At 38.3% G+C, this 72,089-nt stretch overlaps 1 protein-coding gene across 4 annotated transcripts in view; it reads left to right on the top strand.

The window, feature by feature from the left end:
- The first annotated feature begins 70,832 nt into the window (after positions 1 to 70,832).
- LOC145169110 (protein MEI2-like 4) overlaps positions 70,833 to 72,089 on the top strand; it is a 6,127-nt gene continuing 4,870 nt past the window's right edge. For 2 of the 4 annotated variants that reach the window (XM_079087685.1, XM_079087682.1), the window contains exons 1-2: positions 70,833 to 71,281; positions 71,407 to 71,698. The gene's annotated coding sequence lies outside the window, so the exon portion shown is untranslated. Of the gene's footprint in view, positions 71,282 to 71,406; positions 71,699 to 71,894; positions 71,992 to 72,089 lie in introns of all 4 variants that reach the window. The other 2 variants (XM_079087683.1, XM_079087684.1) reach the window with 2 other exon arrangements.

The following is a 72,089-nucleotide window of genomic DNA, read 5'->3' as shown; positions in this document are numbered from 1 at the left end:
ATCAAACATTTTGGATAATTATTTAAAAATCCTTTTGAAAACAAAGTGTATGTTTCTTGAAGGGAACTCTTCCAAGAGAGGGAGTTGATATCCAATAGGGATAGTGGGAGCTATACTGATCTTGATAAGATTCAAGAGTCAACCAGCAAAGAATCTAAAGTTGGACCTAGCATTCAATTCGGTATTGAAAGAGCTATTAAGTAAACTGACATATTTCCACCTTTTCCTTATAGGGGACGTCGTACGCCTAGTTATATAAGAGTTTATATTATGGAGGTATAGGAGTCACTGGTAGATAACAATTAGAGTTACCATCTATCGGAAGCTATGGTAGGCCCTAAAGGCTACAACATGGAAAGTGGACACGGAGAGCGAGATTCAGTCCATGTATGATGAAACTTGGTAGATTAAGCACTTGGCCTTAACCATTGGGCGTAAGTGGATCCTCAAGAAGAGACAAGCATGAATAGGAGCAAACACATAATCAAACGAAGATAGGTTGTGAAGGATGTGTAAGCTTAATAAGTTCATTTATGGAACGAAATAAGCGTTTTGCAAGTAGGATCATTATTTCAATGAGAAAGTTCAAGGTGTTTGAATTTCGAGAGATGAAGATGAGCCATATATATATATATATATATATATATATATATATATATATATCAAAGCTAGTGCGGGTAATTGGAATCTTTGTTTCAATGAGAAAGTTTAAGGAGTTTGAATTGCAAGAAACATAGATGAATCATATATGTCAGTGCTAGTGGGAGCACTGTAGTCAGCCTTGTGTTGTACATAGATAGTGTACGATTCATAGGAAACTATGTTCTAACTTAGCAAGTGTAAATGATTGGCTTGGTATGGTAATTGTTTCGCTATGATATACATGGGAGACACAAAACACGTACATAATATAAGGATCTATGTAGATAGATCAAAGTAATTCATTGGATTAAGCTAAAGTACATGGAATATTGAGGAAACTCAACATGCAGAACTTGGAAAGGTTCGTGCGTAATAAATATGACATGACAATGCGCGATGATAATGTCCTAATTCTACTATTGAACTAGAGGTTATGAGTCATGTCCCACATGCTTCTACTATGGGAATGATCATATATGCCAAGACATGTATCATATTAGATGACTCGTATGCCTTGAGCATGACAAGTTGGATTATATCAATTTGGAAATAATCAATGAATCAAGATCAAGAACTTTCTTAAGTGTCTTAGGAGGAAAGAGGAAGGGATCTTGATAGTATGGAAGATATCATTGTAAAGATCACATTAATGCTAAGTTCCATACTGATATAGACGATTCTGTTCGTAGTCGGAATTCGTGCTTTTACTGAATGGTGAAGTATTAGCTTGGAAGACTACCAAGTAATACACCATAGTGGATTTAACAAAATTAGAGTACATTGCAGTTGGTTAAATTGCAAATAAGACAATGTGACTAAAAAAAGATTCATTAGTGACATCCTTGTTGAAATTCCATCATTGATGGTCCTTCTAAAGGCTCTTGCGCCTATAAGGGTGAACTTACCTCGAGTATGGATCCCAAGTCACACAAGCTCACATGAAAAATACTCAGTAAGTACCAACACATTTGATAGTGAATTAAATGTAAAGACATCATATTCAGTAAGTCATATCGAAAGATAATTTTGTCAATCCATTCCATAAGCCAATGTCACTGACCAAGTCTGACAGTCAAACAAAGTTGAGATACATTAGATTTGCTAATGAATTGGCTTAACCACTTTTAGTTTAGTTTGTTTTAAACTCGAGAACTTAAGTAGTATAAGTGTTAATTTGATTTCGAGATGATTTAGTGGAGATCTTAACATTTGATGGAGATCATCATTTCAATTAGCTTATTATTGTTCTCCTTTTACATGTTTGTAACCCACTTCCCGAGTATTAATTTAGTCAAACGTCCACAGTCGATCATACTCTTGGAAGTAAGTAGTGATTAAACACTGTCATGAGTATTAGTGAATTGTCCATAGTGATTGGACATAACATAGAGATTGCGCTATCACTCTTGAGTACTAAATAGATATTTGAGTATTATACCAACCCACGCTTAGAGATTACTTCATGGATTAAGTCACAAGTAATTCTGAGATGATAATATCTTCTATTCTTCAAACCTAGATACATGTAGAGTTTTGCTTTATGATTCTATTATACATTGGTCTACTCTATCCGTAACTGGTAGTCCTAAAGTGTATGTCCATGTATGACATGAGGAAGTAGACAAAAACTATGTAGTCGAAGTTTATTTGTTCCTTCTGCCTTAACAGGAGAAGCGATATCAATGGGCCCCTTGATGATTTGGTGATGACATCTAAACTACTTGGCCAGGCCCTGACTGGAATTGATGTGTTCAATTTAATAGTCAGATGCAGTCGTCACAAATCTTTATCTGGAAACATAATCTTGAATTATGAGATTGACCATTATCCATGTCTAGAATTCATACAGATATCATAGAATGGAGGTATAGTTGATCACTTATCTAAGGGTTGAATCTTGATTAGATCAAGAGTTTGGTAGTTACATTGGATGGCTAACTCTCTGTTGATTATTGGAGAAGTATTGGTCCTTTTATAGTTGATGACTTGTCCAAGTGGGAGACTATTGGAAATAGTGTCCAAGTTCATTAACTATTGGTAATATTTCTAATAATAACACAGTCCATTGGGTTGCCCTCAAGACCTAAATTGAGTAGAATAAATAAATGAGAAATTGGTTTATTAATTATTATGGTTAATAATCAATTAGAAACAAATCGACAATATATTTTGGGAATTAATTAACAGTTTAACTAATCAAAGGGTTGAATATTCATTAATCGATAGTTGGTTAATTAGGAATGTTCCAAAACCCTTATGGAATTAGGGTTGGATGAAAATCACTCCATCCCATTTTTATGGTCCGATCCTATATAAGTGGGATCCATAACATTATCCTGATGACATTCTATAAAGTTTGAAACAAATTAGAACTTGAACGTTGAAGTTTTTTTTTCTTCAAAGAAAGATATGGATTCCGCAAACCATGTTAGTTTTACATGTTTATCTACTTAGATTTTTGTATTAAGTATACTTATCCAGACTGTGAAGAACATCTTCGAAATAAGAAGCACATGCCCATAATATATCTTCTTTATAGGTGTGGAGTTCATTTTCCCGTAATATTTTGTTAGATTAGTCACTAGGTGTCTTGATGACCTGTATTTTGCCCAAACAACCTTAAAAAACACCCAAAAATGCCAAGAATTTGTCAAGAATGACATGATGTGTTATGAAATGCGAATAACTATCATAAATGAATTCACAATTTATTTAGAAAAACATTTTGTTAATAGTAAAATGTTGTATTAATTTTTGAAGTAATAGTGATTTGCATGCAACCAAATTTGCCAAATCGGTCTGAAATCTGAAGCAATAATTTGAATAAGTACAAAGGTGTTGCTTAAAATGTGGGTTTTACTGATAAGGAGATTATGACATATCTACAAGAACTTTTAGAATTAGAGATGATTAAGGTAAGTCCGAATTGAAATACTTTTATTATTATATTTGTATTTTGTAATACTACAAATATACATTTTTATTTGCAGATATAGGTACTGGATGTGACAACAGAAAAAAAAAACATACCACCAAACGCAAGCAATTGAGAGTGTGTTAAAGATTAAACTGAAAACAAATAGATCTCCTAAATACGGGAGTTGGTCAAGCATAGAGAAATTTATTACTTTAGACTAGTGTATCATGTTTTCGATGTCGATAAATCCACATACTAGATATTGTTTTATAATGTTTTTTTGGGAACCATATCATTGTTTTAAAGATTTATATGTTCTATATCACAGTCTTCAACATTCACAACTATGTCACCCTCGCTAATCTAATATGAAGTGCTACACATTCTAACGTCCCAAAAATTCATAGTAACATTTTCGTTTTTAAAGCATTAAACCCATAAAAACGAGTTGTTTCCAAACCAATCAAAGTGAATATATCATTTAAACATCAACGTAAAAATCACAAATATCCAATGCATAATAACTTTGGGGGATGCGGTGCAGTCAAGCCGGGCCCTTCCCTTTTGGAACTGGAAGTACTTGAAAAATGTTAAACCATAAACCGTAAGCACAAAGCTTAGTGAGTTCCCCAAAATAACGCATAAAATACATAGAATAAAGTATGTTTTGTGCCAACCATAGTCTTACAATCACTATCATGCCATGAGCCACATCTTGGTCTTTCATTGCCAAGCCAAAGGCCAAAACCCAGGTATTACAAATAAGTGCCAAGAGCCACCTCGTACTCTTCCATCCAAGTATCACAAAGACAACTAACATGCTACATATAACTGACAGGGTCCAGGCGTTGGTCTTGCATACAATTTTCCAGTATCCATATCCAGGTTTTTCATACAATTGCGAGGGGCCACCACGTAGTCTCCCTACATAATATAATACAATGGGCCGACATTGGTGCCTTCGACCCATAAGTATGGTGAAGAGACTCACCTCTCAGATGATAATCAACTGCTACTACTCTCACATCTGAAATACAAATTATATACACCACCTATATAGTCACACAAGGTAAACCCTTAGCACTCCTTCCAAAACTAGGAATTTGACCAAAAGTCAACTCAAGTCAAAAGTCAACAATCAAATTCAGCGGTCAAATTTGACTTTAATCGAACGCCACATCGTGGCCATCCATGACCACATCGTGACCTATAAACGACAACACATACGAGAATTTCCCCCGACGCCACACCTTGGCGACCTAAGGCTACGACGTGGGTAGTGGGTCCTTAACAACTTTATGGGTTAAGCTGTTTTTTTCGATTCTAAGAGCTCCAAAGCTAAAATTTGGTCCTTACAATGTTCTAGATGGATAAATTTTCCAACTTTATCCCTTACGACCCTCCAAGAGATCAAGATCTCAAACCCTAGGACCAAACAAAGCAAAACATATCATGAACTTAATCATTGAGCACTAAATCTTGAAAGTTCCTTATCCATCAGTTTCATAAGAATTTCTAGCACCCACACCATCATAAAAATTCATGATTTACAGACATGCATGTCCAATGCATGTCTTGAACTCATATTAGGTTAAAACATGGGTTTTATGACCAAGATTTCATGCATGACACCAAAACTCGTTCTTAATTCAGATCCAAGGCACCAAACACCCCAAATGTCCTAGAGATTCATATAGTTGCAAACTTTATGAGATCTCACCACTCCAACCCACCAAGACATGAAGAATTAGGGACAAATCTAGAGAATCTAGCAACTTAGCAATATAAAAATCGAATCTTGGACACTCACAAAGGTCCAGAAGATAAGATAGAAGATGTAGATGATGCTTGTAATGTGAACCAACACACCAAAAGTCTTCGTTCTCCTTCAATGATCACAAAAGTATCAAAAATGAGCTCACAATATGCAAAGGAGGCTAGGGTTAGGGTTTATGAGCTTGACATGGTGATGGAGGTTGAATGGTGACAAAACCCTAGCCATAATGTCCTTTAAATATGGCCTAAAGCCCAAGGATTGGGGTTTTCTCCAAAAACACTGCCACGTCGTGGCACCCATGGCCACGCCGTGGCAGGTCATTAAAATCCCACGATCATAGAAAGGACTGCCACACCATAGTGAAGCTCCACCACGCCGATGCCACCCAAAATGAAAATTTGAAATTAGAGATTAACTCACACCTGAAACGGGTGTTACACACATTGAGGTTATACAATGGGGTCTTAGTTGATTTGCATTGTTTGCAAGTGTGATTGTTAGTATTGGAAATCTCATTACCACATTTAGTAGCCAAGAAGCGTAGAAAGTTAGCTCTTTATAATATGAAAATGTTTTTACTTACAATGTTTGAAAGTATACAAAAGTTTCTTAACTCCATGGAAATAGTTGAAGAAGCACGTGGGGGAAGTGAAACACTAGAGAAGTAAGTTAAAATAACCGATATTGTGTTCGTCTTGATTGAAAGCTATATACAATTTTTTGAAGCTTACGTAGACACTTCTTGTTTGCATTGTATGCAAGTTTCAAGTAATCGTTGCTATCACATATAAAGAAACAAAATTTAATGTAATTTTCAACAATAATATGTAAATTGTTATGGTATTAATGAATGATAGTACTTTCAGTTTCATTAGTTAAAAGAACCTTACATACCGATAAAATAATTTTACAACGCTATTACTGTCATTCCATTAAGTACAAACTTAATTTCTGGGCAACATATCCACACATTATAAGAAGTATGTACTTTGTTTGCATTGAATAGAAACTCCTTTACTTCTAAGAATAATTGCAAGATGATCTCACTCTTCCAGATGGCTATCAATCTTCGAATTTGCATCATGAATCCACTTTTCAACATCTTTTAGTTTTTTCTTAGTATCATCCATTTATTCCCCATTTTCTTTCAATTGTACTGATAGAACGTATGGTTGTAATTAAGTATCTGACTCGATCATGAGTCCCTTTAGTTGGCTTCTTTATCTTTGCGTCATCACTTTGAAAATGTCCCCATACATATTAGCTGATAGTGGTTCATTTCTTTAGGATATGGGTTAACATTGGGTTAACATCGGAATATACATACAAATTTTCCTCTTCAAAATACAAACACCAGTGTCATATGAGTTCATTTTAAGTAAATTAAACATTTTATATAGTACTCAACTAAATAAGTAGGAGGTAAATTGAAGGCGGTAGGTGGCAACTGAGTTTCTAATTTTAATCTCCTATAATACTCGTTAACTTATACTATTTTTCACACATGTTCTTCAAGAATTCAAATCATACTTTATTTATTTTAACATAACTTTTATTTCATATTTTCACTGAATATTTTAAATAAAGTACCATTTCCACGAACTACTAATGAGAAGCATGCATTGGTACGTTATTGGATTATCGTTATGAAGGAAAATGTTATCGGGCCCATGTATTTTCTATTAGGTTATTTTGAATCCACAAGGCACATGTGTTTCGCTATGAAATGGGTCGTCAACCCTATCCAACACATCAACAACTCAACAAAAAGTTTATGGAATTAAAAGTAAAGGTGACGATATTCAAATGCATTTATGTAACACTCGTTCCCTATAATGGATCAGTAGTTGACATAAATGAGTCCATGTAACATCTGATCCAGGAGCTATTGGGTTTGGTTGAATTTTTTTTAGGGTTGTGGTGCATGGACTCGGCGAGTTGGGAGTCCAACTCGTCGAGTGGAGGCATTTAATCGTGGTCACGGATCGGGACCGACTCGGCGAGTCGGAAGGCCTGACTCGGCGAGTCAGTGCTGTAGGGAGAAAACCCTAATTTTGGGGTTTGCCCCCTATATAAACATCATTAGCTGCCTCATAGCCGCCATTTTTACACCCTAGAACATGTTCTCGGCCGCAAACCTTTTGTGTGTGAAGAGAGAGAGAGCATTTGGGAGCTTGTCTTTGGGATTTTGGGGAGGATTTCAAGCTTGAAGAGGAAGTATCAAGGAAGGAGCACTAGATCGAGTATCTATTTTGTGTTGGGCACCTTATTGAGGTATTAATCTGTTACCTTAAAGCTTAAAGCTCCTAGATTTCTTTTGGAAGATTATGGCCATCCTTGAGGCAGGGAACCAAGTTTGGATCTGGACCTATCACAAGGATATGGTTCCAGATCTGGAACTTCTTAGGTCCCAAATGTCATAAAATTGTCTCCTTGGTGCACCCTAATTCTTATTCATGCATTAGGGTTTGTAAGAAGCTTATTGATGTGGTTTTGGCATTATGAGACTTAGTATGAACGTAAAGTTGGCAACTTTACGTGGTATTATCACTAGGAGAATCTGGATTTGAAGTTTGGGACCTTAAATCCCACTGGAAAGGACCGAATACGTGGGAACTCGTCGAGTCGCTCTTGTGACTCGGCGAGTCGGGAGGGTTTTCTAATTCACGGCCAAGGGTTCACGGCCAAGGCTACACGGTCAAGGGTGTTCGGTTGGGAGTTTACGGCCGTGAACATCAAGGAACTCGATGAGTCTCTCGGGTGACTCGGCGAGTTGGCGAGTTAAGCAAGGAACCCAACGAGTGGCTAATTGTACTCGACGAGTCAAGGTCAATATTTACTGTTGACCTTGACTACAGACATAGACTTTGACCAGGGTTGACCAGAGGGTATTTATAGGTTTGTGTCAAGTTAATCACCTGATGATTATGGGCAGTTGAGAAGGAGCAGCGTGTGGGATATGTCTGATTTCAGCTTATCAGTTCAGGAGCGCCAGGTGAGTCTTCTCACCATACCAATGAGTCTAAGGCACCAAGGTCGGCCCATTTATCTAGTTGTGATGATTGTTGCGGTTGTGTTATTGATACATTATGTGTTTATGTGAAGACCATGCGGGGGTTCCCATGGCAAAGAGTTATATATGCAGTATGCTTGTTGATTGTGTGGTAGTTGATATACTAGTTGTTTTTGTGATACTTGCATGCAAGACCCTGGGGGGTTCCCGAGGCATTTGGATATAAGACCATGTGGGGGTTCCCATGGCTTTCCAGGATAAGACCATGTGGGGGTTCCCATGGCAGTGGGCTAAGACCACGTGGGGGTTCCAGTGGCACCCGGTGTAAGACCTTGGAGGGTTTCCAGGGCATCCTTATATGTTTGTATGTTTAGCTCATATGTTTGTATGTATAGTTTTCATTGGCAGATGAGACCACGTGGGGTTTCCCGTGGCATTAGGTGTAAGACCCTGGAGGGTTTCCATGGCTTCCTTATATGATTATGTGCAGGGCTTATGTGGTAGAGATAGCTTTTACAGCTGATATGATATGTGTTATGTGGATTGTGTGTATGGGGTATGCTATGGGCGACTCACTAAGCTTTGTTCTTACGGTTTACAGTTTTGGTTTCAGGTATCATCTATTTGAAAAGGGAGAGCTCGGATTGATCGCAGTGCACACACCTATGATTTCCGCAATGAATGATTTGGGATAAACTCTGATAAATGATTTACATAACAATGATTTGGAATGTTTGAAATAAATGGTATCAATGTTTTAGTTATATTATAAATGAAATTTTTACCCTTGATTTTTGGGTCGTTAAAAGTTGGTATTAGAGCCTTGGTTTGAGGGATTCAGAAATACTTTGGGGTGAGTCTGAACTCAAATTGAGGATCCGTAAAGTTTGCAAAAGAAAATTGTTTTTAAGTAAAGAATTTCTAAGACAAGAAAGGGTGTGGTGCATGCAATCAGTCGAGCTCGAATAAGTTTCCCCAGAATACCCACATTTGTTATATGTTATGATTTGATTATGAATCTGTGAATCGCATGCTAGTTACGGCTGGGGGAGATGCCTTTATATGTTGTATGAGCTGGTAGACTTGCATGCTAGTGCTGAGTAGTCAGCAATAGGTTGGCCTGATATGTGGTGCTTGTGGACATGAGGATATTGGATGTCATGCTAGAATGAGAATGATAATTGGTATTTGTAACTGCAATGTGTATGTTTTGAAAATTGTATACGGTTAGGATCTTATAGCCTTAGAATAGCTGATTTGGCCTTATTTCCTGTGGTCTTAGGGTAGAGTCTATTATTCGACAGTCTATTAGATCCTGTTCTGTGTATAATTTGCATGCATAAGGCAGCCGTCAGTGAGGATAGATGGATGTGTACAGCACGGGTTGCGATATGTGGGCTGAATGTTCGAGGATCGTCCTTTGGATCGGATTGCTACTGCACGAATGATGCTTGCTTTGTGCTTTGTGGAACTCCTAAGTGATGGGAGTCAGCCACTAAGTGGATATGACGATATCCAGGAGGTGGATGGCTGGCATCATGGGGAGTTCTTCAGGAGCTGATGGCAGGGTGAGATTGGGGACCTAGGAAAGCCTAGGATATGCTCCAGTAAGTTAGTGGGGCGGTTCGGTGATATTGGGAACCTAGGGGGGAGCCTAGGAGTTGCTTCGGTGAGTATTGTGTTGCTGTTTAGCAGACATTTAGTACATCATGGGAGTAGGTGACTTAGAAGATTCATGATGATTCCGGAGGAAAGTATGGATAGGTGTGGAAGGTAGTATTGGGCCCGTACTACTGAAAGCACAGGATCCATACTCGAATCAGGGAAAGTCTTGGAGAATCTAAGAAGCCTGGGAAGGAGAATTCTTGGCTATGATTAGACCGTGGGGATAGCTGCTATGCAGAATGAAGATGAGCACGCAAGGGGAAGGACCAGGGTTTAGTCTCGGCTCCGGTGGAGAGCCAGTTAGCGGAAGGACCGCCAGGGATTTGAGTTCGCGTTGGACTAAGGATATGGAAAGTGTTCTCGCGCTAGCTCCTACTCCTTAGGGGCTAAGGTTTGGTACGCCTTGGATCTCTTGTATCAGGCGGCAAGGATTGATTATGCGATCTATTGCACTTTCGTGATTGGAGACAATGTCTTGGGATAGTTGGTAGCCCGATGTAGAGCAGAGGTTGCTCCAACTATTGCAGTTCAGCCGTTGACGATTGAGTTGGTGAGTGTGTCGGGGTGCGAGACCCTAAATGGTATGGATCACAGAGCCAAGGACGGAAGATTGATTAGGAGTACCTCAATAAGAGAGGTTTAGATCAGGTGCATTTATTGGAGGGTTTCAGGCGGAGACCCAAGAGTTGGACCAGTATTTGAGAGGCCAGTAGCGTCAGATCCAGTGCAACGTTGCAGAAACTGTGCGATGAAGTTTCGTTCCAAGGGTTTGGATTGTCATTGGGATCGGAATGAGGGGTTGCGTTATGCTATCTGGACAGTTGAGACATCGCAGAAGGAGGTGGTCACGATTCCTTCAGATGTTGTGGTTATGCTATCTTCGGCCATTTCCGGTGGATAGCGGGGATTTGGATCGCTTGGGAATCGTGATAAGTTGGATCTCGGGTTGGTACTCTGCTATTGTCTGGGTTAGCAAGGGTTGTCAAATGCCATTCAGCATGTCGAGAAATCTTTGAGAGATCTTCAGACGGATGTATCTCGCGGAGCGGAATCCACGTATACCGTGATTGCTCCTTGTCTTTGTCGGAATCTGTTCAGTGATCTGGGTTACTACGGGTGTAGCAGGGCTGGTCACGTTTTTAGGGATTGCCCCCGGGGGGGCAAGCCCGTTATAGTTGTTGCGATCAGAAGGGAGATAAGGAGGTCGACCGTTGGAGATTCAGAGAGGAGTGGTGAGTGCATCCGTTCCGGCTATTTTGAGAATCATCATTGGAAGAGAGGGTAGAGTCGGAGCCCAGCAGGAAGGGACCCCACTTTGTAAGGTCATACTGGGGAGATCGGAACTCCTGTAGGCAAGGGTGCAAGGTATGTACCCTTTTGCCTCCCCACCAGCATTGCCTGTATTTAGTAGCGGATATTTTTCTTCAGCATGGGAAGGCGTATCGTTGGTTGTTATCTTAGGTGGTGGTTAAGCTACACGCATCTTCAAGAAGATTTATATACCATCTGCAACTGTGAATTTGGGTGGAGTAGTACGGGGTCATCTCCTGATATATCGCAGATTTTTCTAGCATTCGAGTGTCATTGTGAGTATGGTCAGGGTTGGTTCAAGGGTTCGTACGAGGGGATTTTGACTGGGTTCAGTAACCTTAGCAATTATGTTAGGAAAGCCTCTCGGAGTTGCCAAGGGAGGGAAGGGGAAGTTGTCGCTGAAGTATTGTGGGAGTATCCAACCTTTGGACCCTGAGATCTGAGTGTGATATCATTGTGAACAACTAGAGTCATTGGCATTGTTGGGACACAATAAGTGTTAGCTGGTTTCAGGGGTTGTGTTGTTTTGGGAAGAGTTACTTATGGTGCACTCATTTGGTAGGCACCGGGTGTCAGCAAATTGATCAGTGGAACGAAAGAAGGACTGGGAATCCTTCAATTCTTTATGTGCCAAGCGGACTTAGTGGAATCTAAGTGGGGGAGAATCATTCAGGATCAGGAGCGGTTATACCAATAGAATAAGTTTAGCATCCCCTTCGGGGAGGAAGGCGACCCAAGAGGCTAATTGGCTAGAGAGTTGTGTGAGTTGGGAGTTCGGTAAAACTTCCCAGCATGTGAATCACGTCTCATTGGTGCTTGATAGCAGAACATGGGGAATCAAGTTGGGGTTCCGGTCATGGATTAAGTTCAGTTTGGGGTGTTCAGTCGAGTGTGTGCTCGACTCTGTATGGAATTCGAATTGATAGGTTAGGAGTAAGGGATTGGGTTGTGCTGGTGTTAGGGAGAAAGTGTTGTAAGACTACGGGGATTCTGTAGCATTCACTAGCAGCCAGATGGTGTTGGAAGTGTTGTAAGTTTGCGGGTGTAGCCGTAGCATTCACAAGGTCGTTGGATAGTGTTGGAAGCTTTGTAAGTCTACGGGTGTAGCCGTAGCATTTACGAGGTTGTTGGATAGTGTTGGAAGTGTTGCAAGTCTGCGGGTGTAGCCGTAGCATTCACGAGGTTGTTGGATAGTGTTGGAAGTGTTGTAAGTCTACGGGTGTAGCCGTAGCATTCACAGATTCGTTCAGATGACTTAGGCCAGGGTGGGCCATTTCGCAAAGATTGTGGGAAGCCACAACTTTATAGAATCAGGACCGGAGGTGGTTATTCGATCGGTTATCTGTGGACGAGCCCGAATGGATATGGGAATTCGGAATGGAACTAGTAGAGACTGTTGAGTCAAGGGTTTGGATCTTGAGTTGCAGGATCATGTGGATAAGTGGTACGTGACATAGTAGTTCTACGGTTGGGTAGCCTGATACTGAATCTCTTGGGAACGTGGTGGTTGGACCGGGTGTGAGACTGGTAGTCTTCGGGATCGGCTAAGGGTATCTAGTATCGATAAGGTAAGGAATGTCGGAAGTTATGTTGTATTATGGATCTCGAGGTAGTAGCGGGGTATCGAACCATTTCGGAAAGGATTCCAAATCGGGGTCACGCATATTCAGTATAGGATTTTGTTTCAGTGAGATGAGATTTGGGAGCATAAGGATGCCAAGGGCATCAAATGCAGGATACCAGGGTAATGAACGGGTTGGTTTGATGGTAGTTTAAGCCATCGCGGAGTGTCTCGGGCGGCTCTATCTGTAATAAAGTCACGACATGTCCGAATCAGGAAACGATGGGTCGAAGGAGACCGGGAATGATGTAAGACTACAGCTATTCTGGTAGTATACACCTTTTTGCGTCATTCAGTGGTGACAGGCTGTCATCCTATCACGATCGGATGAATCAATCGGATGGAAGGAGATAGGGTAGTTATGGTTAGACGAGGTATCCTTCGGAGGACGCATGTGACTGCCGAGTGTGGTTTGGCTCAGCAATCGGGTAGGTGTACGGTGTCCCGGACAGTTGGTAGACAGGTTGGGGCCAGGGAGGTCCCCGGTTGTTCTTCTGGAAAACAGCCATGTGGCAGCAAGAGGGGTAGGAGTGACCTCAGTGATTTGGGGTCTGTGTGCGGAATTGCTTGTTATTCGGAAGTCGCAGTTGGTCGGTCATTTCGTTGTTAGGAAGCCTAAAGGCATTGCAAGTGGGAAGCATTCTATTGAGACTGGTTTTCTGGAGGAACCAGTTCGTTGTGGGCAATCTATCAGGGACACAGACTACCTCGAGGCTTCAGCTGTTAGATGAAGCAGATGTGATCAGGTTGCAAGTAATTCGTTCATTCAGGGATTTCGTGTTGCTGAAGGTGTCTCCTTGGAAATGGATTATCAGGTTTCGGAAGAGAGGCAAGATGGGGCCTCGGTATACAGGTCGTTCAGGATCTCGACCCGGGTGGGCAAGGTGGCGTATCGCTTGGGAGCCAGCAGAGGTGATGCGAGAGCATTACCCAGATGTGTTTGGGTCAGCAGACTTCGAGGACGAAGTCTAGTTCAAGCGGGGGAGACTTGTAACATCTGATCCAGGAGCTATTGGGTTTGGTTGAATTTTTTAGGGTTGTGGTGCATGGACTCGGCGAGTTGGGAGTCCAACTCGTCGAGTAGAGGCATTTAATCGCGGTCACGGATCGGGACCGACTCGGCGAGTCGGAAGGCCTGACTCGGCGAGTCAGTGATGTAGGGATAAAACCCTAATTTTGGGTTTGCCCCCTATATAAACATCATTAGCTGCCTCATAGCCTCCATTTTTACACCCTAGAAGCTGTTCTCGACCGCAAACCTTTTGTGTGTGAAGAGAGAGAGCATTTGGGAGCTTTTCTTTGGGATTTTGGGGAGGATTTCAAGCTTGAAGAGGAAGTATCAAGGAAGGAGCACTAGATCGAGTATCTATTTCGTGTTGGGCACCTTATTGAGGTATTAATCTGTTACCTTGAAGCTTAAAGCTCTTAGATTTATTTTGGAAGATTATGGCCATCCTTGAGGAAGGGAACCAAGTTTGGATCTGGACCTATCACAAGGATATAGTTCCAGATCTGGAACTTCTTAGGTCCCAAATGTCATAAAGTTGTCTCCTTGGTGCACCCTAATTCTTATTCATGCATTGGGACTTGTAAGAAGCTTATTGATGTGGTTTTGGGATTATGAGACTTAGTATGAACGTAAAGTTGGCAACTTTACGTGGTATTATCACTAGGAGAATCTGGATCTGAAGTTTGGGACCTTAAATCCCACTGGAAAGGACCGAATACGTGGGAACTCGTCGAGTCGCTCTTGGGACTCGGCGATTCGGGAGGGTTTTCTCATTCACGACTAAGGGTTCATGGCAAAGGGTTCACGGTCAAGGGTGTTCGGTTGGGAGTTTACGGCCGTGAACATTAAGGAACTCGACGAGTCTCTCGGGTGACTCGGCGAGTTGGCGAGATAAGCAAGGAACCCGACGAGTGGCTAATTGTACTCGACGAGTCAAGGTCAATATAGACTGTTGACCATGACTACAGACATAGACTTTGACCAGGGTTGACCTAAGGGTGTTTATGGGTTTGTGTCAAGTTAATCACCTGATGATTATGGGCAGTTGAGAAGGATCGGCGTGTGGGATATGTCTGATTTCAGCTTATCAGTTCAGCAGCGCCAGGTAAGTCTTCTCACCATACCAATGGGTCTAAAGCACCAAGGCCGGCCCATTTATCTAGTTGTGATGATTGTTGCGGTTGTGCTATTGATACATTATGTGTTTATGTGAAGACCATGCGAGGGTTCTCATGGCAAATAGTTATATATGCAGTATGCTTGTTAATTGTGTGGTAGTTGATATGCTAGTTGTTTTTATGATACTTGCATGGAAGACCCCGGGGGGTTCCCGAGGCAGTTGGATATAAGACCATGTGGGGGTTCCCATGGCTTTCCAGGCGATATAAGACCATGTGGGGGTTCCTATGGCAGTGGGCTAAGACCACGTGGGGGTTCCAGTGGCACCCGGTGTGAGACCTTGGAGGGTTTCCAGGGCATCCTTATATGTTTGTATGTTTAGCTCATATGTTTGTATCTATAGTTTGCATTGGCATATGAGACCATGTGGGGTTTCCCGTGGCATTAGGTGTAAGACCCTGGAGGGTTTCCATGGCTTCCTTATATGATTATGTGCAGGGCTTATGTGGTAGAGATAGCTTTTACAGCTGATATGTTATGTGTTATGTGGATTGTGTGTGTGGGGTATGCTCTGGGGGCTCATTAAGCTTTGTGCTTACGGTTTATAGTTTTGGTTTCAGGTATCATCGATTTGAAAAGGGAGAGCTCGGATTGATCGCAGTGCACACACCTATGATTTCCGCAATGAATGATTTGGGATAAACTCTGATAAATGATTTACTTAACAATGATTTGGAATGTTTGAAATAAACGGTATCAATGTTTTAGTTATATTATAAATGAAATTTTTACCCTTGATTTTTGGGTCGTTACAGTCCAAGGCATGGTTTTTGAGGAAAGCCATATGCCACGACGTGACGCATGGAGTGTCATGACATGACATGCCAAATAAAGATAACATGTTTTAATGGGAACCACAACGTGACATAAAGGATGTCACGACGTGGTGAACGTTGCAGCCCAAGCCCATGCTTTTTAGGTTTTTCTCCATATTTAAGCACCTTAACCGCAAGTTGGGGCATCCTTTTCAGCCTCCAACCTCTCCATTTCAAAAACCCTAGCCTCTTTGAGTGTTCTTGGTGTTCTTGGCCATTGGAAGGCTCGTTTCCTATATATTGGTATGGAGCATGAAGACCAAGTTACATGCAAAGTGCGTTGGTGAAGAGCTCAATTGTAGATCTAGAAAAAGGACTTTATTTCTGGACCATTGTGAGTAAAAAGCTTCCATCTTGATCTTTAGTATGCTAGATCTTGTAGTTTGATCATATTTTTCCTTTTTGGACCTTGTGAGCTTGTGTTTTGGAGTTGAGTGGACCCCAGAACCTCTTGAGCTTATTTTATCACCTCATAATCTTGATGGACTGGGAACGTTTGCATCTGGATATTGTTCTTGAAGCAATGCATGTTTTGGGAAGGTTTTCTGTTATTATTGGACTTAGGGTTTAACATCTTGTCTTGTGGTGAGGTCCTAATAGATAAAGTTGGAAACTTTATCCATTAAGTCATTGTGAAAGAGTAGATCTGAAGTTTTGGGCCTTGATTTGAATGGATTAAGTTCTTAATGGAGTTTAGAGCAAACTGCCAGTTACCACGGAGTGGATAGAGGATGACCACGACGTGGTGATGTCCGGATTCATGATTGATTTGTCTTTGCATCCCCACGACGTGACTAAGGAATGGTCACGACGTGGCGTTGACTTTGACCTTTGTTGACCGTTGACTTTTTACCAGTTTGACTTGGGGTCAAACTTTGAGGATTTGGGCTGTTGACCGTTGACTTTTGCTAGTTACGTAATATATATGTATGTGACTAGGAGATTTGGTTGCTCGACACTAAAGCCGAGATCTTGTGTGGAAGCATTATATGTATGATGCAATATGTAGTATATTGGGGAACTCACTAAGCTTTATGCTTACATTTGTGGAATAAACATTTTGCATGTCGTTTGTGAGAAGAGCTCAGTGAGACTGTACACACGCATTGAAGATATTCGTTTCCATAGTTTTTTAAACTTAACTATGATATTGTATGGTTCTAATCAAATGAATGTTACTTGTGGTTTTTGAAACAAAGGTTTAATTGATTATTATGTTTTAAAATTGAAAAATCTCTTTGTAATTTTTGAGATGTTACAATTTATCATAACATCGAAAATGCACAACTGAATGATGATGAAGATGATATTTTTGAGGCGGCTAAGGAGTAATACAAATTTGAAAGTGATGGGAGGGACTTTGCACATGAAGCCACTTGGAATGTTGTTAAAAATATCTCCTATTTCTAATATGTACTTTTTTTGTTTTTTTTTTTCTAGTATGCAAAATGAAGTAATTATATTTGTTCTTGACAACGACAAACCCAAACATAAATTATTCAACTACAAAAGGGATAACACGACCATTAGTTCGCTTGGTATTTCCTATTTAGACGGAGCCAATAGAGGATGCACCATTTCCATTTGGTATGCAACTCGATACACTGAAATATTAACATAGATATGAACCATATGGTAACAGTTTGACATGTTTAATGATCACGATGCTGCTATTGCATGACCATAAGGTATACTAGAACTTCACCATATCCACATATACAAGTCCTAAGTTTAAGATTTACAATACCATTGTTCATGAAATCTCTTACATTGAAGATATAGTTGGAGACATGTCTTCCCTTCCATCTTACACACTTACACACCCTCCTTTGAAGCACCATCTCTATATAAGGGTTGAGTTCACCAAAGAGCCACCTTGCAAAAATATTAGGATTTTTGTAATTTGATATCTAAAAAATTATATATACATATATATATGTTGGATTAGGTGTCTAAGCCCATAACTATTTTGGTATGTACTTGACCCGATTATGAGCATGGTCCTTTTGGGTTGCCTTCACTCATGCAACTTGATAGGATGACAAGAGGAGAGAGAGTAGAATTTATTATATGAATAATAAATTCATACTCAAAATGGTTTTATTAATATATTACAAGATTAATATATTATTTGGAAATCATATTGTTTAATTAGTATTGATCGGAAATTAATTTGGAATTAATTTGGTGATCAAAAGAGACTGATTAAATAAAGGGGAATAATATTGAAATTATCTAATAGTTGCTAGTTAGGCTATGGATTCCTAATAGAAAGGGATTGGATGAAATCTATGGAGAGTCCAAGAAGATTTCGTCCAAGGTCTTTCTAGATGGGCTCCATGGATTGCTTAAGCCCTAAGCAAGGAAATTAGGGTTTCCACCATAAAACCCTAATAGCCTCAACTATAAATAGATCCCTTAGTATATGGAAATCGGCCCTATGCTTCTTGGAGTTGCCCTAGCCGATTTCCTCCTATCTCCTAAGTCATCTTGTTGCATTAGGTGTTTGTGATTCCATTAGAGGTGCAAAATTTGAGGCACTAAGCTTTCAAATGTCAATGGGTTCTTGTTATTACTACATAACAAGTTGAGGTAATCATTCTAACTTGTTTATTATGTCTATTTCGAAATAAGCATGCTATATTAGGGTTTATTGCTTTGGTATTCAATGTTGTATGTTCAAATTAGAAAAACCTAGATCAAAGAAATTAGGGTTGCATGAACAACATAGTAATGATGTTATGCTCATAACCCATCAGTGGTATCGGAGCCTAGGTCGTTTTTCTAGTTGAATAGATGCAAAGTGAACTGCCATTTGATCAAAAAGTCGAATTTTTGCTGTCTGGGAAGCCGACTCGGCGAGTCCATCAGTGGACTCGACGAGTTGCATGAACTCGGCAAGTCCATCAGTGGACTCGGCGAGGCCAGGGTGCTGTTGCCGGAATTTTTGATTTTTTGAGCAGTTTTTGATGAGGATAATTACCAAAACTCGTTTTTCTTGCCTAAAATCGATTTTTCATGTTTGGTATGGTTATCCTTATCAAAAATAATGGATTTGGTTAAATATGGATAATATAGGATTATTATGATTCAAATATTTGACCTAGTAAGTTTGAAAAGTTTCAATTTACACCTTTAGGTTTTATAGTTTAAATTTGAACTTAAAAGTTTTAGTTTTTGAAATTTAAATAGTTAAACCCAAATATTTTGAAAGGTTTCAAAATTTGTCCTCAAGTTTTGGAATTTTAAATTTAATTAAAAGGTATTAATTTTGAAATATTGAATTCTAAAACCCTAGTATTTTGAAAAGTTCAAATTACACCCTTATGGTTTTATTAAGTTAATTAAGTGTTTAATTAAAAGAGATCATTAATAAATCCATAAATATATGGTTTTAATTTAATCAAATTAAAAGTCTAATTTATTAATAGATTAAACCACCTAGTATTTTAAAAGTATAAAATACACCCTTATACTATATAAAATTAAATGTTTAATATTATATATGTATAAGTAAATGTCAGTCTTACCGTTAGTAGGCCTCATTCACGAAGCTGGTCTATAAGGGGTGTTTAAGGAAGCGGCCTGTAAAATGATCGCCATTGGGTATCCACTCTTACCCACCGCACCCTTGACTAGTGGAGGGTCGTTAGCCGAACGGGTAGGATAGGACACAGCCTTCCATTATAAGTATAATGAAATACAAAGTAACTAAACACTTTTATAAATTCCCAAATCTTAGTTACTTTAGGAAAAATGTGGAGTTGGTGCTAATCCATGAAATTGCACATTGCACCTTGTTGGTCGTTAGTGGAGCGTGTGTGGTTAACCGGCACACTAATATGGGACCAATGAAGGATGGCAATGGGTAGCTCGTAGATTATCATAGATCAATGGAGCGTGTGTGGTTAACCGGCACATTGATTAGGTGATGTACATCTTCGAGAGTACCAAGCTAATTTGCATAGTTATCCACACCTTGTTTGTGATCCTCGGCATCCCAGTCAAAAACATGAAGGGCATAATCGAGATTAAACATGCCATTGAAAAGTTCAGTGAATCTCAAAAGATCTAGGAGTTTCAATTCATTTAAAACCTAATTTTCAATTTTTGTTTTTCATGGTGGAAATTGGTAAATCGTCATTTACCTACCTTCAAATATTCTGCAGCTGGATTACGGCATCCCTCTTCCGATTTGTAGAATATTGTGTTGGGTCCTAGCCTTAATATTTCATTTGGGTGTTATATTAAGGATTAAATCAACTAACTTGAATTTCTCCGGTTTTGTAGATGTCAAAATCTAACATCTATGGTCTTCCCGAATCATTTGGAAAACGCTTTCCACATTTCCACGATTGGATCGTGGAAATGGAAATCATGCTTCACTTCCTCCACCTCCTCCAACAGTTCTCCCTGACCCACGTGTTCGAAGACTTGAAAAGTTCAAAGTCACTCAAGCCATATTGACAAACAAACACGAAGATGGAAAGTTTGTATGTGCTCATGTCTTGGATATGAAGTTGCATATTGATAGATTGGGAATGTTGGGTGTCGAAGTCTCTAGGAAGCTGGTTGTTGACTTGGTTCTTCAATCACTTCCTGACTCATATAGTGAGTTCATTAGAGAGTACTATATGATGGACCACGACGTGACCCTCATTGATTTGACTTATTTGCTTATTGCTGCTGAATCAGCAATGATTTGGCGCACTGGTCAAGCAAATTTGTCTGGTAGATCAACCTCCCAAACTTCCATGGACATTGACAATAAAGTCTTCTCTTCCCAATGGAAAGGGATCGGCCAAGGTCAAACCGTTTGACCGGATGGTAAAGAGAAAGGTTGAATCTGATATTGTCCATGTGTTATTCCAAAATAGTCCATTTGTTTCTACTGCCAAGAGAAGGGGCATTGGATGCGAAGCTGCCTTATCTACCTGAAGGATCGTGAAGCTGGGAAAGTCAAGATGTATGACTCTGCTTCAGGTAAAATTCACTATCTAACTCTATTAAGTTCCTATTTGTAGATTCTTAATACATGATGTGATAAGATTGCATTTTGATGTTTTGTAGGATCGAAGGAAAGAAAGGAAACTTAAAGGAAAAGTGAGCCGAGTCTGATCACGAAGAAATGGATTTCGATCGCATGGTTCAAAGATCGGATTTTGAGCTGCTATTTAAGAGTTAGGATAGATTTCTTAGAAATGTTTAGTAACATAGTTTTCATTTGAAATTGCATTGTAAGGACAAGTTTTCCGCACTTTTATAAATAAAATAAATTTTGTTTTGTCTTATTTATATATCCTTGCAATGGAATTTATGAAAATTGATGTTTATATGTTTCTATTGATAGCAATATTGAAAAGGGTGTGATTCTTAGTTATGTTATTTGTGGTAGTGTCATAAATTTCCAAATAAGGAATGATTCTCATCGCCCAAGTTTCAATTGGACAAAAACTTGGAATCATGCAACTTATATTGTATGATGAATGAGAACCTTCGTATTTGGGAATTTAAGACTAATTCCTTCTTCACAAAAGTATGTGAGTCAAGTGAAGGATTGGGGGATCGGGTACACTTGGTTGTGCGCTGATCAAGTCTGCCACAAAGAACGATAATACTATTCGTTATGATTTACTAAAGTTTAGTAAATATGGTTATACTTACAAGATTAAGTATAATTCTGAACCATTGGAAAAGTTTCAATGTATGGCAGAACGAATAAGAAGAATCAAATTAGGCAGAAAGATAAAGTACTTGAGTATCGTGTTTTATGATTAACTTAGTGATTTTGAAACCGTGTCACAATTGATCCTCTAAGGGCACCTTAGTGCACTAGTATGGCTAAAAAGAGGAATCGGAAATTGTTGAAATGGTTAAATCAAAAGGTGAATCATACTTCGTTCAAAAATCGAGTCTTAGAGTCATACTCCAAGATTGTACCTTGAGTGACATAATCTTTAGTAGGAATGTTCTTACTCTTGCACATTTGAAATTGGTAAGTTGTGATGTCTTGAATAAGACAAAAACCAACTAAGACCAATTGTGTAAAGTGTTTGTCTTGATAAGAACCTGCACTAATTCTTGAATATTTGTTTGTCAAGGAATGTTTCTTGACAAGAGATTCTTATATGTCAAGAGGTCAGTGGGAGTCTTATTGATCTTGAAAGGTTTCAAGAACTTATCAAGGGTAAAATTATTGTCTATCACTAGCACACGACTTGAGGTTTATAACCTATCGTGTTAACATTTTCTTGTTTCTGTGTCATTCCAGTTAAGTTAACTATGCATGTGAGTTCTATGAGTTCTCATTTGAATGCATAAAGGCAATGCATCTTGATCAATGAAAGTATATTCATCTGTATGGATGAGTTGCTGAACAACTTGGAAGCAATGGTATGCCCTTGTGCTACTAGATGGCAAGAAATTAAGTTGAACAAGTTCAGTCCATATAAGTTTGGATTTGTCACAACCCTGTCTTATGATTATGGTTATGACAAATTCACATGGATAGGAACACATGCACCATAAAATCTAAGTGACAAGGTTTCTCTCCGCTTCATGAAAATGATTGTGAGGAAACGCTTTCACTAGGAAGATTTTAAGAAGATAACAATTGTGTAAATTGCATTCTCAAATTCAATTATGATTACGACATCCCTCTTCATAGTTCGAATTGTGAGAGGCAATTAGTCTGAACATTTGGGACTTATTGATATAAGTTTTGGAATTGTTTAGACACACATATGAGCTTTCTAATAAAAGGTGTATGAGCTTAGATAAAGCTTATCAAAGCATCTCGTATCAGAAATATGAACTTTGGAAGGAAAGTCAATAAGTATTGATTTCTAGAAGTCCAGCTGTTTTCTAGTACATGTCAAAGCTAGTGCGAGCATAAGTGTTATGCTGGTAAGGAAATAATTATCATGTTAGTGGGAGCATGATTATTATGGTAAGTATTGCAAGTTAGCAGTATTAATAATAGAAAACAAAAGTTTCAATTCGCAAAATTTTACTTCATTATAATTAATGGAGAGAATATTATACTTCATTTCAAATCTAAAAGCTTAGATCGAGAAATTTTAATCAAATTTAGTCAAAAGGACATATATGGATGTTATGTTGAAAATATTCAACATAAGAGAATTCTATATATGGCAATATTATAGCAAGAGACTGGTAAAGTATCATGTCTTTATGTAAGACATTATGTATCGTATCCCATACGCTTCGGGTATAGGATCGATTGCATATGCTATAATATTCGTCCGTTCTGATTTTCCAAATGCCCAGGGCATTAAGAGGGAAAAAGGACCAGAACCGGATATGACTGAAATTAATTAAACAACTGAGGACGATCTAAGGTTCGCCAAGGATTGGTCACTTGTGGGAAGTTGGAAGTATAGTAATGGATGGAACATATCGACATTATAGATAGGATTCTATTTAGAATGAGTTGTCATATGACAAATATGGAAATGTTTCCGTAATGGGAGTTGGATAGTAAGAATCTATGTATGATGAGATTAATAAACTTTAGATCGATAAAATTCTTAGACAGATCAATCGAGAACACAAAGTAAACATGAACACAAGATTAATCAATACTTATGTCGAATGATTAAAAGCCACACCTCAGAAGAACTCTATGCAGAATTGCTACTATAGAGGTGTGGTAGGGTTACAATGATAGAAATCAACAACCTCTCAACATACGGTGCATGCATGCACTACTTTTAGTAAACCCTAATAAATGAAACACTGTTGGACAGGCCCAGTACCGATAAAACAATGGACTTAGACCAAAAGCCCAATGACGCAACACTTCTTAACCCAACAATCTCCCCTTTTGCGTCAATTGAGGCGAGAGATTACTGTTGCAGAACCTGTGTGGTCTTCTTTACTGTTTTGAACAACTTCGGAATGATAACAAGAATAGTGCGAAGAAAGTTGATATACCACCGAAGCATGTCATTGAAAATCTTCTTTGCAGCATCATCATTGAATTTACATCTGTTTATTATATCCAGAATATGTTCAAGAGCAACAGTGGAAAACATATGTTTGTCAGACAAGGCGAACATGCACTTTAATGGAGTAGCCGAACCTCCAATATCTTTAGTAAACATCACAATCAAATGTTCGGTGTCAATCTTGCCCATACGCATCTTATTCACATCACTAGCTTTGCCAATGGGTTTATCAGTAGGCTTCTTCCTCAGAGCAGAAGCAATCTCCTGATCAAGCTTTGCTACTTCATGTATGTACGAAACCAACATTCTCTTTATGTGATCAAGAATGGGTTCGTACTTCTGCTCGTTAGTCAGCAAAAGGTTAATCAACAGAATCCAATCATGAGGATTGAGATTTAGCAGATCAGTAAGAGAGATTTCATGAACTGAATCTTCAGAACCACGAGTAACCCGAAATTTCACGTTGATAAATTTCCCCGCGGCAACTGGCTTCATAACCTTGACCGTAATAATCTTCTTTGCACTCTAGGTCAGATATTGAGGTTGCGAGAAAGCCAGATAATAATCAATCAGTTCTCTATCAATCTTCGGGTCAGGTGAGGGAATAGAGGCAATTGGCTCAAAACAATGAAAAACGAATGCCCTTCGGGTGATCGGCATATCGAATTGCAAGTCTTTAGAATTAACCAAGTCAAAAGAAATGACTGGTTCAAGCCAATGAGTACTTGGGGACTCAATCGCTTTCTTCAGTAGGTTTTCCAATGTCCATAATGGAAAAAGAGATTTCCTTCGTTCCAAAATGTCATGGGCGTCTTTATCTTTTCTTTCCCTCTCTTCGGTTTCAGGAGTTTGCTTTATCAACTCTTCTTTATTCTCTTCCTCTTCTCCACTTATAGCAATGATTTTCTTTCCTTTGTCTTGGACCGTTGAACCCGAAGCTTCATTATCCTTCGGTTCTTTGGGGACATTTGGTTTAACAGGAGGAGGTTGAAGATTTTCTCTTGTTGGAGTTTGGCTTGTGGGGGTATGTTTTGGTGGAGCTTGAACTGCTTCTCCACCTTGTTTTGGATGGACACCCGTCTCCGAAACACCTTCTATCCTGCTCAGAAGTGCAAGTGTAGGACGCAATTTTTCAGCCAAACGTCTCCTGGTTGTGATGGTAACAACCGTATCATGGGCATCCAGAAGATCGACCAGAAGAGCATGAACATCACCAATACAACTTTTCACAGCGACACGTTCGGTCTTGAGATCATCAATTTCCTTCTGTGCTTGGGAAAGCTTGACAGATTGAGTTTTGATCAGAGTAGTTTGTTGAGCTAGCTCATCCATCACTTTATTTTTGAAAGCTAAATCAGCCTAGAGTTAGTCAAGACGAGATTTGATAGACTTTTGGAACGCCGAGTGATCAGTTTGGATGTAAGAGCGAACAGTTTCAAATTTCACTTGTTCGGCTTGAAGAGAAGAGACAAGCTTTTCGATAGTGGTATTTACTGTGTTTGCATTTTGCTGGGACTCAACTTGTAGAGACTTCAAAATTTCTTTAGCATCAGAAATTAGTTTTTCGACTTTTTCGGTCGCTGTCTTGGTGGAATCATTGACTGCTTTGGTTGCTTTCTCAATGGAAGTTTCATGCTGCTGGATCAGGGTAGCCACTAGAGCTTTAATAGCAGCGTCACAGTATGCTGATGTGGAGGATTTGGAGGAAGAGGCGAGCAGAGTATCAAGCTTCTCATTCAACACCTTGAGATGCCTCTTGGTGACTGGGGCATCGTCAACTTTATCACTCTGAACAGTGTAGGGACTGAAGTGAAAAGTATCAAAATCCATATCGGCCCCACCAATAATGGTATCTGATTCATCTGAGTTTACTGGAGACAGAGGTTTAGAGGTAATGGGGGTTTCGACATCTGAAGTTCGTGCCCCCGCATCAGATGCGTTGACATTAACAGTTGGTTCGGTTGTAGTGGTAGTTGTGGTGGTGGTTGCTTTGGTGAATAATGGTGGTGGTACAGGTGTAGAAGTAGGAATTGGAGAAGAGGTTGGAGGAGGGCATGGAGCGATAGAAATTGGAACAGTAGTGGGAGGAGGAGATGGAACTTTGTCAGTAAAAATTGCCTCGGGTGAATTTTCATGAATCGAATCCTAAGACTGTTCTTGCTCCTGTTCTGGTGCAACCTCATCATCTTGATCAGATGGAACATAGTCACTATCACTAGTAGATGGGGCTTTCCGCTTGTGCACCTTCTTCTTTATCTTTTGCTTCTTGGGAGCCGAAGGGTCTGTAGTTGGAGCTTTTCGTTTCTTAGGAGTGACAGGTTTAGAGGAGGTCCCCTCTTGAATTTCCTTCCTTGTATCTCCTTTCTTGCCCCGTTTAGCTGGTTTATCAGCCATATCAAGTGATTGTTGCATCTACGGGGTTAACTGCCTTGGCCCCATGGCTGGAAGCTTTTTGTATTCATTAATGAGCTTGCTAGCCTTCAAAACACACTGATACATAGATTCTGGAATTGAACCGACAAAAGGAAACTTAGTGAAATCCGCTATAATGATTTTGTGGTGTGAAAAGTGGCAATTGCAGACATTAAGGAATCTGTCATAACTGGAACTTGAAACTTCTCCATTGCCCGTTGAGTGACAGTAGTCCAGAATCTTCCACAAGAAATCTCAGTGTCACAAGATGAAGAATTCAAGCTTTGAGTCAATTGAGTCCATAGAATCGACCCATAATCAAGATTGATTCCATGATACAGACCATAGAGAATGGTCATGAAACTCTTGCTAGCACCATTAGATCCAGCGACACGTTCAGAAAAACTCTTAGATAGAAGAGTAAACAATCCATTCCATTGAGGAGGAAGGCAGGACTTCTTGACTTTTGTAATCGTGGTGAGAATGTCATTATACCCCATATTGTAGAACATCTCAAAGAGTTGTACAGTGGAAATTGAGTCAGGGTTCACCAGTGAGTCTGCATAAGGTAGCCCTAAAAGAGAACAAAACCTTGCTTTCGAGACTGAACTCTTCTTATCAAAAATTTCAAATAAAATCCTCTCATCGGCCTTGACATACTTAGCGGAAGAATAAACCTGAGAAAGGAGGGACATTGCAACAACATCGACCTTGGTAAGAGCGTTTACCAGTGGTGAGTATTTCAGGCATTCGACGATTGGCAGCATGTAGGAATCATACTTGTAAGGCACCAGGTTGATGATCAAATTCTGGTTGGGCTTGATTGTGAGGTGAGAGGATTGAGTGGTGTTTTCTTGAACTGAAGAAGATCTGCCATTGTTGAAGCTTGGTGAAGAAGATGAACAGTAGAAGAAGAGAAATTGCCTTGAGAATGCTTGAGAGTATTTGTAAAGACGAAAACGGAATGAAACAAAATCCTTTATACGATTTTCAGGAGAGAGAAAAAAAATCTCTCAATGATGATAGCGTGACGTTCTGAAACGACGCCTAAAATGTTACGATTTGACAACTGGCCTTCCCCAAAAAGAGCGTGTCAGTCGGCGTGACGATAGGGTAATGTTTCAAATTCACGCGCCTTTTTCAAAATCTTATCCATTCATCTCCTTGGCAAATTAACCAATCGGTTCAAATTCCTTTTTCAAAACAGAGCACCTGTCACTTCTTTAATAATAAGAACACCATGAGAAGCGAAACAACAGATCAGCAAATTTCCATTGGAATCACGAACCAGACTTTGGAAGATCGTAAAGAACTTCGTGCAAGAGTGTGCCAAAGAAAAAGAAATAAAGCAAATTATTGATGTGGGATGTTAGTGATGTCTTTAGACACACAAAACTGTGGATCCCGGGCACTAATCACTTCCCCAAAGTCAAGAGAGACTAAGAAGTGTCTGTGTGGTTTCCCGTTGAAGTACGATCAAATGCTTGTTAAGAAGCAATGAAAGGCATCTTTTCCATATTCGGCTGTAAGGGTGGCTTTTGCTTCAGCTGAACTATGGACCTTGATATAAGACCGAAAGTTGAGTGAAGTACTTGTGTGACCGGTGTAGCCAAAAACAACAAGTAGGTGTGACAGTTTGCAGTGACTTGGTGATAATCATAGAAATCTTCAAAAATAAAATGAAAACTGGATCTTTTGGGTAGAAATATTTTTGTATTAGAACATTTCATAAAGATATCGCAAAAAGAAAAGAGATTCCTAGGTACATACCACATGTGTGGTTTCGTTAATACATGGATGAAAAACTAGAACGTTTGATTGTTCACCGTCAATTCAGTTAAGGTATTGGATTTTGGATTTCACTTAGTATGTGGTGGAACGAAACTAAGATCATTAACACAGATTTTGTGTAACCATAAACCTCAGTGGTAGAGTCTGAGAGTCTCAAGGGTTACATACATGAAACGTAGTGTGATGGAGAAAAGTATGAAGGTGGTTACAGAACCGAAAGTACCTATGCTATATAATTAGGACCGAGCAGATAACTCTTAACTCATTGTGAGAAGAGTAAGGTAGTTCATGACTTAAGTGATATTTGTTGCCTGATTGGGAAGAAACGATTTTTATATACCGAATCAATAAGGCTTCACTTAGAGTCTTTGAGGCTTTGGACAACATGCAGCAGCATGCTTCTAGGGACACTTAGCTAGTATACAGAGTAATAGAACATACCTTCCCCATGATTCAAGATTGAGACAATCAACAAGTTTGGTAGAATCCAGATAAAATAAAAGAAAACATTTTTGTGTTTTTGATATATCTGAAAAAAAAAACAGAAAGAAAAATATTTTTGTATTTTTGGATATTTCTGAAAAGGACATAAAAACAGAAAGGAAAAATATTTTTGTATTTTAGATATTTCTGAAAAAGAAAGAAAAACAGAGAGTAAAAAGAAAATGTACAAAAGTATATAGAAAGTATCAACCAGACGTTCGTCTTTGGATAGATGAGGCGAAATGTACCGAGAGTTCGGTTCAATTCGGTTACCAAAAAAGTCGAAACCGAAATAGACCGAGCGTTCACTCTATTTCGCTTGTTAGTTTTAAAGAGGCGAAAGCGAAGGTGAAACTTAATGAAGCGAATATGGTTTCGGTACATATTCAGCTTCCATCATTCCTAAGCCTTGGAGTATTCTATTGAAGGTTGCTTCAGGCAAAGCTTTCGTGAATATGTCAGCTAATTGATAAGTGGATCGAACGAAGTGAACTTCGACGTTACCATCTTCTACGTGATCCTTGATGAAGTGATATCGCAGTGCAATGTGTTTCGTCTTGGAATGCTGCACTGGGTAGTGACAAATACGGATTGTGCTTTATGAGTCACAATATAGGGGAATTTTCTTCATATTCAGACCATAATCTCTAAGTTGGCTTTGAATACAGATGACATGTGAGGTACAAGATGTTGCGGCTATATATTCAGCTTCGGCAGTGGATAGGGATACACATGTTTGTTTCTTGGACTGCCAGCTGACGAGTTTACCATCGAGAAATTGACAACCGCCAGTTGTGCTCTTTCGGTCTAGACCACATCCTCCAAGATCGGCATCGGAGAATGCTTGAACAAAGAAGCCTGATTTGGCTGGATACCATATACCGAGAGACGAGGTTCGCTTCAAATATCTGAGGATGTTCTTAACAGCCACCATGTGAGGTTCGCGTGGATTGGCTTGGAACCTGGCACAATAGCAAACAGAAAACATGATATCCAGTCTACTAGCTGTAAGATACATTAGTGACCCTATCATTTGACGATAGAGGGTCATATCAGCAGCCGGTTTTTCCAAGGATGGTGTCAGCTTCGTCCCGAAAGCCATTGGAACCTTCACTCTTGATTCTCCCATCATGCCGAACTTTGCCAGTAAAGTCTTTTTGTAAGCCTCCTGATTGATAAAAATGCCTTCTGGTCCCTGTCTTATGTTCAGGCTAAGGAAAAAGTTAATTAGACCCATTGAGCTCATCTCAAATTTAGTCTCCATCAATTTTTGGAATTCAGCTGTTAAGTTGGGATTCGTGGAACCGAAGATGATGTCATCAACATAAATTTGGACTATCATAAGGTGGTCACCCTCTTTCTTGCGAAAGAAGGTTGGGTCAACCGAACCTTGTTTGAATTTAGACATTTTTAGAAAGCGAGTTAAAGTTTCATACCAGGCTCTAGGGGCTTGTTTTAGACCGTAAACTGCATTGTCCAGAATGTAGCAATGATCTTGATATTTCTCATTCACGAAACCTGGTGGTTTTCCAACATATACGGTTTCTTCCAACTCCCCATTCAAAAAAGCACACTTGACGTCCATTTGAAAAACTTCAAAATTCTTATGTGCTTCGTATGCCAGAAAGATTCGCACGGATTCTAACCTTGCTACTGGAGCGAAGGTTTCTTCATAATCGATCCCTTCTTCCTGACAATATCCTTTCACAACCAGTCTCGCTTTTTTCCGTATCACATTCCCTTCTTTGTCCAACTTATTACGGAAAACCCATTTTAAACCAACTACAGATGCATCCTTTGGAGTAGGAATCAGTCTCCAGACCCGGTTTCTCTCAAAATCGTTGAGTTCGTCTTGCATAGCCTGTACCCAATCAGAATGATCGAGTGCAGTGTAGAAAGTTTTCGGTTCTATCTTGGAGACAAACGAATTAAACATGCAATATTCCACTTGAGAGAACAAAGCAGTTTGTTTCGCTTTAACTTGAGAACATGTAAGGACTCCCTCAGATGATTCACCAATCACTTGTGTTTTTGGATGATCTCTTGTCCATTTAACGAGAGGAGGGTAATTTGGATCATAGGTAGGATCCAGTTTAACATTTATTTCCTCTTCGAATTCTGATTGAACGTCCGAATCATCATTTGAATTTTGATTCTCCTCCTCGAATGATGAGACGGTTTCAACATCAGGTTCAGAATTCTCCCCCTCGATTGGACTTTCATGGGTCATGGTTGGAGATGGATTCTCCCCCTGGATAGTCGAATCCTGTTTACTCGATGGAGACGAATCCTCCTCCTGCAGTGGCGTGTTATCTTTTGGAGGCTCGCTTGAAGCATGAGTTTCGCTTGGACTCTGAGGTTCACTTTCCATGTCTTTTGCAGTGTCATTGATTATCTTCTTTAGGTTATCGATTTTGTTATCGGCTGCGTTGGCTTCAGAGTCGATGGCCTTTTCTGGTTCATCAAAGAGCAACATGTACTCTTCAAACAGATTGGATATCGGTGTTGTGACTTTACTAGTCGTAGGGAATATTTCCTCCATTGGACCTTCGCTTGATTGAAATTTCTTCATATAATTGTCATCAAACGTGACATAATAGGTTTCTTCTAACTTCTTTGAACTTTTGTTGAGAACCCTATATGCCTTGGAGGTTAGAGAGTACCCCAATAAAATCCCTTCGTCAGCTTTCACATCAAACTTGTTTCGGTTCTCTTTGGAGTTGAAGATGAAACATCTGGAACCGAAGACATGGAAAAACTTGACGTTAGGTTTGCGATTATTAAGAATTTCATATGGAGTGATAGAAAATCGTTTATTGAGAAAGGATCGGTTCTGGGTATAGCAAGCAGCAGCTATAGCATCGGCCCAGATATACAGAGGAAGAGAAGCGAAGGTAAGCATGGTTCGGGCTACTTCACATAGAGATCGGTTGCGTCTTTCAACTACTCCATTCTGTTGTGGAGTGTAAGGAGCAGATAAGTTGTGTAAGACGCCCTTTTCGGCTAGAAATTCTTCAAAATCTTTGTTCTTGAATTCCAATCCGTTGTCGCTTCTGATGTTACGAACCAGCTTTCGCAACTGAACTTCCACTTGCTTTATAAAGTTCTTCAGCTTTGGAGTAGCCACTGATTTCTGTTTAAGAAAATATACCCAATTGAAACGTGAAAAATCATCAACAGTAACAAGTATATACTTACTACCGCCAATACTCTCAATTGCCGAAGGTCCACAAAGATCTAAGTGTAGCAGTTCAAGAGGTTCAATGATCTTTGTGTTCACAAGAGTTGGATGACTCTTCCTGCTTTGCTTCCCTATTTCACATGCAGCGCATAGATGCTCCTTATCAAACTTCAAGAGGGGAAGACCTCGCACATGATCACCAAGAACAAGCTTGTTGATATCTTTAAAGTTGAGGTGCGAGAGTCTTCGGTGCCACAACCAGCTTTCATCAGAGTGAGCCTTCATTAGCAGACATATAGCAGGTTTCCCTCGTATTGGATTTAGATTAAGTGGATACATATCGCCTTTTCGTTGCGACTTTAGTAGTACTGTTTTCGTTTTCTTCTCTATGATCTCTGATCCTTCATCATCGAAAGAAACCTTCATACCAGCTCCCAGAACCAATTTTGAAACACTGATTAGGTTGTGTTGTAATCCTTTGTAATCATCTTGTAGCCCTTTATCGTGTCATAAGAGTTGTTTCCATACTTGACACATCCACCATCTTTGAGAGACCGAAACTCCCTTAGCTCTTCCTTCCTCCCTGTCATGTGACGCGAGCAACCACTATCAATATACCATTCGTCGTCGAACTGCTCGTCATGTATAACCTGAAAGAATTAAGCGGATTTAGGAACCCAAAGTTGCTTGGGTCCTGGTGAGACTTTTATAGAAGATGGATAAGCAAGCGAAAGATCAACCATATACATTTGTTTTATTAATGTGGTTTCGTATTTTCTTTCAATGGTGAAAACTTTGACTTTATTTTCTTTTACCTTCGGTTTGTTTGAATCAGATTTCTTAATTTTATTTTGATTCCTAACAAACTCTTTCTTAATCTTCCTAGGGTTAGTGGACGGCTTATTCGTTTGACCTTCAGAACCTGAGACGAGCTTTCCTTTCCCTTTAACATCCTTGAGTGGAGTTTGATTTGGTTGTGAATGAGGATGGTTGTGTTTCTCGGTGAACTTTTTTGATGATGATGACTTGTGAGCGAGATTTCCCTTTTGTTTCTGCAAAGCACAGGAATGAGAGTGTGAACACTGTTCGGGTTTAGCCTACGAATTTGCTTTCGCTTTTTGACTGGAAGCTTTTTCTTTATTCACATAGTTGGAGTTTTGGGATTGCCAAAACTGCTTCCTATCACTGATATTTTTCCGATATCTCCTATCTCGCTGATGCTTTTTCTCTGCAAGTTGCTTGGAAGATTTGTGAATTTTTACATTCGGTTTCGTCTTCTTGTCATGAGGTTCGGTTCTTTCTGTCTGAGGTTTGCTTGAACCTTTTGAAGGTTTACTTTGAACGCCTTTTGTACCACTTGTACTTGCTTTAGCGAAGCTGGATGGCTTATTGATTGGTTCAGCCACGTATCTGTCTTTCACTCTCCATGAGGTCCGTTCCAATAATCCTTTTGTTTCATCTGCATTATCTATCGGTGCAGACCAAAAGTATTCATCACAGCCATCGGCATTGTCTTCTTCTACTAAGGTAGTTAGCTCAACTGTTGTTTCTTGGTAACTCCAGTGGTGGCGTACACTTGATTTGGTACAGTTTGCATCTTTGGGTATACCACAACTTTTTCTTTTAGGACTTTGCTCTTGTCTTTAGACGATCGAGCGAATTCAACAGAATTTTCAGATATAAGGACATTTGCTGGTTTGTGTTCGGTTTTAACAAATTCAGAACAGTCCTCGTCAAATTCAGAAGTATTTTCAATATCAATTTTGTTATCTGAACTTAACTTAGAACTCGATGAATCAGATTTCTGTACAGTTTCGATCTTTATTTTCAATTTGTCATTTTCATCCAGTAAGTTTCTAAGCATGCCCTTTTGGTCCTTGGACTTAATAAATGACTCGATTTTGTCTAGTCCAATTCTGTAGGCTTCAGAAGTTTCTTCTGATGAGACGATTGATTCACATTTATAGCAGTCAACATCTATTTCGTCTTCCTTTAATTCAAGGAAAGGCAAAATCATTTTGTGAATCTTTTTGTCAATATCACAATCTAAATGCAAATGAGTAATATTTGTATAAAGACGTTTAGCAATTAAGCAAAAAATATTCCTTTGTTTCAAAATTTTCAAATTGTCACGTTGCAAATATATTAATTCATCTCTTGCCCTAACCAACTCTAACTCCTTCTTCTCTATCCATAATCTTCGCTCCTCACTCTTGGAAGACACCCTGCTAATTTGATCAGTTAGGTTAGCATTTATGAGGCAAGTTTGTTTTAGGCTACCACTTAGACTAGAAAATTTGAATTTTAAATCATTTAATTCCTTTTCATAGTTGGAGACGGGTATTTTAAGTGTTTCAAGGATAGAATTTACCTTCTTGATCAACTGATCACATTCATTGATCTATTCTCCAACCGGTTTCTTTGTGAAGAATCTATCTTCCCTCTCTTTTGCTTCATCATACTCGTTATCTGTGGTGTAACCTCTCATTTGTGACACACCAGCTGTCACTATCAGACACTTTCCAGCAAACTCTGAACCTTCTTCCTTCGCAACAAATGCCCTGCCATGAGTGGGCTTGCGAACTTCCTCGTCTTCTGAGTCAGTAGACCATACCTCTACTCCACCGAACTCGTTTTCTTCAGTATTTTCCTGCACAAGTAACACAGACAGGGATTTATCGTTAAACTTCTTCTTCTTGGCTTCTTCAAGCTTACGCATGTACTAAGCCTCATCGTCTTCACCCTCTTTCTTCTCATTCATTCTTCTTAGCATGCATTCCTTCGCCAGATGGTTTTTGCCATGACAATAATTACAGTCATAGCCTGAGTCAACCACAAGTTTGCTCTCCTTCTTTTCTTCTTCCTTTTGAGGAGTGCTTTTGAACTCTTCTTTCTCTTTCTCCGAACTGTAGCTTCCCTGCCAGTTTCGGTTCTTGGCAGTGGGGAACTTCTTTTTAGCGAACCGCTTGGGGTTAGACACCATCAATGCATATTCTTCATTAGTTAAATCACATTCAGAAAGATCTGACTCTGCTTCTTCTTCAACTGAATTCTTACCTTTTGAGATAAGAGCCAATGATCCTATTCCTGAGACTACCTTCGTTTCCTTTGTCACAACACTTTCATGTGACTTAAGAATTCCCACGAGCTTCGCTAACGAGTAGGTTTTAAACTGTTCATGAGCTTTAACGGTTGAAACCACTACCATCCATTCTGGTCTCAGGCCATTCATAAATGTGACCTTCTGCTCGATCACCTCTTTGCCGATTCTATGCTTAATCCTCTTACTAAGAAGATGGTTATAACGATTGAATGTTTGAATGAGACTTTCATCTGGCTTTTGCTTGAAGTCGCCAAACTCCGAAAGTAAAAGAGTTTGAATGGAATGTTCGAGATCTTCATCGGTAGAATATAACTCCTTAAGCCTGTCCCATATCTCCTTTGCAGTGGTACACGAACTCACCAGACAAAAAGTGTCAGATTGTAAAGTGAATCTAATCATCCTCATAGCTTTTATGTTGCTAATCAGTTTGTCCTGTTCATCTTGAGGAATATCCTTCACATTGATCCTAAGCTGATTGTACTCTTTCTGTGTCTTCATGGTTCTATTGGTTCTAGAGTAGGTGAAGGGACCCAATGTTATAGCCTCCCAGATCAAGTATCCATTGTCTTCTGAGCCAAGAACATAATCTTCAAAGTGAAGAGCCCAGACCTCATACTCGTGAGTATACAGAATTGGAATCCTTGTAGTCGAACCAATGTTGTTAGAGATGTTGATGGGATTCGTTTGAGAGTTGTCATGAGACATGATGACTTGATTTGTTTACTTGTCAAGAATCAGACTTGTAAAGCGGTATTAGGGTAATATCGAGATCGATGAACAACGTCAATGAAGTAATGACGGCTCAACAGATTCAATAAAAGCGGAAACACTAACGATATTCTTCAAACAGAAGAGATGCGTATGATTTACACAGCCTCCTGCTCTGATACCAATTGATGAGATTAATAAACTTTAGATCGATAAAATTCTTAGACAGATCAATCAAGAACACAAAGTAAACATGAACACAAGATTAATCAATACTTATGTCGAATGATTAAAAGCTACACCTCATAAGAACTCTATGAAGAATTGCTATTGTAGAGTTGTGGTGTAGCACCCGGTTCCTGGTATGAATTTCGTTCAAGTATTATTCATTTTTTTGCCTAGAACTCGGCGAGTTGATGGCCAACTCGACGAGTAGGAGCGACTTGGACCCGGGAGTTTAATGACCTTCTCGACGAGTCGGCAGCCAGACTCGACGAGTAGGCCCTGACTGGACAAAACCCTAATCTAAGGGATTGCACCCTATTTAAGCATCTCATTTAGCCTCCCTTCGTCCCTATTGCTCTCAGAACTCTCCATATCAAACCCTAATCGTTTATGTAAAGATCTAAGGCCTTTGTGGTGGTTTTTGGTGATTTTGGAACATAAGAAGGAAGAGAAAGGCTTGAGGAATCAAGAGGAGGCCAGAGGAGTTCGAGTTTGTGCACCCTCTGCAGTTCTTTAGAGGTATAAAGCTGATACCTTGCTCTTTCATGTTTTAGATCCCTTTTGGGGGTGATTTAGGGCTTTTAGGAACCATTCTTGGTGACCAACCATGAGTGCAAGCATGGTTGGGGGCTAAGACTTCAGATCCAAGGTCTTTGAGGGGTTACAAGGCAGAAAGGGACTGATTTTGGAGCCTTAGAGAGCCCCATGCATCATAAGAGTCTCATTTAGGGCCATTTGTGCTCATAGTCCCATGCATGCACGTAAAGTTTGTAACTTTACGTGCTAGATCGATCCTAGAAGCCTAGATCTATCTTTTGGTCAAGTGTTGTACGTCAGAAATCGAGAAATAAGACTTGGTCATTATCGACTCGGTGAGTCGTTCTTGGGACTCGGCGAGTCCATGGCTTGACTCCCCTTTTCTGTTATGGTTCGAAGGAACCCAGTGAGTGTTAGAATGGTCTTAGAGGGGTCCGGGGGAATGACCCAACGCATTGGACTTAGCCATAGACCTGGAATCATAGGACTCGGCGAGTGTATGAACAGACTCGGCGAGTCCAACGCAATCTCCCAACGTTCAAAGATGAACTCAACGAGTTGTTCATACAACTCGGCGAGTCAAGGACAGACTTGTTCATAGGATGGGGATGAACTCGAAGAGTTGTTCATAAAACTCGGCGAGTCGGATGAAGGTTCATTCGAGGATGTTTTAGAAGGAGAACTCGTCGAGTCGTTGCTAAACTCGACGAGTAGGGGCGTGAAGAAGGGCAGATGAAAGGATAGGGACTCGACGAGTTGGCGGCCCAACTCGACGGGTCAGGTCAACTGGAAGTTGACTTTGACATTGACTTGGTCAGGGGTAGAATAGTCATTTTACCCTAAGAGTAGTTATCAGTGTCTGATTAAGTGTTTTACGAATTTATAGCTGGAGGATCACCGGAGCAGCAATCAGACATCTACCGATCAACTTTTCAGCAGTCAGCCTTGCGAGGTGAGTTACCTTCCAGTAGAAGTGGGTCTAAGGCACCAATGCCGGCCCAACATTAGGAGTCGTATGTTAGATGATTGTCTTTGTGATATTCATCTAGGTTGCTACTACCTGATATGTTATGTGCTAGAATGATATGATGTTAGCAGTAGGGGAGATAGTCCCCAAGATTTCCGGTTGATAGGGCCGAAGGGGGTAGTCATACCCAGTCATGCTAGATAGAATATGATTATGTGTTACATGTTATGTGGTAGTGGTAGTGGGGTGAAATAGTCCCCAGTATCCGGTCGAGAGGACCGAAGGGGAGGCCAGCACCCAGATATGCTAGGCAGTATCCGGTCGAGAGGACCGAAGGGGAGGCCAGCACCCAGATATGCTAGGCAGTATCCGGTCGAGAGGACCGAAGGGGAGGCCAGCACCCAGATATGTTAGACAGTATCCGGTCGAGAGGACCGAAAGGGTAGGTCGGGCACCCATATATGCCTGACAGTGTATGTATGTTATGTGATTGTATGGTATGCGGTACGATGGGGGAACTCACTAAGCTTCGTGCTTACAGTTTTCAGTTTTGTTTCAGGTACCTCTTCAGCGAAGGGGAAGGAGCCGGCGCGGTAGCTGCACATCATACACACACACGTTGGGTTTCCGCATTACGAGATTCTTGGGATTGTACTCTGATATTGTTATGTTTATGGCTTGGCTTTCAGACATGAGATATTAGTTTTACGAAATGATATGTCTTTACTATGTTTTTCTTATGGAGGTTTTATAAATCAATTAATTAAAAATGAAATTTTTGGACTCGAAATTTGGGTTGTTACAAGTGGTAGGGTTACAATGATAGAAATCAACAACCTCTCAACATACGGTGCATGCATGCACTACTTATAGTAAACCCTAATAAATGAAACACTGTTGGACAGGCCCAGTACCTTGAAAACAATGGACTTAGACCAAAAGCCCAATCACGCAACACTTCTTAACCCAACAATGTAGATTAGAAACTTTTATGCAAGAAGGATGTTCAAAGGAATTTACTTTGAATATGTACTTTGTAATATCATTGGCAAAGTCTTTGTGACTTTTGTGTTGTGACATTACAAAAGGGTCATTGCATGAAATGTTAGAATCTAATATATTCTAATAGTGGCACTAATTTGGTATTCTTACACTAGTGATAAGGATTAGGGATTGTGAAATGAGCATTAATTGGAAATGTGTTCAATTGATCTATTTCACAAAGTAAGGACCATAGGTAAACATAGTGTGCATGCTTGGAGAATGGGATAACTATTCAATTCAAGTATTAAGTTGATTATCTGAAACATTATACAATGAATAATGTGTAATCGATATGGTGATTAAATAAAAGGTGTTTTATTTATACTCAAAAGTTTTGAGGCCGTTTTGGATTCGATTATTCTTGTGTGTCACTTCGCATGTTTTGACTTCCAAAATAATAAGATTATTTAAACTATCCACAGTCCATCATACTTTGGACGTAGGTATGAAAGAAGACTGCCATGAATTGGTTTGTAGATTGTCTAAGTGTTTAGACATAGCAAAGGTTTGTTGCAACGTTCATGAGTGCTCCTGAAATAAGATTTGAGTATTGGATTAAACCCACGCTCACGTGAAACACTTCATGGATTTTATCACGAGTGATTGTGAGACGATAATATCTTATATTCTTGAAACGGAGACATGTGAGTTGTAGTTTGCAAGTCGGTTGCACATTGACGTATGTAAACGCATAAGTAACTTGGTGTTATAAAACATATTGTTGTGTGTGATTTGATGAGTAAGTACAAGCAAGCATTTGAGTCGAATTTTATCCGTTCCTTTTACCCTAAGAGGGATAAAAGCGATATTTGTGGGCCCCTCGATGATTTAGTGATAACACCCTAAGCGCTTGGCCAAGCCTAGACTAAGTTGATGTGTTCAGTTGTAGTCTGTTGTCAGTCGTCATAAATCAGAAATCGGGAAAAAACACAGGAACAGAGAGAATGTTTATAATCCATGTCTCAGTTCATACGATATCTAGAATGGAGGAATATATGATCCCTTATCTAAAGGACGCGTTGCTGCTAAGATCAGAGTTCGACAGCGGCTTTTGAAAGCTACGATTGCTAATCAGGTTCTGAAGTCGTACTTGCAAAATAGTTATTAGACTTATCCAAGTGGGAGACTGTTGGATTAGGTGTCTAAGCCCATAACTATTTTGGTATGTACTTGACCCGATTATGAGCATGGTCCTTTTGGGTTGCCTTCACTCATGCAACTTGATAGGATGACAAAAGGAGAGAGAGTATAATTTATTATATGAATATTAAATTCGTACTCAAAATGGTTTTATTAATATATTACAAGATTAATATATTATTTGGAAATCATATTATTTAATTAGTATTGATCGGAAATTAATTTGGAATTAATTTGGTGATCAAAAGAGACTGATTAAATAAAGGGGACTGATATTGCAATTATCTGATAGTTGCTAGTTGGGCTATGGATTCCTAATAGAAAGGGATTGGACGAAATCTATGGAGAGTCCAAGAAGATTTTGTCCAAGGGCTTTCTAGATGAGCTCCATGGATTGCTTAAGCCCTAAGCAAGGAAATTAGGGTTTCCACCATAAAACCCTAATAGCCTCAACTATAAATAGATCCCTTAGTATATGGAAATCAACTCTATGCTTCTTGGAGTTACCCTAGCTGATTTCCTCCTCTCTCCTAAGTCATCTTGTTGCATTGGGTGTTTGTGATTCCATTAGAGGTGCAACATTTGAGGCACTAAGCTTTCAATGGTCAAGGAGTTCTTGTTATTACTACATAACAAGTTGAGGTAATCATTCTAACTTGTTTATTATGTCTATTTCGAAACAAGCATGCTAGATTAGGGTTTATTGCTTTGGTGTTCAATGTTGTGTGTTTAAATTAGAAAAACCTAGATCAGAGCAATTAGGGTTGCATGAACACCATAGGAATGATGTTATGCTTATAACCCATCAATATATATATATATATATATATATATATATATATATAGAGAGAGAGAGAGAGAGAGAGTGTGTGTGTGTGTGTGTGTGTTTGTGTGCGTGTGAGAGAGAGAGAGAGAGAGATACATACACAATTAGTTACTTCTAAAGTCATTGTGTTGCATATAATTAAATTGAACCGTCTCACATATAACCTAGATGAGCGTCGTTATCGACAAATTCTAATTCATCAATCGATAACACGTTGATATCATCTTGAATATTTACCACACTATATTATAACATATGTTAAGGAAAAGGGCCTTTAGTCATTTCACATGTCCAATATTGTCAAGCCGGTCATGTTGAGTCTCGGTAGCTTGAGACCCGATTATATATTAAAGTCAACCCAAATTTTGTTCAAAATCAGACATTATTAATATGATTTTCATGTCGGTCGAAACAAATGTTCCACTACTCTACTTCGACCAGTCCTAGACCTCAAAGTATAGCCACATTCTCGCAATAATACCCAAAAAGATGAATCCGAGAAGACATGACTAAGGGCGAAGTCTATATACTCATACATATTAGTTATGAAAGGCTACTTCCCAACATTCCTAATAAATTTCTTTAGCTTCATTAGGAACAATAACCAAGATTCAACACTATGTGTCATGCCCAAAACAAACGCTGATAGGGTATGATGGTTTCCTTCCATGACAATCGTTATGAACATTGAGCGTAAGTAGTTCCCTTTCAGATGAACACTACCTATGAAGATCACCGCTAGCATGCAACTTATAAATATATGTATCTACATTTTTTTGCAACATGGATCATAGCAAAATTAGTAACTGCAAATAAACAATTGATATATTACTAAAGTATTTTGCCATACAAAAACATATTTGAAAACGATCCCTAACATCTTTCTTGATGTTGGTGAAAGTTCACAAATGGGTTCTTTTAAGATTATGAAAACTATGTTAGTCATGAGTGTATGATGCCAAATTTCAGAATACCTTTACGGTAAATATCAACAACCACCCACCAACTTCGGAATAAACATAAGTACTTGTGATTATGGTAAATCTTACCACCAAAGTAGGTGGGATACATGTATATTTATATAACAATAAATTACAATAATGGTACTTGAAAAATAAGATAAATACAAGATATACACAAAGTATTATTTTATACTAACATCACCATTCAAGCAAAATGGTGGTGGTCCCAATCGTAACATGGCACGAAAGATTTCAGACTGCGATCTTGGAATACCTTTTGTAAAGATGTCTGCCACCTAAAGCTTGGTCGGAACAAATTTAGTATATAGCTTACCAGAAGTACAATCTCTCGTATAAAATGATAATCCAAATCAATATGTTTAACTCGCTTATGTGAGACCGGATTTTGAGTTAAGAATAAGGCACTGCGATTGTCACATAGAAGTGTTGGCCGAATTGATGGCAGAGCGTATAGTTCCTACAATAAATCTGCAATCCAAACAATCCCAACTGCAGTGTTAGCCATGGATCGATACCCAGATTCACAGCTAGATCGAGAGATAGTGGGTTGGTTCTTAGCACTCCATGAAACAAGATTACCATCCAAGAATATTGAATAACCATACGTAGAGCGCCTGGTTTCAAGACAAAGAGCCCAATCAGCATCAGAATAACCAAGAATAGCAACATCAGGTGCTTTCCGGAAGGTGAGACCAAAGGAAATAGTGCCTTTAATATATTGAAGTATGCGCTTGACACATTGAAAATGCGTATCAGTAGGAGCTTGTAGAAACTGACTGACCTGGTTCATAGAATAGGAAATATCTGGACTGGTAATGGTTAAATATTGAAGTGCACCTACCATAGACCAATATAAGGTTGGAGAGTGAAAAAGGAGTCCCTTTTGAAATAAATGTCTCATTAGGAGCAAGAGGCGTGTGAACCAGTTTATAATCTAGCATGGTTGCTCGATCAAGAATATCCCGCGCATACTTGGATTGACTCAAGAATAAACCATCATCTGTATAAGCCACCTCTAAACCAAGAAAGTAGTTTAAGTCACCAAGATCTTTAATCGCAAATTCTTGATGCAATCGACGAATGAAAGAAGTAGTAACTTTTTCTTGATTGTCGGTCAGAATAATATCATCAATGTAGAAAAAAAGATATATGATGCATGAGTCCCATTTGAAAACAAACAATGATGTGTCAGGTTTGCTGCAAGTAAATCCATCACGTATAAGAAAAGCACTAAGACGTTGAAACCAAGCTTGAGGAGCTTGTTTAAGATCATAAAGAGCCTTTTTGAGTTGACAAACGTGATCAGGAAACTGTGAAATAAGCAAAACCAGGAGATTGCTCTATATAAACGGTCTCATTAAGATGTCTGTGCAAGAAGACATTCTTAACATCGAGTTGATGAAGTGTCCACTTATTAATAATAGAAAGAGATAAGACGATAAGAACAGTAGCAACCTTGACTACAGGACTGAAAGTATGTAAATAATCTAGACCTAGAACTTGTGTGAAGCCCTAAGCAACAAGTCAGGCTTTGAGTCGTTCAGTTGTGCCATCTGAGTTGTATTTCGTACGGAAAACCGATTTAGAACCAACTACATTTTTTTTAGGTCAAGGTACCAATGCCCATGTATCATTCTGTTTGAGTGAATGAGTTCATCATGCATGGCCAACATCCATTTAGGATCTTTTGCTGCTGATTTAAATCCTCTAGGTTCATGAGAGGCAAATAAAGCTAAGCATAACAGATGATGAGTGGTAAAAGCAAGATCAGCTGTGTGTTTGGGTTTAAAAATTCTGGATTTTGAACGAGTTTTCATATGATGAGTGGAAGAAACATGACCAGAAGGTACATTTGTATCACTAGGAGCTGTTGGAGGATGCGAAACCAAAGGAACAACCATATTGGTTTGAGTGGGCTGATCAGAAACGGTCTCGGACACAAATGGGGATTGCATAGGAGAAGTTTGCACTGAATTAGTGGCTGATGTGTTAGGCTGTTGGGTTATGAGCATTCTAACACTCCTAAGTGTACATGCAACCCTAAATACCTTGGATCTATGTTTTCTCTATTATACATACAATTATGAACATCCAAGGTATTATCCTAATCTAGCATACAAAATAATAAATATAACAAGATAGAATACATACCTCTTTGATGTAGAATGTCTTCATAAAGCTTGAGTGCCTAGTGCCCTAAGTGTGACACCTCAAATGGTTCACACAACACCAAATACACTTGGAATAACTTGAGAGAAACTTGAACACTCCTTGAAATCGTCTAGCCCTCACACTCACACATTAGTGTACGATTTCTTGAGCCATGGGATTCTTTTATATGGTGGCTATTAGGGTTACACCATGTAACTCATAACTTTTCCCATTCCTTATGCTCCATGGATTTTAACCTCCATGGAGTATCCATGGGTCACCCCCATGGACTTAGTCCAACATAAGGAATCTTGGATCACAAGCCCACATATATAAGAATGAATGATTTACACAATCAACCCATATATTTAATTAGTCTCCTTTTGATCACTTAATTAATTCCAAATTAATTCTTGATCAATACTAATTAAATAACCTTATTAATATATTAGAACTTATAATATATTAACCAACCTTAAGTGTTATTTCTCTCATTATAGTCTATCCAAATGCATGATGCCATGCAACCCAAATGGACCATGCCGGGTCGGGTCAAGTGTTACCAATTATAGTTATGGACTTAGACATTAATCCAACAGTCTCCCACTTGGATAAGTCTAAAACTATTATTTCGTATGACTTCAGGAACTGATCAACAATCTTAGCTCTCAAAAGCTTCTGTCGAACTCTGACCTTGTCGATGAACTCTGACCTTTGTCAATGACTTGTCCATTAGATAAGGGATCATATATTCCTCCATTCTAGATATCATATGGACTGAGACATGGATTATCAATCATTCTCTCTGTCCATTTGTTGTTTCCCGATTTCCGATTCATGATGACTGACTGATTGAACAAATCAAATCAGTCCTGGCTTGGCCAAGCACTCACATGTATCATCTTTAAATCATCGAGGGGCCCACAGATATCGCTTTTATCCCGAAGGTAAAAGGAATGGATAAACTTCGACTCATATGGCTTGTTCTACTACTTGTTGAATCATACACAAAGGCACGTTTTATAACATCAAGTTACCAATGCGTTTTCGTGCAATCAATGTATAACCAACTCATAGTAACAACTCATATCTCTAGGTTTGAAGAATATAAGATATTATCGTCTCATGATCACTCGTGATAAAATCCATGAAGTGATACAAATGAGCGCGGGTTGAATCCAATACTCAGAACTTATGAGCACTCATGAGTGTTGTAGCACCACTTTGTCCACCAACTTGGACCTCTACAAACCAACCCATGACAGTCTTGATTCATATCTACTTCCAACATATGACCGACTGTGGATGGTTTGAATAACTTAATCATTCAGGAAGAGCGACTTAGTTATTCTGGAAGTCAAAACATGCAAAGTGAAACACAAGAATAAATGAATCAAATATGGTATCAAACCCTATGAATATAAATAAACACATTTATTTATCACCATACTGATTACTCATTATTCATTGTTTCGGTTTTATCAACTTTATACTTGAATTTAAAACAATAGTTGTCCCATGCTCCAAGCATGTACACTATGTTTTCTAAACACTAGTCATGCCATACACCAAGTATGCATACTATGTTTGTCTATGATCTTTACTTTGTAAAATAGATCAATTGAACATCACTCCAATGATCCTCTTTTCACAGTCCCAAATCCTTACTGCAAATGCAAGAATTCCAAATTCATGCCATTTACTGAAATCTGTTAGATTCTAAACTTATATGCATTGATCCTCTTAATGATTATGCACAAAGTCAGAAAGACTTGACAACAATCATTACAGAGCATTCCAAAGGAGATCAGCTCCTTGGAAACATCCTTCTTTCATTAAGTTTCCTAATCTTACACAGATTGAATAATTTCTAACTTTGAAACATTTCCATATTCCATTTTGACTATCACTTCTGAACAAGAGTTGCCTCCTTACAGATTATGTCAATATGGTCCTTCCAGAATTAACATTATACTTCCAACTGTCCTTGAGCAACCAATCTTTGGTAAACCTTAGATTGTCCTCGACAATTGCTTAATCATTTTAGTCATATCCAATTCTAGACCTTTTCCCTTCATAATGCCCCAGGCATTTGGAAAATTTTAGAAAGGATGAATATAGCACATGTAATCGATCCTATATCCGAAGCATATGGGACACGATTCATGATGTCTCACATAAAGACTAAACCAGTCTTTTGCTATAATATTTCCATTTCAATTTGCCAAGTTCTTAAAATTCAGATTATGAAAAGGGATGTCGTAATCATAATCGAATTTTAGAACGCAAATAATGGACCCATATATACAATTTCCTTATGTTGAGCCATTCCAACATGAAATTCATATATATATCCTTGATTAAATACGATTAAAATCTCAATCTAAGCTTTTAGAATTGAAATGAAGTATAATTTCCTCTCCCTTAATTATAGCAAAACAACTTTTTCAACCCCTGCAACCTCACGAATTGAAACTTTTGTTTTTCTATAATTAACATTGCTAACTTGCAACCTTTGTCATAATTATCATGCTCCTACTAACATGATGATTATTAGCATAACACTTATGCTCCCACTAGCTTTGACATGTACTTAGAAATCAGCTGACTTTCTTACCAAAGTTCAGATTTCTGATACTAGATTGTTTTGATAAAACTTTATCAAAATCATACACCTCTCTTAGATAGCTCACATGTGTGTCTAAACAATTTTAGAACTATGAAAAAGGGATGCCGTAATCATAGTCTCAATTGTTTAGACCTTTGCCACTTCTCACAAGTCCATGTTAGTGTGCCGGTAAACCACACACGCTCCACTAACGACTTTGAGAATGCAAATATCACAATTGCTATCTAGCTAAAATCTACTTAGTGAAAGTGTTTCCTCACCATCATTTTCATGAATCGGAGAGAAACCTTATGACACTTAGATTTAATAGTGTATGTGTTCTTATCCATGTGAATTTGTCAAAACCATAATCACAAGACAAGGTTAGTGACAAATCCAAACTCATATTGATTAAACTTGTGCAACCAATTGAGAACTCTCAGAACTCCTATGCAAAGCCAACTTGAATAGGCACAAAAATTTCAACACGATAGGTTATAAACCTCAAGTCGTGTGCTAGTGAAGGACTTTAGGTTTTATTCTTGATTAAGTCTTGAAACTTTCAAGAGCTTTAAGACTCCCACTGTCCTCTTGACATATAAGACTCCCTTGTCAAATATTCAAGAGATAGTGCAGATTCTTTATCAAGACTAACACTTTACACAATTGGCCTAAGTTGGTCTCTGTTTTATCCAAAACATCACAACTTACCAATTTCAAATGTACAAGAGTAGATAACCTTTTACTCTTACATTTGACTAGTGTTAACAAACCCTCTTTAAGATATGTCACTCAAGTTACAATCTTGGAGTATGACTCTAAGAATTGTTTTGGAACGAAGTATGACTCATCTTTTTGATTTAACCATTTCAACAATTCATGACTCCTCTTCTTAGTCATAAGAATGCACTAAGATGACTTTTGAGGACCAATTGTCATATGGTATCTTAATCATTAAGATGATCATAAACATGATACTAAAGTACTCTCCCATCTTTTCAGATTTGAGAAACTTTTATCTTTCTGCCATACTTTGATTCTTCTTATTCGTTCTGTCTCACATTGAAACTTCTCCAATGCTACAGACTTATACTTAAACTTATAAGTATAATCATATTTACTGAACTTAAGTAAATCATGACGAATAGTCTTCTTGATCTTTTGTGGTGGACTTGACCAGTGCACAAGAATGTGTACTCGATCCCTTAGTCCTTTCCTTATTCACATAAGGAATTAGTCTTAATTTTCCAAGCTGAAAGTTCTCATTCATCATACTATACAACTTGCATGATTCCAAGTTTCGGTCCAATTGAACCTTGGGTGATGAGAATCTTTCCTTATTTGGTAATATTAGACACTACCACAACCGAAAGAATCAAATCCATTTTTCCAATATTGCTATCAATGGAATCTTATATGCAACAACTTTTCACAAATGCCATTGTAAGGATACTTAAAATAAATAAAATCAAAACCTTTTTCTTTTATTTTAAAACTTTGCGGAAAAACTTATCCTTACAATCCATATGAAAACCTTGTTGTTATCTATTCCTAAGCAATATAAATATCATAACTCTTAAGTAATAGCCCAAAATTCTGATCACCGAACCATGCGATTGAAATCCATCTTCGCGATCAGAATCAGCATGTACTTAATAGAGTTAGACAATGGACTTTACCTGAAGTAGAACCAAACTTATTGACTTTAACATCCTTAGGTAAATTTGGCAGCTTCGTAACCAATGCCCCTTCCTTTGGCAATAGTTACCTATGGACCCTTGATAATGGGACTATCTCAGACTTTGCCTCTCTCTTTACCATTGGGTCAACCGAGTTAACTATGGCCGATCCCTTTCCATTGGGAAGAGAGAGCTTTACTGGATATCCAATGTCATCATTGTCAATGTCCATAGCGTTTTAGGAAGTTGATCTTAGCAAATAGATAAGATCATTAAGGGTCTTGTCTTAGTCTGTTTCATAGGATTCCCAAAAGAACTCACTATGTGACTTAGAAAGTAGTTGAGCCACCAACTTTCTCAAGACTTTGACACCCAACTCTCCCGGCTTGTCAATATGTGACTACATCTCCAAGATGTGATCACACCTAGACCTTGCCTTGCCAATAGGGCTTGAGTGACCTTAAACTTTTTAGGAACTTGTGGGTTAGGGAGAATAATTGGAGGAGGTGAAAGAAGTATGATATCCATGGGACATCATCTTCATTTAGGAAAGCTTGTTTCAAGAGATTTGGGAAGATCATAAATGTCTAGACCAGACATCTTTTTGGGAGATATTCAAGATAGTTGATTTAAAGTCCTTAATATGACACTCAATATGAAATATTAAGGCTAGGACCCAACAAACTATTTTATAACTTAGAAGAGGGATGCCGTAATCCAAGCTATAAAATATTTGAAGGTAGGTGAATGACGATTCACCAATTTCCACCATGAAAAACGAAATAATTTATTAGGTTTTAATTGGATTTGAAAGTCCTAGATCTTTGAGATCCATTGAACTGTTCAAAGGCATGTTTCAATCTCGAGTGTGCCCTTCAGGTTTTGTGACTGGGATGCCGAGGATCACAAAACAAGGTGTGAATAACCATGCAAATATACTTGGTACCCTTAATATTTACCCCTTAATCAGTGTGTCGGTTAACCACACACGCTCCACCGATACTATGATAAATATTAAGTTACCCTTTGCCTACCTTGTTAAGTCCAGGTTAGTGTGCCAGTTAACCACACACGCTCCACTAACGACTTAAGCAAAGTGCAAAGTGTAATTTCATGGGTTAGCACCAAATTCACATTTTCCTAAGTAACTAAGATTGGGTATTAATAAGAGTTTAGTTAATTAGTATTTATCATTAATACTTTTAATTAAAGGAGAATTATAGTCCTTGTCCTACCCGTTCGGCTAACGACCCTCCACCAGTCAAGGAAGCGGTGGGTGAGAGTGGACACCCATTAAACTGCCATTTTATAGGCAGTAACCTTATACCCCCCTTATAGACCGGCTTCGTGAATGAGGCCTACTAACGGTAAAACTGACTTTACTCTTATACATATATATAAATATTATTAACTTATAATATTATAAAGTATAAGGGTTGAATTTTAACTTTTAAAATTCTAAGGGCTAACTTGGAATTAAAGTATTCATAAGTGAAAACTTTTCAAATTCCAAAACTTGAGGGCAAGTTTTGAAACTATTCAAAACTAATTAATTCCATAACTTATGAGTTTAAAGTAGTTTTAATTAAAAAAAAAAAGAAAAAAAAAGAAAAACTCTTCAAGTTCCATAACTTGAGGACAAGTTATGGAACACTTTAAACTAATTAATAAAAAAAATAACTTTTTTTTATTGTAACTTATGGAACTAATTAAGGTTACACTTTTTTTTTTAATTTAATGAAGAGACTCTTGAACCTCCATAACTTGAGGACAAGTTATGGAGTCATAAAACCATTTAATTAGAACTAGACTCTTCATTTTGTAACCTTTGCCAACTTTTATGAGTTTTATGATTCTTAAATGTGACTTTTCATATAACTTGAGGACAAGTTACAAAAACACACTTTGGAATCAACTCTTAGATTAAAATGGATTGAAAACAACTATTTCACACAACTTTTCTATTAATCTAAGAACCTCATAAGAACAAGATAATTCAAATCATCAATCTTCAAGAAATTAGCATGAACATACAAACTAATACAAATCTTGAAATTATGACAATTATCTTAGAAATTGGATTAACATGAACATTACCACATCAAAAACAAGTTTATAAGTCCAAAAACATCTTAGGGTAATGTTCCTAGTCCAATTCCAGCCAAAACAATCGAATATATGCATCCAACTCGATTTTTTCAGCTACTTTTGCAAGTATAACAAGAAAACAAGCCTAGTCTCTGATACCACTGTTGGGTTATGAGCATTCTAACACTCCTAAGTGTACATGCAACCCTAAATACCTTGGATCTATGTTTTCTCTATTATACATACAATTATGAACATCCAAGGTATTATCCTAATCTAGCATACAAAATAATAAATATAACAAGATAGAATACATACCTCTTTGATGTAGAATGTCTTCATGGAGCTTGAGTGCCTAGTGCCCCAAGTGTGACACCTCAAATGGTTCACACAACACCAAATACACTTGGAATAACTTGAGAGAAACTTGAACACTCCTTGAAATCGTCTAGCCCTCACACTCACACATTAGTGTACGATTTCTTGAGCCATGGGATTCTTTTATATGGTGGCTATTAGGGTTACACCATATAACTCATAACTTTTCCCATTCCTTATGCTCCATGGATTTTAACCTCCATGGAGTATCCATGGGTCACCCCATGGACTTAGTCCAACATAAGGAATCTTGGATCACAAGCCCACATATATAAGAATGAATGATTTACACAATCAACTCATATATTTAATTAGTCTCCTTTTGATCACTTAATTAATTCCAAATTAATTCTTGATCAATACTAATTAAATAACCTTATTAATATATTAGAACTTATAATATATTAACCAACCTTAAGTGTTATTTCTCTCATTATAGTCTATCCAAATGCATGATGCCATGCAACCCAAATGGACCATGCCGGGTCGGGTCAAGTGTTACCAATTATAGTTATGGACTTAGACATTAATCCAACATAGGCTAAATAGGGACAGGATCAGGCTGATGTTGAAGCTGAGATGAATCACGATTTAGACAATGCTCACCAATAGCATCAGTAGCACAAGAAGAACAACTTGGGGACTTTGTAGAGAATTCCGTGTGTGAGAAGGCGCGAAAGTATCCTGAATATTAGGTTGTACCAATGAAGCAAGAGTATATAAATCATTAGTAAATGATGTTAACGAGAGACTGTCCAACTCTTGTGATGAACCCGAACTTGCAAAGGGAAAGCTTTGCTCATCAAAAATAGCATGACGAGTAATAAAAACCCGAGATGTAACTGGATCAAGACATCGATACCCCTTATATTGATAAGAGTAGCCCAGAAAAACACACAGAAGACTTCGTGGTGACAACTTATGTTTAGCATAGTCCCGTAGATATGCAAATGCAAGACAACCAAAAACTCGAAAATTATGATAATTCGGAACTTGCGAATATAAAATCTCAAATGGAGTTTTGTCGTCAAGAAGTTTACTTAGCAATCTGTTGATGATAAAAGTCATCGTGCTAAATGCATCAACCCAATATCAAGCAGGAACATGAGAATTAAAGAGCATAGCTAAACCAGATTCCACAATGTGACGATGTTTTCTCTCCGCTCGTCCATTTTGCTACGGAGTATAAGGACAAAGATAAACGGTGAAAAGTACCATTGTCCTCAAATATTTTGCAAACAATATTGTTAACAAATTCAGTGCCCCTATCACTTTGAATTACCTTGACTTTTCGTGAAAATTGAGTATGTACAAACTTTAAGAAAGTTTCCAATACCGTATAAAACCCATATTTAGCTTTTAGTGGGTAAAACCAACTGAAACGTGAGCAATCATCAATAAAAACCACATAATAGCGATAAGCATTAGTTGAAGAGACATGTGAAGGCCCCTATAAATCACAATGAACTAAATCTAATGGATTAGAAGAATGTTTATCATTTAATTGAAAAGGTAAGCGTTGTCCTTTAGACAATTGATAAAAAGAGCAAACAATCGGTTTTGGTAAAATGGATGTAACAGACAAGCAACCTAATTTATTCAAAATAATAATAGTATCATAAAAAGCCTTCATAGATGAAAAAACAACCAAAGCTTGATGTTCATCTTGAAGAACATATAATCCATTTTCATATATGCCTCTTGCTAGGGGTTTTCTCGTATTCCTGTCCTGAATAGTTAAATACGGTTGAGAAAACAAAACATCAACTGGTTATCAGTAGTAAGTTTGTTGATGAACAGTAAGTTCTTGGTAACATACGGTACTACCAAGACATCATAAAACTTAATATCATGAGAAATATTAGAATAACCTTTATGTGAAATATTAAAAGTATGACCATTACCGAAGGTGACAGTCATATTGCCCGAAATAGGAGAGACATGTTGCAAGTGTTCAACTGAGGATGTCATGTGAACGGATGCTCCCGAGTCAACATACCAATCCGGATTCGAATTGGTAACATGACATTGCGAGTGAAATTCCTGAGCTAGATTAGCATCAAAGGAAGGGGCGTGACTTGCATAGGAGGCGAGATTAGGGAATTAATTAGCATAGTGCCCTTCTTTTCTACATAACTGACGAAGTGGAGACCGACGTCCATGACGTTGGCCATTCCCACGAGAAGAAGAGAATCGACCTCGACCTTGAGAAGAGTTGTTTAATCGAGAACAATCAACGACAAAAGCAATTGTAGGTGAAGAAGAATATGAACCATGCATTGATTTGAGAAATAATTCATGACTTTCTAATTGAGACACAAGATCATGAAAATCCAATTCCTGTTGCGAAGCCCGTATTATTGTAGAGAACGTTTCAAAGGAAGATCCAAGCCTACATAAAAACCATTGAACATTATCCATATGTTCCATAGGATGACCAATCGCAGAGAGCTGATCACACAGACCTTTGAATTTACTACCAAACTTAGAAACAAAGGAAAAACCCTTTGTCAGTTGTCTAAGTTGGCCGCGAAGACTTTGAACCCGTTCAACAGATGAGTGACTATAGGCATGTTTGAGTGCAGTCCAAATCTCAACTGAGGTGGGGAGACCCAAAACTTCAGAAAGAGCCTCCCCAGAAAGAGAGGATTTTAAGATGATTAGTGCCTTTTGATCATTATCGCACCAGGTAGTGTAGGCCGGATTCACGACTTCTTTACCCTCTTGAATGATGGTTGGAGACGGGGCTTTAGACAAACCATCAACGTGCGCTATCAGTTTTTGATACGTGAGAAGAGGTATCATGTGATTCTTCCATAAGAGATAATTAGAGGAGGTAAGCTTGTGGGTAAGCAGATGAAGAATAGTTGCCATAGGAAAAGTACCATCAGAAGAGGAAAAAGCCATAACAACGATGAAGATGAGAGGCGACTAGGGTTAGAATCAAGAAGAAGAAGAAGACATGATGATCAATTTCTGGCTGACACCATGCGATTGTGGTAAATCTTACCACCAAAATAGGTGGGATACGTGTATATTTATATAACAATAAATTACAATAATGGTATTTGAATAATAAGATAAATACAAGATATACACAAAATATTATTTTAGGCTAACAGTACTCTAGAATGTGACGTTTTGGAGAAAATAGTAATTTTTTCAAAAACAAACAAAGATTTATTTTTTTAATGATGTTAGATTTCAAATATGTTAAAATCTTAGCAACTACCCACAATGTATTACCATTTACTATTTAGTAAACAAATTACAAAATTCCGGTGACTTAAGCCTATGATCACAAGTATAATTTTATCGTTTTTGGTTATACGCTTTTATGTGAACAAATAAAATAAAGGGATAATGACTTAAAATGGTAATATATATTTTGATTTGTACACATTCGGCCACTAATTTTTTTCGTCAACATTTGCCCCTTCAACTTGTTTAACTGTACACATTCAGTCCTTATAACCGGCTACTTCAGATAAGTCGGAAAAAATGACTTAATAGGGTAATATATTTCTCACTTTGTACACATTTAGTCATTAATATTTTTGTGCACATTTAGTCCTTAATACTTTTTTTGTAAAATAAGTCATTTTTGTTTTTGTACACATTCAATACTTATGAATGACTTCTATAGGTTTTTATCACGTCATCTTATATGAGACAATCGCTAATGAGGTGTTCGGGGTTATTCAAGATTATGGTTACCACGACCTCGATTGCTTGGTGCTTAGGTCTTATCTTCTGAACGTCGTAACTTCTTCATACGTTCTCGGACTTTAACGATCTTTATATCCACACGTTCGTATTTCAATCTATTACAATTCATTTAGATTACTATCGTTAAAAAGTAATATATTTTTACTTGCGATCTTTATATACATGCGTTCGTTATGAATATACGTATGAACATTTTTTTTACAAAATCGTAAGTACAAATATATATTTCTTTTTAAAAGGAATAATCTAAGCTGCTTGGTTGCTTAGGTCATATGGTTTGATTTATGTCTTGTGTTCTAAACATCGTAACTTCTTCATATGATCCAGATTTTTAACGATCTTTATATCCACATATTCGTATTTGAGTCTACTGCAAATTTCGTTTAGATTACTCCCGTTAAAAAGTAATATATTTTTACTTATGATCTTTATCTACATGCATTTTTTATGAATGTATGTATGAACATTTTTTTAATAAAATCGTAAATAAAAATATATTATTTTTTAACAGAAGTAATCTAAACGAAAATTGTAGTAGACTCAAATATGAACGCGTGAACATAAAGATCGTTAAAATACAAGATCGTATGAAAATTTTATAATGTTCGGATGACAAGACATAAGCACCAAACAATCGAGGCCGCAGTGGCCATAAGCATAAATAACCCCAAACAAATTATTGATGATTGTCCTATGTATTTGTAAGATGTCGTGAGAAAAAACTAAAGAAACCGTTAATAAATACTAAATGTGTACAGAAATAACAATGACTTATTTTGCAATAAAAAAATATTAATGACTAAATGCACACAAAAATATTAAGGACTAAATGTGTACAAAGTGAGAAATATATTACCCTATTAAGCTATTTTTTTCGGCTTATCTGAAATAGCCGGTGATAAAGACTGAATGTATACAGTTAACCATATTGAAGGAGCAAATGTGGACGAAAGAAAAACTCACTGACCAAATGTATACAAATCAAAAAATATATTCCCCTTTTAAGTCATTATCCGTAAGATAAGACAAGAGTAATAACCAAGAAAAAGAACATGAACATGGTGTATATAAAAAAACTAGATTATATCCCGCGTTAAACGCGAGGAACGCATAAAACATACAAATGTCTACCGATATTGCATAATAATTATAAAAAAAAAATTATGGTTATTGGTATTATTGAAATGTGTAAAAGATTGAAATCGATAAATATCTATAATCGTTGAAAGACCTCTTTGTATAAAACATTTTTTGTTTTATTAGTTGAATGACATTCCTCGTCACATATGGTTATGATATTGTTATATAAGTATAAGTGTTCTAATTAGACGTTCCTTCCATAATAAAGTTACTTAATTTAAGCCTATATTGACAACCAATATACCGTTTTTTTCACTGCATTAAATATTGACATCTATTTCATTTATTCAAATAAAGTCATAGAGTATAATTTATGGAATGTTAAATGTTATATGAATTTAATTTTAGTATATCATCAATGGAAATTCTTTTCTAAATCATGATTTGTTTATTTTAAATTGATTATGAATATAAGTGCTAGCTTTTATGTTTGTTCTTATTTATTTGGTGTTCGCAAAAACTTTGCATTAGTCTTGTCACAACTTTGAATAATTTTAGTATATCATCAATGTAATTTGGTATATCTTTCAATTATATGAAATATCAAATAATGACATTTCATTACTATTGTGCTAATTTAGTTTATATATTGCATTTTTCCTAATTGTACTTACAAATCTTCTAATATCTTATAATTTTTATCTTACTTTATAATTTTTCATAACTATACTATTTTCAAAATTGTCTGTCTTAATAGTTTTTTTTTTCAGTCTATTCAATTTTATATTTCATTGTACAACATCATCGTTTGTATGTATTCTGAAATTTCATTTTAAAAATGTTTAATGTTTACATCTTGATATTTTTTTAATAAACTCGTGTAATAATTATGGAATATATATCTTGTTTGAATTAACATTTACTTCCTTCACTAAATTAAATTCCCTCATTAAACGGATATATTTTGCAAAGTAATAATTATAATGGGGCAACATTATCTAAGGCATAAATGCTTGATATACTTTTGGAGGGAAAAAATCGGGATCATTAAAAAATTTAAATTGGATGAAATTATGGATGAAATTACTGACGAAAATTATTTTGGAGGAATTGTATTTTGTAAAGTATAATACTATGACAAAATTCGAAATATGTATATTGTTGTGTAAATTTAAAAATTTTATTGTTACTATATAAAGATAAAACAAAGTAGGTTGCTATGTTAAACAAAAAAAAATAATTTTAATGAACGTATGTAACTAAAAAATGGAATTTGAAGATGATAATTTAAAACTTAAAGTATGAAGACATGTGATAAAAAAAATGTGTGAAAGAGCTCTAACCATATTTGACCAATTTGTTAGTGAGAAGATCATAAATGGACCCTTAATGATCAACGGATTATTTCCTGTATGACAAAAGGTGAATTCTATAATTTGTGGATTTGAAATGTTTTAAGTAATGCTAAAATAAACATGTATATTGAAGTGTAGATGAACATGTCATTTTCATGCAAACGACATGTTTTATGGTATCATGTAGAAAAATACTTTAGAAAATAAAATGTTTTAAACACATATACTTAACTTAGATCCTGATCAACAAGGTTCATCAACCGTTTCTCCCTTGAATTTTCAATAATCACTTTTATGGGATTAGTCGACACAACCTGACCAAGAAAATATGGAGAACAAAAATAAATGGTTGTTGTATTATAGATGTGTAATATAATAAATATTTATGTGTAGATAAGGTAGAATGTTAAAATAAAATCTTACCAAATACAACACGAGTGTCGATATTCCTGGCTATCAAATCCTAGAAAGTCACAAAATTATAAGGATCCACCATAATAGCAAAATCATTTGATACACGAACTTTGGTTGTTTTGTAGAAATTATTCTTATGCTTATGATCAACCAAGATGTAATCTCCTTCATTTTTGGTCATACCAAAACTACTAATTTCCCTTAATGACCCTTCAACAAAGAGGGCTTCAAACGAACTAATGAGATTTTATTTATTGTTGCTTGTATTATAGTGTCATTTAAGTGAAAAAAATTGGTTAAGTTTAAAATTTAATAAATTAAAAGCAACATAATAATAAAAAGAAAAAATTGTACCTACTCGTCAATTAAAATCATGTCCAAGTAGCTGAACATGTTCGGGTTGTTTTTTAAGTTTGCTTCCAAAGCAAGAGTACTTGAACACGAATGTTTTAGGTTTCCTTAGATGCATCGATGTCAACAATCTTATCAAAGACGATCTCATCGCGGTTGTTTTGTGTCATGGGTGTAAAATGAAAAAGAAAACAATTAGAATTAGAAATAATTTTTATATGAAATAAAATGGACATATAAAGAGGTATGATTCATAAAGTGGTATGAAAGCTATTATAGCTGTCAACAAAATTGTTTACATACTTAATTTCAAAGGATGCATAAATAGATTATATATTATTTCCTATTAAATCAACCTAAAAGTGTAATAGGATCATACCAAAATATTTTAAAATCATACCAAAATTAACCGGATTATTATAATAATTAAAAATAATAATAATCATCTCTAATATATAAAAATAACATTTTCCTAATTAGTGTCAATGCCAAAGATGGTTAATTTTTGTTTTGTTAAAGGTACATAATATCTTTTCCTGTTTATTTGAAAAGTTTCAGAAAAGTAGTTAACCGATTTCATGTAATTTGTGACAAAGAAAATCGAAATATATGAATACATATATTTGATATAGGAACAAAAAAATAATCGAAAAAATATAAAAAGCGAAAGAAGGTACTGACCTTCTATTGCACAACAGCGAAAGTTTGAAGCAGAGAATGATGATGGAAGTTATAGACAATAAGAATGATGTTGTAGGAGAAGGTTTAAAGAAAAGCAATGATTGAAAATAAGTGTGAGCCGCGGATTCAATGATGAATCGTATATGTATGTGATAATTTGAATATGATTTTTTGGTATTAATGGTTTCCTAATAAAAGCGGATTTTATATTAATTGTTTACTAATATAAACAAATTTATATTAATGGTTGATATTAATACCTTAATTGAAATAGTTTGTTACTAATATGTTTTTAAAGCTGACCATATTAAAACGTTTATAACCGGAAATTCAAGATTTAAAATATGGGAAGATTTGATCGAAATTATATACATTCCATTTCAACGGATGTAAGTTAATTTTGTTTGACAATTGGAAAGCTTTTATTAGAATTAAATACATTCAATTTGGGGAAGATGATGTCAGCAATTTGATCTAAGGATAGAAAACATAGGATTGAAATACAACGAAGGGCCTAGATTGTTTAAGATGATGTCATAATGTTTCTCTTTTAATAATATTTAGATATGGGAAAATGACACAAATGCCCGACGAAGTTTCTAGGGTTGATCCATTTAGTCCCTAAAGTATTTTTGTTGTTTTATGAGGGAACGAACTCGTTTTTGTCGGGTCGATTACATACTTTTTGAAGTTTTGAAAGGGGTAAGCTGGTAACACATTGCCACGCAGACAATTCTCTTGGCCCACTTCCTTAAACGACTTCTCCATCAATGACCCCATTTGATTCAAAGCAACCACAATATTCAATATTGATCTCTTATCCCTTCAAAATCAATTTCGATATGTTCATCGTCTCCTCGAATCAGGTTCATCAACATAAAATAACTTTGACACATCTTCATCTTCCATCAAATCGAAACTCAAAACCAAACAAAACCAGTCAATAGAATTCGAAAGTCTGTCTTCTTTCAAGAACCATTGAAAGATCCCATAGATATTTTCATCAATTAACCATCGAGACGCTAATGAAGTCGTTATATGAATTCCAAATCCTCGTGTTCTTCATTCCAGCAACAATAAAATAAGAACAAAGCAATATCACAATCAATACTCATACCCAGTTTATTTTCGAGTTCACATCATTCCTAGAGTTCACTTTATTCCCAGATGCCAATGAATAACCATTGTTGTTGCATAGTTCTTGTTCTTCCTTGGCAAAACTCTTAACTTAGTCTTCAACATAAGGGAACCAAATAACATTTTCATCAAGATAATAACATTGCAATTCATGTCTCATGTGAAATTGCGTCCTGTTGACCTGCACATATGGTCAATTACCATATGAATCATGAACCATTTTTTCCTTTAGAGATATCAATTGTAGGGTTACCCAGGTATGTGTAATTTATGAACTGTGTAACACCCAAAATCCAGAAGACCAAGAAAGGAAAGAAAAACCTCAAGACAAGAAGGCAACTCGTCGAGTCGGTGAGATGACTCGACGAGTAGGAGCAGATTTTGGGTCGCGGGTTAAGTGACCTACTCGATGAGTTGAAGGACCAACTCGGCGAGTTGGTTTAGGCTTGGGAAACCCTAAATTCGGGCTTATCTACCCTATTTAAGCATCTTATTCTCCTCCATCAGCCTCATTCTCAACCTCCAGATCCTAAACCCTCATCCACGAAACCCTAGAGCATCTTGTGAGTGTGTGAGCCATCCTTGGGTGATTTGTGTGTTCTCGAAGACTAAAAGAAGAGGAAGGAGCTTGAAGGTTCAAGGAGAAGGTTGTAGATCCAGGGATTTCGTTCCATTCTCATCACTTTCTGGTAATCAAGCTTCTAACTTGCCTTATAGTTTCTTAGATCTTCTTGTGGTCACTTTTATGGGGTTTTTGACCAAGGAGCTTGATTTATGGGTCATGGATGTCCCAAGTTGATTATACTTTCAGATCTAAAGTCCTTGAGGGTTGTGAAGGCATAAAGGTGCAAACTTTATGCCATTGGAGTCCCATGCAAACCCTAAGCATGGTGTTATGGCCTTTCAAGCCCCAAAGGGCCATGCATGGAAGTAAAGTTTGAGACTTTACGTGCTTATTGGGTGACTAGGGCCTGGATCTTGGTTCTCCTGTTTTGGATTGGAGTAATAAGGATTTTGAACAAAGATTTATGTCTTAAGGAGTTAGGGTTTGAGTGAAATCCATTAAGTGAGGGTATTAACGGGTAAAGTTTGAAACTTTACCCTTCTAAGGTCATTTCCAGAGTGTATTCAAAGTTTGGAGCTTAGATCTGAAGAATAGTGGCTTAATCCATTAAGGAAGGCTTAACAGGCTCAAGAACTCGCTGACTCCAGGGAGGGACTCGACGAGTTAAGTTGGTATTGTCCCGATTATGTACAGAAGAAACTCGACGAGTCTGTGAAGGGACTCGACGAGTTGGTTCGTGGTTTCGCGACTACGAGTAGCATGGGAACTCGGCGAGTCAGGGGGTGACTCGACGAGTTGAGTCAACTCAGAGCGTTGACTTTGACCGTTGACTTTGACCTTGACCAAGGTTGACCTAGTTTGACTTTTGAAGACTTTTGGACAAGAGTATGCCGGCCCATTTAGTTTATGTATGGTAGGGAGACCCGGGGGTTAGCCCTAGGCACTATGTATGAAAGACCAGGGGGTGGCTCCTAGCACACAATATGCTATTATCTATCATAGGAAGACCCGGGGGTTAGCCCTAGGCAATATGCACGAAAGACCAAGATGTAGCTCCTGGCACACTGTATGCTTATTAGCTAAGTAGAGTAGTATGTATGCTAGTTGTCTTTGTGATACTTGCATGGAAGACCAGGAGGCGGCTCTTAGCACTTGTCTGTAAGACCCGGGGGTGGCCCCCGGCTTGGCAAGAAAGACCACGTGGCGGCCCGTGGCATAACAGTAAGACTATGTGCGACACATTGCACCCTATTTGATATATGATTGATATGTATGGCTCACAGTATGTATGGCATGTATGGCCCAATTGATATATTTGGTATGTGGTATTTGGGGAACTCACTAAGCTTCGTGCTTACGGTTTACAGTTTTGGTTTCAGGTACCTTCAGTTTTCAAATAAGGAGCTCGGGATGATCGCATCGCATTCACCCATATTATTCTGCATTACGTGATCTTTGGGATTAGACTCTGATAGTTATTTTAAATGAAATGTTTTCAATGTTTGGTACAAGGTTACTAAGTGTTTTCTTATATTACAAATGAAATTTTTGGTCCTGAATTTTAGGATGTTACAAGTTGGTATCAGAGCCTTGGTTTGAGGGATTCGGGCATACTTCCGGGTGTGTCTGAATTCAAACTGAGGACTTGGTATGAAAGTTTTCGAAAGAGAATCATATTTTCATAAAAAAGGTTTTTTTAAAGGAGAAAAAGGGGTGATGCGTGCAATCGACCAAGCTCAAGTAAGTGGTTCCCAAAATACCAATACATTTTTGTTATGTGATATGATATGATTATGTGATTCACATGCTAGATTAGAGCTAAGGATCTAGTAAAGATGCATTTGTATGTTTATATGAGCTTGTATAATTTCATGCTAGAACTGATCAGCCAGTGGTACGATAGCCTATTTAGGTTATGCCTGATTGTATGAGCCTTTGAATTACATGCTAGTATAGGTTCCTGATAAGAGGATAGAATGGTTTGTTTGGTTAGATTTTCCGTTTGTCTTAATGATGCTTGCTTTGTGCTTTGTGGGACTTCGAGTGATGGGAGCTAGCTACTAAATGAATATGTTAAGTCACATGTGACCAGTGTTGAATAATCTCAGAGTGCCGGATATGACCCTATTGCGCAGATCTTGTTTGAGTCTAACCGTTGTAGGGACGAGTCCTTTACTCGAAGGATTATCTGAGCCTCGTCACATGTTATGGTATTCATGTAGTGGTTAACTGGCATTATGAAGAGTCTTTCAGCAGCTGAGGACTGGGTGGGTTCGGGAACCTAGGACAGCCTACGATATGCTTCAGTGAGCCTAGCGGAGCGGTGTAGTGAGCTTTGGTGCTTTTTATTGAGAAAGTGACTTAGAGGATTCAGGATGATTACTGAGGAAAGTATGGATAGGTGTGGAAGGTAGTATTGGGCCTATACTACTGAAAGCACAGGATCCATACTCGAATCGGTGAGAGTCTTGGGGAATCTAAGAAGCTTATGGGGAAAGGACCCTTGGTTATGTTTTAACTTTTGGAATGTCGTATTTCAGTTGGAGATGAGCTCTCAGGGAGATGGTTCAGGTTCGACATCTGGCTCAGGTGCAGACACTGAGCCGATTAGCGAGCAGTTGCGAGGGTTCATTTCATCAGAGATTTCTCGTTGTGTTTCAGAGATAGTGGATGAGCACTTAGGCGCATTTCGTACGGAGGTTATGACTATCATTGGAGCTTGCACACTAACTTTCCGGGAGTGTCGTGCTTGTGGAGCTCTTGCGTTTCATAGGGAGAGGGATCCCATTATCAGTAGGAGGTGGTTAGCCGATATGGCTAGTGCATTCAGGACGAGTTTTTGCCTTGAGGAGGCGAAGGTCAGATATGCTTCCTGCCTGTTGAAGGATCGAGCACATGATTGGTGGGAAGAGGTCGGTAGTGAGTTGGGTGATGATGCGGTCGATGCTATGTCGTGGGATGAATTTTTGACCCGATTTCGAGGTGAGTTTGCACCAGCGATAGAGGTACAACAGTTGGCGTGAGAGTTTCTGGATCTCCGCCAAACTACGAAGACTGTGGCAGAAATCACTGTCAAGTTTCAGGAGAGGGCGTTATTGGTACCACAATATGTAGCAGACGAGGAGATGAAGAAAGTGAGGTATCACGACATGCTGTAGGATGACATCAGGAAGTTTGTAAGTATTTTAGGGTGTGAGACCCTGAATGATATGATCTCTAGAGCCCGAGAGCGAGAGATTGATTTGGAGCACATTGAGAAGAGGAAGTCAGATCAGGTGCACATTTTGGAGGGTCCCGGGAAGAGACCCAAGACTTCTGACCAGCATGCGATAGGTCATCAGGACCGGAGTCAGTGCAGCACGTGTGGGAAATTGCACAAGGGAGTTTGTCGTTCCAGGGGTGTAGGCTGCTACAAGTGTGGCAGTGTTGGTCACGTTAGCAGGGATTGCCCTCAGGGTGCGAACCCATTGTGTTTTCACCGTCATCAGGTGGGCCACAAGAAGGCCGATTGCCCGATGATGAAGGGAGGAGCAGGGATTGTGTCTGTTCTTGTTACTTTGAGGATTACTGATGGGCGAGAGGATAGGGCCTTGCAGTGATTGATGAGGGAGATCAGGATTCTAGCAGGCCATGTGGCAGGTATGTATCTTTTACTCAGTTCGGTTCTATCTGTACTTAGAGATTTATTTTCCCGCATTGGTTGAGAGTAGTGTAGCTATGGGTTATCCCTCTGCTTGTATTTGGATTATATTTTCAAGAAACATCATATGCCAATTGCATACCAGGAATTATTTGTGGTTAGAGTAAGGTCATTCTTCCTTTTGCTGGTTCGGAGGTGTTTAGTATAATTTTGGTGACGGTCGAGGTCGGTTTCGGAGCATTAAGTGACGATCTGCGGTCAGGGTTTAGCAGGACAGTTATTCACTAAAGTCAGGAATCGGTGAGGTTCAGTCTTTGTGCTAGGGTTAGCTTTTGGAAGCATCAAGAGAAGCAATCTATCGCTGAATAAGTTGCTCAGATCATCGGCTGGTTGGACTTTAAGGTTGAGCGGGACATCAGGTTAAGCTTTTGGGGTCATTAGTATTGGGATTTCAGAAAGCGTTCATCTAGTCTCCAGTAATTGTGCAATCTTTAGAGTGGGCTAGTAATGGATCACTAGCCAGACTAAGCGTTGGTAGTCAGTGTATCTATCGTTTAAGGAAGTAGTAATGGGAATCCTCCAACGCTCGCGTGCATGAAGACTTAGTCGAATCTAAGTGGGGGAGAAATAATCATGTATACAGAAGCAGGAGCGGTTTTGAAACTGGAATAAGTTTCGCATCTAGGTTAGGAAGAAAGGTGGCCCAAGCGGCTGTGTGGAGTGAGGATAGTGTAAGTTGGAAATTTGGAAAACTTGCCAACTTTGAGGTCGTGTTCTCGTGATGATTGATAGCAGGTCTTAAGAAATCAGGATGGGGATATCAGTCAGGACATGAGTTCAGCTTGGGGTATTAGACCGTGCATGAATGCTCAATTATGGGTGTGTTTGGATTAGTGGTCAGCGAAGGACCATGGTCAGCAGTTGAGTTAGTATGGAAAGTGATATAAGACTACGGGATAGCTGTAGCGTTCGCTAGTAGTCAGTCAGCATGGAAAGTATTGGAAGACTGCGGGATAGCCGTAGCATTCACCAGTGTCCAGATAGCATGAGAAGTGTGGCAAGACTGCGGGGTGGCCCGTAGCATTAGTTAGCAGATAGTATAGAAGTGATGTAAGACTATGGGGTGACCCGTAGCGTTCACTAGTTGGCAGATAGAGTAGGAAGGTTATAAGACTGCGGGGTGGCCCGTAGCATTTGTATATTGGTATAGTAAGACTGCAGGGTGCCCCGTAGCACTCGTCAGTTAGCATTCGTATATTGATATAGTAAGACTGCGGGGTGGCCCGTAACATTCCTTAGTGGTCAGTTAGTATGGGAGCGTAGGACTGCGGGGTGGCCCGTTGCATTCTCCGGTCCCTAATCGACAGTAAGAATGTATCAGATGTGTGGTTCACTTGTGGAGTTCTTCATATGGGTTAGACCAGGGCAGGACAACCGGCGCAGATATGAGTAGGCCACCGTATGATTGGATTCGGGAAGCGGTATGTCGTTGAAGACCAGGAGTGATGTAAGGCTACAATGGTTCTGGTAGCATTCACCTTTTGTAGTAGGTTCGGTGACAACGGGTAGTCGGACGGTGTGATCGGGAGGATCAACAAGAATAATGGAGCCATGAGTGGCAAAGTGGATAGAGTGGTTTTCAATAGCCGAAGTTTCTTCGGAAGTCGCTGGGAGTGACTGAGAAAGTGTTCTTTAGTTCAGTAACCAGTGAGAGTCCGACATTCCAGATAATAACAGATCAGTGAAAGACCAGGGTGGTCTCGGTTCATCCAGAAAGCGGATAAGAGACAGCAGGATCTTCGGACAGGTAGTGATAAGAGAACTCTGGTGTGGAGTAACTAGTTGACCGGGAGATGCAAAGTCGTTCACAGCAGGATTACATAATCTCGGAGTAAGGGGTTTGACTCTGTTGCGCAGCTCTCGTTTGAGTCTAACCGTTGCAGGGACGAATCTTTTAATCGATGGATTATCTGGTTTACGCGCTGAGTTGAACGCTCAAAATCTGGACATAATGAGTGGAAGCATTCAGTGGGTAACAACGAAGGGACCAGCACTGGGAGTGGCTGGAGATTTAGTTACAACGAAGGGTTTGTTACTTATGGAAAGTTGCCTTAGTAAGGCCAGCAATTGCGCAGGGTAGAAGGGGTGAACCCCTTCGGATATCCAACGTCGGTACTCGGGAAGTACCGAAAGGATTGCCGATTGGGTAAGAGTGATGTGCTCAAGGTTATAATGATTGGATTGTTCTCAGGACGATACCTTCGAGGATTAGCATTTTGCTCAGGAAGGTAGAGCGGAAGGCCAATAGAAGCGGTCCTTCGAGGATTGGACCGAGCAGGCAAGGTATGCATCGTATAGGAAAGTTGTGAGAGGTTGCGGGGTAGTTGGCCGTAGCGAACTTCGGGGACGAAGTCTAGTTTAAGTGGGGGAGAATTGTAACACCCATAATCCAGAAGACCAAGAAAGGAAAGGAAAACCTCAAGACAAGAAGTCAACTCGTCGAGTCGGTGAGATGACTCGACGAGTAGGAGCAGATTTTGGGTCGCGGGTTAAGTGACCTACTCGACGAGTTGAAGGACCAACTCGGCGAGTTGGTCTAGGCTTGGGAAACCCTAAATTCGGGCTTATCTACCCTATTTAAGCATCTTATTCTCCTCCATCAGCCTCATTCTCAACCTCCAGATCCTAAACCCTCATCCACGAAACCCTAGAGCATCTTGTGAGTGTGTGAGCCATACTTGGGTGATTTGTGTGTTCTCGAAGACTAAAAGAAGAGGAAGGAGCTTGAAGGTTCAAGGAGAAGGTTGTAGATCTAGGGATTTCGTTCCATTCTCATCGCTTTCTGGTAATCAAGCTTCTAACTTGCCTTATAGTTTCTTAGATCTTCTTGTGGTCACTTTTATGGGGTTTTTGACCAAGGAGCTTGATTTATGGGTCATGGATGTCCCAAGTTGATTATACTTTCAGATCTGAAGTCCTTGAGGGTTGTGAAGGCATAAAGGTGAAAACTTTATGCCATTGGAGTCCCATGCAAACCCTAAGGATGTTGTTATGGCCTTTCAAGCCCCAAAGGGCCATGCATGGAAGTAAAGTTTGAGACTTTACGTGCTTATTGGGTGACTAGGGCCTGGATCTTGGTTCTCCTGTTTTGGATTGGAGTAATAAGGATTTTGAACAAAGATTTATGTCTTAAGGAGTTAGGGTTTGAGTGAAATCCATTAAGTGAGGGTATTAACGGGTAAGTTGGAAACTTTACCCATCTAAGGTCATTTCCAGAGTGTATTCGAAGTTTGGAGCTTAGATATGAAGAATAGTGGCTTAATCCATTAAGGAAGGCTTAACAGGCTGAAGAACTAGCCGAGTCCAGGGAGGGACTCGACGAGTTAAGTTGGTATTGTACCGATTATGTACAGAAGAAACTCGACGAGTCTGTGAAGGGACTCGAAGAGTTGGTTCGTGGTTTCGCGACTACGAGTAGCATGGGAACTCGGCGAGCCAGGGGGTGACTCGACGAGTTGAGTCAACTCGGAGCGTTGACTTTGACCTTGACCAAGGTTGACCTAGTTTGTCTTTTGAAGACTTTTGGACAAGAGTATGTGAGGGGTGGAATGATCTTCTACCCCAGTGAGGACTTATGGTTAAGTTATAAGAATCCCAAACTTATCTAAGTTGTATGATGCGGTAGCTCGGGGAGTCAAGAGATCAGCAGTTTGGGGATCTGCCAGCTAGCAGCGAGGGGTTTATTCGCGGGATCCAGCAGTCAGCTTATGAGGTGAGTCTCCTTATTGTTTGTATGGGTCGACGACCATAATGCCAGCCCATTTAGTTTATGTATGGTAGGAAGACCCGGGGGTTAGCCCTAGGCACTATGTATGAAAGACCAAGGGGTGGCTCCTGGCACACAGTATGCTATTATCTATGATAGGAAGACTCGGGGGTTAGCCCTAGGCAATATGCATGAAAGACCAGGAGGTGGCTCCTGACACACTGTATGCTTATTAGCTAAGTAGAGTAGTATGTATGCTAGTTGTCTTTGTGATACTTGCATGGAAGACCAGGAGGCGGCTCTTGGCACTTGTCTGTAAGACCCTGGGGGTGGCCCCCGGCTTGGCAAGAAAGACCACATGGCGGCCCGTGGCATAACAGTAAGACTATGTGCGGCACATAACACCTTATTTGATATATGATTGATATGTATGGCTCACAGTATGTATGGCATGTATGGACTTGTTGATATGTATGGTATATGGTATTTGGGGAACTCACTAAGCTTTGTGCATACGGTTTACAGTTGTAACACTAGTCAAAATTAGGTCAATAACAATCACATGTGATTATACCAATCATGTAATGTGATTTTGTCAAAACAAATAATGTAGTAAACTCACTATGTATTTCATGATAATTCTAATACAAATATGAACTTTAATACATACTTTATAGCATAAATCAAAGTATACGTCCATACGATTCCAAAAATATAGAGAACGTCTGAATCTGACTTCGCGTGAAGAAGTTATGATAAACCGAACACTATAAATCTCTATAATAAGAGGAATTAAAAATATACTTATAATTAGCTATTGGAGTCTAAAAGAGAGTTGTAGTACTCGTGAATACCTACACGTGGATATAAAGAACGTAAAAAACGGAGTTCGTATGCGAAAGTTATGACCTTCCGAAGATTCGGCTGTCGGAAACCCTAAATTAGACTGAACTCACGACGTGAGCATAGAAACTCACGACGTGAGGAGTCAAACCACCACATTTCGGATCTAGAAGGTGTGACGAGGCTGCGAGGGGATAAGATCCAAACTCACGACGTGAACAAGGAGTTTTTCACGACGTGAGGAGTCATTTTGCCACCTTCGGAAGCTAGAAGACGGATGACAAGTCTACGAAGAGATAAGCTCGAAACTCACGACGTGAACAATGAGTTTCTCACGTCGTGAGGGTCCAAAATCCTTACTATAAATAGCAGGTCCGACTTCAGCTATTCCTTACACCATTTCCCTTTCTCCTCTCTCCTTTGCTGAAACCCTCTTGCATCCCGAGCCCCGACGACCTCGTACGCTGACCGTTTCTGCTTAGATTACATAAAATCACGCTATTAAGGTGAGTTTCACGGCCCCACTTTCTAATATTTCGGGGGAAAACGCATGCTAAATATTGTATATACGTTATTATTATGTCTATATGATAGTATATTAGTATCAACATAGATAGTTATAATAACCGGGATATAGTTATTTCGTATCTGAAAATATACAACTATCGTAAAGTTGTTAGCATGTTATTGTTATAGTAGTATACTAATGTAGATCTTGAGTTATACTTAGGATTCTATATATATGTTGTGTGCGATATAGTTCCAGAGTTATACTCGGAAGTTCTATATGTTAATTGATAAGTATGTTGTTATTATTGGTTTTATGTCAAGATAAAACCAGGTATGTTATATGTTGTTGTTATTGGTTTTATGTCAAGATAAAACCTGGTTTTAATTCTAATTATAGTTGTTGTACTACCGCAAGGTGTGATCATTCTACTACCGCAAGGTGAAATCCTTGTACTACCGCAAGGTGTAATCCTTCTACTACCGCAAGGTGTAATCCTTGTACTACCGCAATGTGTGATCCTTGTAATAATAATAAGAGGTATAAAACTAAGTCATACAGTCGCAGCTACAGACTAATGGTAGCATAACTTTAGAAGCATTATACTTTGTCGATATACAAGTATGAATGTTAAGTATAAGTTTCCCAAAGACTTATACTCTAAGTATAAGAATCTAGTAGGTATATTACTTGTATATTAAGTAGAACACTACACCTATCCCACTTACTCGTATAGAATTGAAATAGATTTATACGTAGCGGTTTTACTCGTATAGAATTGAAATAAGATTTATACGTAGCAACTTTCGTTTGTATGGAATTACAAACACTTATAATCATAGTATATGAGACTTATAGGTAAACTACTTATTTGGTAAGTAAACTTTTATATCTAGGATATATATACTAAACGTTGGAGAGTTAAAATGATACTTTCAAAACTATACTTTTGAACTTGGAAAATGTATTATTTTTATATGGAGTCAAAACCTGTGGACTCATCAACTTTATGTTGACGTATTTTTAAATGCATGTGTTTTCAGGAAGTTGATAACTATGATACGAGAAATGATGTTACACTGCCCGGTGTTTCCGCCGACGGTCGGGGTGTGACAACAGTTTTGGTTTCAGGTACCTTAAGTTTTCAGATAAGGAGCTCGGGACGATCGCATCGCATTCACCCATATTATTCCGCATTACGTGATCTTTGGGATTAGACTCTGATATTTATTTTAAATGAAATGTTTTCAATGTTTGGGACAAGGTTACTAAGTGTTTTCTTATATTACAAATGAAATTTTTGGTCTTGAATTTTGGGATGTTACAAACTGCTTGATTCAAGCTGCAAGAAAGAAGAACAGGGGAAAACAGAGATCAAGAAAAACAATGGAGGGGTATTTTTGTCCAACTTTCTGCTGGGACTTTTATTGAACTCAAAAACCCATCACGGTAAACATCAAACAAAGATCCTGTATATACAAGAAAAAAACAAACTAACTAATTGATTTTATCTCTAAATTGCAGGAAATGATAAAACTAGGAAAAATAAAAAACAAATAACTCTAACAATTGGATATTCCGGATTATTCCAACAATATGAAGATCCAAACTCCAAATGCATCTGAGAATGCAAAGGGTAAAAAATATTTGAATCCAAATGGCCTGATATAGGATCACAAAGGCCTTGTAAATCAAGATAAACGAGAGGGTCAACACTTGCTGCATTAGTATTTGACCAGTCAACATCGGAGTGACATGCTTAGAAGGAGGATCCTCAGTGGAAGACTTCACAATGGAAAGGGATGAAGCATGATTCTGATCAACATCAATTAACTTTGGACTCCTAGAAAAATATCGGTGAGGGGTATAAATTTTCCAACAAGGTTGAAGGAGTTCTTTATCAAGAAAAGTAACTGTGGTGCAAACTATGTGTGTGAGTGAGTGAGTGAGAGAGAGAGAGAGGGAGGGAGGGACATGTGCACAAGAGATATAATTTATTGAATTTTATCAATTTATTAAATAAGTTACCGGTAGTTATAGGTTAAAGGGACCAAAAGAAAAGGTCATAGCTAACCTTATGCCTCATAAAGCAACACAAATACTTTAAGGACTAAATAAACCAATCCTAGAAACTTGGTAGGGAATTTATGTCATTTTCCCTAAAAAAAAATTCTATATGTTGAGTATTGGTGTTTATGATAGCATTCAATGAAGACCCAATATTTTCAACTTATATTTAAACCGGATGAATGAGTGGATTTAGTTTATAAACCAAAAATTGACTTAGCATTAACTCCAAGTGATTAAACCAAACCAGTTTGCCGTCAATTATGTTCAGAAACTTAAATTTGTTTGTAATCGATGATCAAAAACCGAATTACAGATGTATATTATATGGTTAATCGCAAATGTCTAAAGATAAAGAAAATGGAAGGAAATTAAGTATATTTGTGTGATTGAAAGAAGGTGAGTGTTGGTTAATTTAGGGGTTGAAGATGTCAAATTATACACAAGATAAAGAAACACACTGGAGATGTGTCTGTGTATAGTCATAACGAACCAAACAAACCGGCGTGTGTTGTGGGTGGCTAACGGCGTTGAATGTAATAACGGCAACCTGCCCAACCCCAACCCAACCCAACCCAACCCGATCTATCTCCCTCTCTCCTCTCCTGTTTTCTCTCTCTCACACACATGACATGACGACATGATCATCTGGGATTTTCATTAATCTTCGTGAACTTAGGAGCAGGAGTCTTCTTCATCTCCGGTCTTCAATTTTCTTCACTTTCTCTCTGTTTCAATTTCTTTGTTTCTTTGTTTCTTCTTTTTTTTAATAATTCTTTCGGCAGATTATTCCTCTCTCTCTCTCTCTCTCTATCTCTCTCTCTCTCCCCACACACACACACTCTCTCTCTCTCTCTCTCGACGGGGGGAGCGGACTGAGGGCGTGGGAATCTCGCCGTTAAACGCAGAAAGACCTCCGCAGGTTCGTACGCTCCCTTCTTTTTAACATTACAGGCAGACAGATGGGGTTTCTTGTGAGTTAAAATTGATCAAGACTTGTGATATTTAAATATTCAGCTAATTTCATGTGGTTAACGTGCAATGTAGGGAAAAAAAGTAGAGAGAGAAAGACAGAAAACACACAGACACAAGGTGGAGAGAGATAGAGAGAGAAAGAGAAGAAGGCATCAAAGGAAGCTTTGGAGGTTCTTGCACGGCACAGAAACCTAGATCCCTTCTCCAAATCTCCTTTCTCCCTTGCCTTATGCCGTAATCCATTCGATTTATCTCTTTCCCATTTAATCCTTTAAATTCTCTATCTCTCTCTATCTCTCTGCATCTCCATTTCATCTTCGGAAATTCTCTCTTGATCTCTTATGTCGTTTTTAGTTTGATAAAGGTGCGTGCTTTTCCTTTTTTTTTTTTTTTTTTTTTTTTTTTTTTTTATCTTTACCTTCTCACAATTTTTGTTGCATTTCATGATCCTTTGATCCGTTAAGTTTGAACTTGTTAGTTTTTTTTCTCTTATTTTTGAAGAAGAGAAGACAAACTATCCAATTTGATGCTTAATTCTGGGGTTTTGTTGTTGATTTCAGCTCCAAAACAATTTTACTTGTTAGATCGGCTTTAGGTTTCACGGCTGTTGATGTTCAACTCCAAGGCAGCTCTACTTGTTACATAGATCGGCTTTAGGTTTCATAGCTCTGATTCTCAACAAAGATGCTTCCTTTTATGTTTCTTCGGAAAAATTAATTGCGTCTTTCCTTAAACTGCTGAGATTTTAAATTCCT

This window comes from Lactuca virosa, chromosome 4 (assembly GCF_052849685.1).
Source record: "Lactuca virosa cultivar CGN04683 chromosome 4, Lactuca_virosa_CGN04683_v6, whole genome shotgun sequence".
Taxonomy (NCBI): domain Eukaryota; kingdom Viridiplantae; phylum Streptophyta; class Magnoliopsida; order Asterales; family Asteraceae; genus Lactuca; species Lactuca virosa.
This window is presented reverse-complemented; position numbering and strand designations above follow the sequence as displayed.